The sequence below is a fragment of the Henckelia pumila genome, chromosome 1, assembly GCF_033568475.1.
Source record: "Henckelia pumila isolate YLH828 chromosome 1, ASM3356847v2, whole genome shotgun sequence".
NCBI classification, from domain to species: domain Eukaryota; kingdom Viridiplantae; phylum Streptophyta; class Magnoliopsida; order Lamiales; family Gesneriaceae; genus Henckelia; species Henckelia pumila.
This window is the reverse complement of record NC_133120.1, coordinates 45,478-113,131: the sequence shown is the minus strand read 5'-3', so window position 1 is coordinate 113,131 and position 67,654 is coordinate 45,478. Positions and strand designations below refer to the sequence as shown.

At 37.0% G+C, this 67,654-nt stretch overlaps 7 protein-coding genes and 1 long non-coding RNA gene across 18 annotated transcripts in view; 2 read left to right on the top strand and 6 right to left on the bottom strand.

Annotated features, from left to right (window-relative positions):
* LOC140881590 (pentatricopeptide repeat-containing protein At3g51320-like) overlaps positions 1-3,866 on the top strand; it is a 4,998-nt gene extending 1,132 nt beyond the window's left edge. Inside the window, exons 2-8 of one of the 10 annotated variants that reach the window (XM_073287026.1) lie at positions 1-119; positions 274-414; positions 588-662; positions 1,177-1,612; positions 1,699-2,437; positions 2,526-2,693; positions 3,628-3,866. The exon at positions 1-119 is cut by the window's left edge and continues 59 nt beyond it. In XM_073287026.1, the coding sequence (XP_073143127.1) occupies positions 1,907-2,437; positions 2,526-2,693; positions 3,628-3,645 (717 nt within the window). In that variant the 5' untranslated portion in view covers positions 1-119; positions 274-414; positions 588-662; positions 1,177-1,612; positions 1,699-1,906 and the 3' untranslated portion in view covers positions 3,646-3,866. Of the gene's footprint in view, positions 120-273; positions 2,438-2,525; positions 2,694-3,627 lie in introns of all 10 variants that reach the window. The other 9 variants (XM_073287051.1, XM_073287075.1, XM_073287042.1 and 6 more) reach the window with 9 other exon arrangements.
* Positions 3,867-13,271: 9,405 nt separating this feature from the next.
* LOC140875295 (glutaredoxin-C1-like) lies at positions 13,272-13,652 on the top strand. Its single transcript, XM_073278952.1, has one exon. It carries the CDS (start codon positions 13,272-13,274, stop codon positions 13,650-13,652), a length of 381 nt encoding a protein of 126 aa, XP_073135053.1.
* A 2,959-nt stretch (positions 13,653-16,611) lies between these two features.
* Positions 16,612-21,113, bottom strand: LOC140874765 (protein MICRORCHIDIA 7-like). The gene is made up of 19 exons (XM_073278149.1): positions 20,849-21,113; positions 20,570-20,644; positions 20,456-20,490; positions 20,286-20,364; positions 20,072-20,164; positions 19,919-20,003; positions 19,769-19,844; positions 19,385-19,513; positions 19,179-19,277; positions 18,968-19,069; positions 18,584-18,745; positions 18,348-18,443; positions 18,179-18,230; positions 17,967-18,078; positions 17,491-17,860; positions 17,254-17,354; positions 17,117-17,180; positions 16,830-16,952; positions 16,612-16,756 (listed from the first exon to the last, which is right to left on the bottom strand). Exons 1-19 carry the CDS (start codon positions 21,075-21,077, stop codon positions 16,697-16,699), a joined length of 2,142 nt encoding a protein of 713 aa, XP_073134250.1. The 5' UTR covers positions 21,078-21,113; the 3' UTR covers positions 16,612-16,696.
* A 13,918-nt stretch (positions 21,114-35,031) lies between these two features.
* On the bottom strand, positions 35,032-38,830 carry LOC140875250 (ACT domain-containing protein ACR4-like). Its single transcript, XM_073278905.1, has 7 exons — positions 37,493-38,830; positions 37,263-37,308; positions 36,996-37,110; positions 36,824-36,891; positions 35,821-36,417; positions 35,600-35,704; positions 35,032-35,526 (listed from the first exon to the last, which is right to left on the bottom strand). Exons 1-7 carry the CDS (start codon positions 37,564-37,566, stop codon positions 35,179-35,181), a joined length of 1,353 nt encoding a protein of 450 aa, XP_073135006.1. The 5' UTR covers positions 37,567-38,830; the 3' UTR covers positions 35,032-35,178.
* Positions 38,831-39,226: 396 nt separating this feature from the next.
* LOC140875715 (uncharacterized) lies at positions 39,227-41,689 on the bottom strand. The gene is made up of 4 exons (XM_073279484.1): positions 41,116-41,689; positions 40,179-40,419; positions 39,861-39,978; positions 39,227-39,706 (listed from the first exon to the last, which is right to left on the bottom strand). Exons 1-4 carry the CDS (start codon positions 41,643-41,645, stop codon positions 39,615-39,617), a joined length of 981 nt encoding a protein of 326 aa, XP_073135585.1. The 5' UTR covers positions 41,646-41,689; the 3' UTR covers positions 39,227-39,614.
* Positions 41,690-42,303: 614 nt separating this feature from the next.
* On the bottom strand, positions 42,304-43,294 carry LOC140875276 (heavy metal-associated isoprenylated plant protein 8-like). The gene is made up of 4 exons (XM_073278929.1): positions 43,109-43,294; positions 42,841-43,013; positions 42,663-42,750; positions 42,304-42,566 (listed from the first exon to the last, which is right to left on the bottom strand). The coding sequence occupies exons 1-4, from the start codon at positions 43,245-43,247 to the stop codon at positions 42,304-42,306; spliced, it is 663 nt and encodes a 220-aa protein (XP_073135030.1). The 5' UTR covers positions 43,248-43,294.
* An 838-nt stretch (positions 43,295-44,132) lies between these two features.
* Positions 44,133-49,384, bottom strand: LOC140879390 (sphingosine-1-phosphate lyase). 2 transcript variants are annotated; one of them, XM_073283080.1, is made up of 15 exons: positions 49,117-49,384; positions 48,986-49,031; positions 48,097-48,248; positions 47,957-48,016; positions 47,429-47,653; positions 47,197-47,338; positions 46,749-46,799; positions 46,572-46,663; positions 46,261-46,387; positions 45,615-45,630; positions 45,317-45,424; positions 45,177-45,231; positions 44,948-45,094; positions 44,756-44,834; positions 44,133-44,457 (listed from the first exon to the last, which is right to left on the bottom strand). In XM_073283080.1, the coding sequence occupies exons 1-15, from the start codon at positions 49,317-49,319 to the stop codon at positions 44,335-44,337; spliced, it is 1,626 nt and encodes a 541-aa protein (XP_073139181.1). In that variant the 5' UTR covers positions 49,320-49,384; the 3' UTR covers positions 44,133-44,334. The 2 variants fall into 2 exon arrangements, with proteins under 2 accessions (XP_073139181.1, XP_073139190.1); XM_073283089.1 differs by lacking the exons at positions 48,986-49,031; positions 49,117-49,384 and having other exon boundaries at positions 48,104-48,244.
* Positions 49,385-58,022: 8,638 nt separating this feature from the next.
* On the bottom strand, positions 58,023-58,838 carry LOC140863383 (uncharacterized). The gene is made up of 3 exons (XR_012143928.1): positions 58,714-58,838; positions 58,602-58,625; positions 58,023-58,310 (listed from the first exon to the last, which is right to left on the bottom strand). It is a non-coding gene; the product is annotated as an uncharacterized lncRNA (long non-coding RNA).
* Between the last annotated feature and the right edge of the window lie 8,816 nt (positions 58,839-67,654).

The window sequence follows — 67,654 nt, the reverse complement described above, 5'->3', positions numbered from 1 at the left end:
ATGGCATGTCGTAAACTCCAATTCAGACAAGTTGATGGGGTTTAAATATCTCATTCAACAAGGGATATACTTCCATTTGCAATGCTGTGTTGTGTGCCAAAGCATCCATGCTCCTGCAGGTCAGTTTGCGTTTCTTTGTTTTTTTAGTCATCGTTTTGTTTTTTCAAGTTGAAGTACGACCCGAAAAGAGTAAACCTCAAACCTTGTGAAAATGCGATTATGACACATTCTTTGTAGTATTCTGTCATTGTGTCCTGTATTTTCTGGGTGCAGAATGTGCCCCTGCAATGCAACTAAGGTTTCTGCGCGATCATAGATTAGAGTGGGCTGACAACAATATCGATGCTTACCCAGCTGCTGCCATCAAAATGGGTCCCAGTACTTTGTTGGGGCCCCGAGTTGGGAACTTTGGGGGTAAGGTTATCCTTTCTTTGGCTCAGACAATTGAGTACAAAGAGGCAAGTACAATGAATTAATCTGTTCGTCCATATAGGCACCTTGTTTTTCTTTTAGCCAATTACCTTCAATGCTTCTATAATATTGTATGGGGTAAGGTAACTTGGTATCAGCCCTTTGTCACTTTCCAGCACAAAATTTTCTACATCTTTTTTTCTGGAAGGTGAAGATGCGATGCAGCCGAGAGACGGGGGTTTCTCTTGCAGGTGAAAACCATTCAATGGCTACTTAAATCCTCCACTGTTCGCGTTATTGTGAATGTTATGTTTTATTTTGTGGTAATTACTTAGAAGATAAAAATGATGCGAGAACAGTAGCATTTGAGCATATATGTCAATCTCTTCTCTTATTTTCTCTTTTCTTTTGATATGCATAATAGGGATAGTCATTTTCTTTTCTTACCATGTTTGTGAGTGTGGTAGTAAATGTGGGATACTGTGACTTCTTTTCTGGGTTCTATTTTACAGTTTTAACTTCATTTGTGGCTAAAAAGTAGCTGTCATGTTTTATAATTCCTTTGACTATTAATTTTTATCAGTGCATTTCAAATTTTGAAGAAACTGTGTTCTCTTGTTTGAGAATTTACCTATTACCCCCACGGGCTGTCACGGCTATACAAAGTTTGTTAACCATATAAAAACAATATAAAGTACATTTTTGTATTGAACTCTACATGCATTTTTATCCTATTTAACAATAGTTTGTTTTATTTTCATGTAGGCTGTAGCCATTTCTTAGAAAGTACTTAAAATTGAATCATACATTATCCAAGTCTTGTTTCATAGTGGAAGGAGGAGTACCTCTTGACCAGGTTCCAGGAGATGAAAACGAGTCAAGAACTTTGAATTCTGAGCAAATCGAGATGGAGATTGCTCAGATTCTCGACAAGATCAATAACTTTACTCAAATGGTAAAATTCCATATTACACTAGAGAGTATGCATGAGTTTTTCAAGAGTATTCTTTGCTTCATTTTTATTTTTATTTTTATTTTTATTTTTATTTTTATGTTTTTCAAGCTTTGAAGTATCAATTTCTTAAAGAGCTTTTCAGAAAAAAGTTTCCCCTCGTGATTTTGTGAAGGCTTCAGATTTGCTAGATTCAGGAAAGTCAATGCTGAAGGAATTGAGTAGCGAATTTGAAGAACGGGTTGTTTTGTAAGGGATTTAAAGTAAATTAGTATTTTTTATGACCAGAAATTAGATTTTTATTGGTATTCTGAATTTTTATTCCATCACTGCAGCTTGTGAACAGATTCACCGATTGTTATATACATTTTGCTTTCTAAATACGGGGTCGATTGCTGCACTTTCTCCGGCGATTATATTTGTGAGAATTCACTTGTATATGTGCAGAATTGGCGAGTGGCTATTTTTCAATCTCGTTTCATAGGCAATGGAGTGTGCTAATGGCGGAAATTGTGACACTAAGGCAGAAGCTTCGAAAATCCGATGAATGGCCTAATTTTTCGACTCAAAAACCTTCCTTTCTCCCAAGCCTCCAAACGATTCCTGTTTCACTCTAATTCCTTGTCTTCTTCTTCTTCTTTAGACCTGAATGCTTCTCATCGTATCAAGCAAGATTATGTTTTGTCCAATCGTATGAAAGACAAAGTTCTTTACTCTCTGAACTCTGGTAAAAGCTTGGTCCATCTTTTTCAGATTCAAACTTCAGATCTTTTCCAACGTCCATCTTTCTCCGGATGCCTTCTGAAGCTCTCCGCGGATTTATGTGATGATTTCCATTATACATTCTTGATTTTTAGGTGTATTGATTGTCTTGATACGTTCAGTGTCAATAGAATCATAAAGCACTATTCTTTCAGCAGTTATTACGAGGAAACTATTGCCTTTTATATTGAAATGCTGAAAGATGGCAGATTTTATCCTAATAGTTTTACTTTTCCACCACTTATTAGTGCTTGCGCTAAAATGGGTTGTTTGAGTTTGGGGCAAATGTGCCAAGGACAGATTGTCAAAAATGTAAGCATAAAGAGCACAAATTCTTGATTAGATTCTGGAAGTGTTATTTTGTTCTCTTATGCATATGATTGTTTGAATTGTGTTTCAGGACTCTCACTTGCTCAAGTGTGACTCGATGTTGGGTACGTTCAAAGATGATGTTAAAGTAGTTGATAAAGAGACCATCAGTGTCGACGGGAAGCCAATCAAGGTCGTCTCTAGCAGGAATCCTCTCCAACTTCCTTGGGCAGAATTCGAGATTGACATTGTAATTGAGGTGGGATCGAACTCATGGCCATCTAGATTTATGCTTCTTTACAGTAGTTTCAAGTATTCAGGATTGAATCTTTAAATTTGCTTGTTTGAAACTCAGTTTTAACTGACAAAAATGGTGCTGATATTCCGACCTACGTGGTAGGGTAAACGAGCAGGATTACTCTCAGCTTGAGTTGGGACCATAGTCCATAGGTGGTGATGATTCTTGAAATATCAGTGGATTTTCACCTACCTTATGTATTTACAAGTGCATGGTCTCAATTATTATTTAATTGTAATGGGGACACGGGTTAAGAAAAAAGAAACAGAAACAAAAATAGGAAAGGAAAAATGCATGTGATAAAAGAGCTATAATTCTTGGTTGTTCTTGGAGTGATTGCTGATTCTACTAGAAGAAACACATGCATATGTTGAACTGAGTTAGCTTGGCGTATGGACACGGATCTTCTGTGGTGGAGGAAAAATAGTATCACGTACCATCATTTTTTCTATGTTAGTTGATTGTCATTTTTCATTTTTTTCACTTTTTCATAACTTTTGAAAATAAGTACTCAGTCAGTATTGTTGATTTTTGAGGAGTTGAAGGATTTGACCTAAATGATGTGGAGGAATGATTGGTTTTGTGCTGTTATTTTTGTACAAGTGATTTGATCTCTTCTTTGTTTTGCTGTTAATTTGTGATGAAGATTTTGGCATTTCTGGATTTTTCTGATCGTATTGGTTGGGTCGTTGACAAGGAAGATATCTTTTGATAATTCCAATCACTTGCAGATAATTTCGTAATTCGTAATTCATTTGATAATTCCAATCGCTTAGTGATAATTTCGTCATTCGTAGTTCATGTTCTTTTACTGATAAAATGTGTTTAAGTTTACTTTTCATTTTAATCTATTCATATTTGTTTTATGTTTGTTTTTATTTTTAATAATTTACAGTATAGAGATACAAATTAAAGGCAAAGAGATTGTTGCGGCTTTTATGAAAGCTCGGGATGCTAACATGTGCTGAAGTGAGGAATCAAAGTTCTTCAAGATTAATACATATTTTTTTTCCTAGTTGTCCATTAATTTAGAATTAGATTATTTTTTATATTTGAATGATATATAATATTGGAAGATTGTATATTAATACTATTTTAGAAAATTTTGAATTTTGAGTGATTTATAATATTGAAAATTTGTGATATATTTTTTTTTTGTTTTTTATTTAAAAAAAGACAACGCTTTTTTATGTGTTGTCTTTATAAAAAACGACAACGCTTTTTATGAAACAACAACGCTTTTTATGCGTTGTTTTTACCAGAAACGACAACGTTTTTTACGCGTTGTCTTTTTCAAAAACGACAACGCTTTTTATGCGTTGTCTTTGCCCAAAATGACAACGCTTTTTCCGCGTTGTCTCTGAGCGTGTCTTTTACAACACTGGCTACGACAACGCTTTTTCGGTGGTATTAACAACGCGGAAAAAGCGTTGTCTTTCACCTTTTTTCTTGTAGTGTATAGCAGATCAAAGAACTACTGCTGATATTCATCAATAGACATAGCTCCCTGTCGCAGACTCAGTAGCTCGCCCGCCTTCGACTAACGGAGTGCAGGAGGAAAATACAACTTCTGAAAAGCTGTGCGGAACTCGGCCCAGGTGGCCACTCATCTCGCCGCAACAAAAGGTGCATAAGTAAACCTCCACCACCTGCGCGCACGTCCATCCAGAAGATAACCAAGGGTCTCCATCTTCTGCTCCTCGGTGCATTGGAAAGTCTGAAAAGTCGTCTCCATGCGGTCTAACCAGTTCTCCGCATCCTCCGGAGACTCACCTCCAATCAAGGTTTAGGCCCCATCTGCAAGAATCGACGTACACTGAAACGGTCCTCATCTCGATGACGATGGCGGCGTTCCCGACGAGGCTCCCGGTCGGCATCACCCCAACGCCCACCAATACTGCCATGAGAACTCTGGTCGTCACGATCTGCCATCTACAAAATTAACCTAACGGTTATCTTATGTAGAATCTAAATCCCAAGAATACTTTGCATGCTCTGATACCATAAATGTAGTGACTCTTACCTGGATCACCTACTAAACAGAACTTAGGCATGCAATTAACTTAATTAAATGGATATCAGCCATAGACATTATACAATCTCAAGTAAAGGAATCTGTAAATACCCAAAAATAATACAACCAAATCGAATAGTTGTATCAATCCAATAACAACAGAATAAAACCTAAGCGAAGCTCCAGCTGGCCAACAACTGCCTAGCCCCTCTTGGATCCACCCGCCTCGTCCAATCGCAAACCTGCCCCATGGAATAGGGTTTCCAGAAACACAGAGTACGAGACGTGAGCATAAAACGCTCAGTACGAGAGTATGAGTATACATGCATGCAAAGTAAACTCCCTATAAACTCGAGGTCAAGGATCAGATAACAGAGACAGACCGGGCCCTGATATGTAGCACGCTGTGCCGTCGCTTCAGGAGGTGGCTCCCATACCATTATACCAGTGGATATGCCGGACCCAAATCGATGAAAGTCCAACCACTAACAGGATAGGAAAAAACCCTACTAACAGACATCTCGAAGGAGATAGCTCAGTATGCAAATGAATGCACCATAAATCAATGACATATAAACCATGCAGTCACATAATACATGCATACTCAGTCAGGATATCTCGAACAGTACTTTCGTACCTCAAATCAGTGCAAGCTCTACCAACTCTAGGTCCACGTCTATAGTCTGTTCTACACTGCCAAATGATACTACTATCATTATAGTGCTCTAAAAGCCTTAACTAAGCTATTGCATAATCCTAAATATTTATAGGAAGCAAAAGCTATACCTTCGTCCGTCGTTAGCCCTTTGATGTCGAGTGCCTCAAAACTAGGCCACAACTCCGCTGCGACGCCTGGATCGCTATGCCACTTTCGGATTCCCCACGGGACGCCTAGAATTCCCTAGATCTGAGTTAGAAGGCTAAGGAATTAAGAGAGAATAGAGGAATTGGTGCACTCAAATGTGAGCTCGGCACCCCCTATTTATAGACGACGATCGGAACCTCCGTTCCTCGATCGGAACGTCCGATCCCGACATCGGAGCTTTCGATCTCACTTATCTGCCACGTGTCAAAATCTCACTGGTCGACTTCGGATAGAGGTGATCGGAACTTCCGATCCTGCCACACGTCATGTCTGACGTAATTCGATCGGAGCTTCCGATCGCTCATTCGGAGCTTCCGATCCTGTTCGGAGCTTCCGATCTTGTTCTGAGCTTCCGATCCTGCCTTCTGAGCTTTCGAACCCTTTCCAAGTAATTATGATTAATTCCTTAATCACTGATTTTGGTTACGGGCTACTACAAATCTTGACTGTTAAAAAAATATGCAGGGGCAAGCGATTACTAGAAGCTGGTTCGAGCATGAAATTGCCCTCGAAAAGGCACACACGTTCGAGTGGAAGCATTGCTGGATTGCGCTTGGTTTGAGGATTTTGTGGAACCATCTGCTGTCACATTTTAACTTGATCTGGGGTCGTAGTATAGTTAAGTGTATTGTGTTGTCTTAAGTTATTCTGAAACCAACTCTGTTTATTGTAAACAAATATGTAATGTTCGAATTTGATAAATGATCTTTGTCATTACTGTTTCAGTGAACGATGTCTTCTCAGTTAACTAATCAAGTAAGTCGTTGCTTTAAATTTTCAAATGGCAGGTACTAATTTCTATGTATATCGTACAACTTGTATTTAATTTGGAATAAAACTGAATAAATTTGGAACTTATTGTCTGATTATTACAATAAACAGAGCTAGAAGTAAAATTAGTACAAGAACAAAACATGTGCAACCAAAACAACAACATATTTATACGATATGGTCGGGCTCTGGTGTTCTAGTAGACTGGTTGTCTAGCACATCAGAGGACGAATGCTCCTTCTTCTTGTAATTGAACTGCTCTGTTGAATCATGGATGGAAGATGATGCAAATTGTTGATTCATTGAATATGCGCAGCTCTCTCTATCTTTCTTACTTGGGTCTGGTTTGAAATTTGATGATTTTTGGAGAGATTCACTGTGATAATCATCGTACCAAAAAAATCAATTTTTATGTTGCAGCTCACGAGGACAAATATAATACAACTCTCCTGGGCGGGTCGAACGTGGTTCGGCTCTTCGTAAAATCATTTCTCCGAAACCACATAAACATTGTGGTGCAATCTTCATTTTCATTGTGCTCGATCTTGAAGAATGAAATTTTATTTTGAAAATCAAAACCTTAACCAAACGAGAAAGAAGAAGTGAATGTATAAAGTATACCGACAGAGCTTAATAATGAGGGGTAGGTGGGATTCAAAGTCTATTTTTATTATTTTTGTTTTATTGTGAGGGTCAAAAGCCACTTTCACTAAGAAAGTGTATACCTCATGGCCCACAATGTTTGTCCTACAATTGGAACACATTGTTCTCGATTGAATAATATTTATCTCATCCATGCGTACTAGTTGTGCTCGATCTCTCACTGACTTGTTCTTAAAGATGAGTGGAATTAGAGTAAATGATAGTCCTTAAGGACGAGAAAACATCATATTAAACAAGTTATGAGTTTTTATTTTGGACAATATACCCATATTATATACATTGGATGACAATGGACATCCACAAATGGTGCTCTCATTGGGTCATGATCAATGTCTCTCTCCTACACCTCAGACAATGTAGAGCACAATACATTACTATGCAAACACTTGGGTGATGGTTCCACCAATATCTAAGGATTGAACACTCCTATCCACTTGTGTCATGCAATGTATTATATGATTTTAGTGCATGTTAACATGGTCATGCCTTATTGTTCCTCATATCGAAAAGATTATTCTTCATAATTCTAAGATTGTTCCTAATACATGACATTTTGATACAAAGCCACTTTCACTAGGAAAGTGTAATCTTCATGGCCCACAATGTTTGTCCTATAATTGGAACACATTGTTCTCGATTGAATAATATTTATCCCATCCATGCGTACTAGTTGTGCTCGATCTCTCACTGACTTGTTCTTAAAGATGAGTGGAATTAGAGTAAATGATAGTCCTTAAAGACGAGAAAACATCATATTAAACAAGTTATGAGTTTGGATTTCGGACAATATACCCATATTATATACATTGGGTGGCAATAGACATCCACAAATGGTGCTCTCATTGGGTCATGATCAATCTCTCTCTCCTACACCTTAGACAATGTAGAGCATAATACATTACTAGACAAACACTTGGGTGATGGTTCCACCAATCTCTAAGGATTGAACACTCCTCTCCACTTGTGTCATGCAGTGTATTATATTATTTTGGTGCATGTTAACATGGGCATGCCTTATTGTTTCTCATATCGAAAAGATTATTCTTCATAATTCTAAGATTGTTCCTAATACATGACATTTTGATCCAAAGACACTTTCACTAGAAAAGTGTATACCTCATGGCCCACAATGTTTGTCCTACAATTGGAACACATTGTTCTCGATTGAATAGTATTTATCCCATCCATGCGTACTAGTTGTGCTCGATCTCTCACTGACTTGTTCTTAAAGATGAGTGGAATTAGAGTAAATGATAGTCCTTAAAGACGAGAAAACATCATATTAAACAAGTTATGAGTTTGGATTTCGGACAATATACCCATATTATATACATTGGGTGGCAATGGACATCCACAAATGGTGCTCTCATTGGGTCGTGATCAATGTTTCTCTCCTACACCTTAGACAATGTAGAGCACAATACATTACTAGACAAACACTTGGATGATGGTTCCACCAATCTCTAAGGATTGAACACTTCTCTCCAGTTATGTCATGCAGTGTATTATATGATTTTGGTGCATGTTAACATGGACATGCCTTATTGTTTTCTCATATCGAAAAGATTATTCTTCATAATTCTAAGATTGTTCCTAATACATGACATTTTGATCCAAAGCCACTTTCGCTAGGAAAGTGTAATCCTCATGGCCCACAATGTTTGTCCTACAATTGGAACACATTGTTCTCGATTGAATAATATTTATCCCATCCATGCGTACTAGTTGTGCTCGATCTCTCACTGACTTGTTCTTAAAGATGAGTGAAATTAGAGTAAATGATAGTCCTTAAAGACGAGAAAACATCATATTAAACAAGTTATGAGTTTGGATTTCGGACAATATATCCATATTATATACATTGGGTGGCAATGGACATCCACAAATGGTGCTCTCATTGGGTCATGATCATTGTCTCTCTCCTACACTTAGACAATGTAGAGCATAATACATTACTAGACAAATACTTGGGTGATGGTTTCACCAATCTCTAAGGATTGAACACTCCTCTCCACTTGTGTCATGTAGTGTATTATATGATTTTGGTGCATGTTAACATGGGCATGACTTATTGTTCCTCATATCGAAAAGATTATTCTTCATAATTCTAAGATTGTTCCTAATACATGACATTTTGATCCAAAGCCACTTTCACTAGGAAAGTGTATACCTCATGGCCCACAATGTTTGTCCTACAATTGGAACACATTGTTCTCGATTGAATAATATTTATCTCATCCATGCGTACTAGTTGTGCTCGATCTCTCACTGACTTGTTCTTAAAGATGAGTGAAATTAGAGTAAATGATAGTCCTTAAAGACGAGAAAACATCATATTAAATAAGTTATGAGTTTGGATTTCGGACAATATACCCATATTATATACATTGGGTGGCAATGGATATCCACAAATGGTGCTCTCATTGGGTCATCATCAATGTCTTTCTCCTACACCTTAGACAATGTAGAGCACAATACATTACTAGACAAACACTTGGGTGATGGTTCCACCAATCTCTAAGGATTGAACACTCCTCTCCACTTGTGTCATGTAGTGTATTATATGATTTTGGTGCATGTTAACATGGGCATGCCTTATTGATGAACTGAGCACTCAGATAATTATATACTCACCATCAATCTAGCCGTGCAACCATCCAAATACAGTTTACTCGCTTGATTGTCTAATTCTCGATATAAAAACCGATACGCAGCATCTCGCCATCCAAACTCAAAAAAAGTGCTCAGTTCATCAATATAGGGAAAGATAAAAGCAGGAGTAATGTAATTATCAGTCGAGAATATTACAGAATTAAATATGAACAAAATGAACATTCTAACAAAGTCATCAATGTCAGCTTCGACATTACTACTCGCAAGTGAAACAAGCTTCTTTTTTATAACGATCCTGTGAGTGTTGCTTATTTTCCCTCCGAAGTGCCGAGACAGGAAGCTTGATTCAAGCTTGAGGTCCAGATCAACTTGTTGACCTCTCTGATGCAAACCAAGCACAATTGAGAAGTCTCTTGATGTGAAAGGAATGGAAATATCACCACCAACAACGAACGAGCATGAATGATTATCAAATCTTTTTAACAGATAGTCTACCATGCCACTATTCACAGGTAGAACAGGCATGTCTATCCATTTATCTAATGAAGTTTCTTTTATTCTGCTCATTTGTTCATTCCCTATGACCACCTTCAACTCCTCCATTATTTTTTTTACAATAGGCGGGGGAACATCGAGTAAATATAACATTGCCACTTTTGATCGACTCAAAATCATCACATATTTCCTCTTCATCGGCCATTTCTAATATTTAAACATCATTAAAAAAATTCATTATAAAAATAACAGAATGAAATATTGCATGGAAAAGAACAAAAACTTCAAATTTGGGAACAACTGGGTACTTCTATACAGAAATTTATCAATTGTCTTCAAAAATATAACATTATTGAATATATATTCAATAAATCAAAAACATCACAACAACATAACAATATAACATTCATTTACCAAGATATACTTCAATAACAATTTCAAGAACAAAATCCTAAAAATTGGGGATAAATAATTTAAACTGAGGAACTGTCAAAATTAAATACGAAAATTATGAATAATGATGCGAATGTTTCGACAAATATATGCAAACAAGAACGGTAGCAAGACATTTGAGCAACAAAACCCTCAAAATAATGGAAACATAGAAATATTAAAGATTCATACAATGAGGACCAAAATTATTCCTCTAAACGAACAATTTTCTCAGTTACTCGAGACGAATCATATATAGCGGCCGATTTAAAGAATTTAAAACAGGGTTCACCTATTTTTGATTTCTTCGACTTCTTCACAGTGCTAGATTTCTTTTCCTTCCGGACTCTACAAGCTCCTTCAACTGACTTATTTTTTGGATGTCTGATTCGTCTAGTCAACGGTGCCATTTTCTGAGCTCAAAACATTGTCGCAAAATATCACTGCTTTCCTACGAGAAGAATCGGTTGGGTGAGGGAGGAAAACTACCGATCGACCATGTTCTGGTTTTTTCTTTATTTGAAAATTAAAGTGAGGGATAGTGTTGGGTGTTTAAATTATTTTAGGGGCATTTTTGTAAACTAACTCAAATAGGGAGTTGTAACAAATAACAGACTTATGTCAGAGATTTAGAACAAAAAATTACTGACTTAGGAACTGAGGAGGAATTCATGTTTACTATTAAGAATTTATCACAAATTTTCCGATATTATAAACTAATAACTGCAAGAAAGTAAATACTGTTCTTTAATAAAAATATTATATATGGAGGCTGCATTTAATAAAGTATTAATTATTGTTTCATGAATTAAATCCGGCTGCCGATCGGAAGTTGTTGGAAACATAAATATGTCATCGTACGCATTTGTAGAATCTAAAATGTTCACTAACCTCCCAAAAAAATAATTATTTTGCATAATTATAAAACAAAAATCTTTAAATGGACAACCATTTCTACGTACTAGACCAATAATTTTTTAGGTACGTGGAAATAAATATAAAATGCACTGCTTATTAATTAAAAAGATATTAAATTTTTGATGGCGTCATGCATCAGTTTTGATGATGCATTTATGTGAAGAAGGGTGTACTTTATTGTGTACGTATTTTCCCTAATTCACAACATTATTCTTTTTCTCTTAACCAAAAGAATAATAATATAAATAATATATGAAATAACCAAGGATAAAATTAAACAATATTGAAGAAAATATTAATAAAATGAAAATATTAATAGTATTGGTGAAATTCGGGTGAATAATTTTTAAATTCAATCAAACAACCCATTAATATAGCCAAATTAATATCGACTACTTTGATCGATATCCAGATTTATAGAAGGGGGGAAAAAAAAAACCATAATTCTTTAATAAAATATTAATAGATATATATAATGAGCATTAATTCATATATAGAAGTTGGGGATGGATCAATAAGTAAGTGTTCAAATTAACTCCGATTGACTTGAAAATTTTATGGTAAGATTGTCTCAAAAATATGAATCCAACGATATATCATATGCTACAAATTTTAATCTCGGTGTTCGAAATCGTGAAGATGGCCTGAAATAGGATTAAATGTGAAATTTCCGGTCATCTTAAGATTTCGGCCACTGAAATTGAAATTTGTGTCATATGATATATCGTTGGATTCGTATTTTTGAGACGATCTTACCGTGAAAATTTCAAGTCAATCGAAATTAATTTAAGTACAGGTGTGCAGGGATTCCCCGCACCCTAGGATGCAAGGATCAAGTCTATATATATATATATATATATAGTCGAACCGTGGGAAGCATTATATATATATATATATATAAATTAGTAATAATTAATGGGCGTGGCCACAGAACTTAAGAACCAAATTTAATGCATATGCATATTTATTGATTCAGGATCACCTCATTAATTTAAATTCATATTATTGCACCAGCTACAAATTAATAAGAATACTTTAATATTTCGTGTACGTATTATTTATATATAATTAATAATTGTCTTGTTTTCGATCAAGTATATTGTAAATAAATATATATATATATATATATATATATATATATTTATAGATACACTGGCGGATTGTGATAACTAAACACAATGCAAGTGGTCCATAGAAAAATGAAGGATGAAGTACGTAATTAAAAAATAAAAATTTGGAAATTAAAATGATAGAATAGAAGAAAAATATAATGGTAATGTAGAGTTTGGTGGTGAAAATTATTAAAATCCTAAGACTCAAATTAAATAACATATATATATATATGCTGTACGTCTTTCACCTATATATATTATATGTTGTGATGATTATATATATTTAAGACACAACCCGTATAGCCGGCTTACATGAAACTTTTAAGGCTCTCTTTTAAAGCTCAACCTAAGTAGAGTTAATGATCAATTAATTGAGACAACTAGAGACAAACCCAATTATTTATTTATTTATTATAATTATAATAATATAAATAGACGTTATTCATGGATCATTTAGCATACGCATTCGAAATTAATCCAAAAATTTTTACTCTGTCCGGATTCTAGCTAGCTACTTACATTACATGCATAATTCACTTTTGATAATTCCGATCCCTTAGCTTGTTTCAGTTATTTCTGCTTCGATCAATCCATATATTACCACCTAAGTAGGCTAATTAAGCTAGGTACGTAGCTGGATCATATATATATATATAATGCAATATTATAAGCAGCCGTCGGAATCGGAAAGCTACTATAATCCCTGCAGTTCCGTGGAGGCTCTGGAAACGGTGGCGAGGCTGGTCTCCTCCAGCCCGGTGGTGATATTCAGTGTAAGCTCATGCTGCATGTGCCATGCAGTTAAGAGGCTGTTTTGTGGAATGGGAGTGAACCCTAGTGTTTATGAGCTCGACCAAGATCCCTGCATGGGTAAACAAATTGAGAAGGCTCTCATACGCCTGCTCGGTGGTGCTTCCGCCATGCCCGTCGTTTTTGTTGGCGGAAAACTCGTCGGCCCCATGGACAGAGTTATGGCTTCCCATATCACCGGAAATTTGGTTCCACTTCTCAAGGCAGCCGGAGCATTATGGCTTTAATTTAATTCATTATTGATGCATGCATGTAGTCTCTATTTAATTTTTGTTGGTTAATTATCATATATATGCAATGCGTGTGTGTTGTTTTTATTTTATATATTAATTATATTGTAACTTGATTAATGGAGGCATGCATGAAAATTGAAACAAGCTAAGCTAGGAAGAAAAATATATATATATAAATAGATAGCTACCTAGCGAAAGTTTTTTTTTTTTAATTAAAAATAATAATAATAATTCCTTGGGCTTAAAAGCATTGGGCCTGGGCCTATTTGGAAGTGAATTATTAGAGTAAATGCTTCATCTTCCATTCATGGGGATCAGGAGAGGAGAGGCACTTGCTTTTGCCAACTAACTAACTAACTAACTATATATTCACGGAAGAATCAAAACAAGTTAATAATTTATGGCTCCACCTCCCACCTCCCACCTCCCACCTCCCTCGCTTATTCTATATATATATATATATATATATATATATCATATGTATTCTAGCTAGCTAGCCAAGTCATTAATATATACATGCAATTATGTATATCATTAAGCTCCTCTTCGTTTTTATAATGAGCAATGCTCGTTGGCCGGCTACTACTACTGCAGTCACCATACTTGGTTCTGTCTACTGTTATGTATGCCACACGCATCCCTCTAAACACTCCCATTTCTTGCAAGGTACCAAACGATCATGACTAATATAATATAATATAATTGATATATATGTTTCAATTATTTATTTAATAATTTCTTGTTTACATATAATATAATATATGATCAGCAGGGGTGGATGTTAACATAGAGTGCAAATTTAAGACATCATCATCCAGAAAACATGTTGTTTCTGTGAATAAAACCACAGATGTGCATGGGATTTACAAGGTGGACATACGGCGGCCTGTGGAGGGGATCCATTGGCATTGCTCCGACGACTATCCAACCATCCAGTCGTTGTGTCGAGCAAGAATATTGATCGGACGACAGACTACTAATTGGGATTCTTCAGACGTCGGAAGCAAAAACCACACTTCCAACCACATGATCACCCTTAAATCTAAGCTGCTTCAAAACAACGTTAACGTCTGCATCTATATCCTGGAAGCCTTGAGTTATAAGCCAGTACTCACAAGAATTAATAATAATATTATAAATGCTTCCAGCTCGTGTAGATTCATAGGCCTGGGATTGGATTATTATTATTCATTCAATTCCTCCAAATTCTTCTTTCCAGCTCCTCCATTTGTAATCACTTGGCCGCCATGTCCTTATGAATTGCCACTACCTTTTCCAATTATATCATTCCCTAATTGGCCGTATCCTCCATACCAATGGATCCCAAACCCAGTACCGTCTCTGCCTTTCCCCTTCCCACCTCTTCCCAGCCCACCACCCGGCGGCGATCCGAGGACGACATGGATACCAATTAACTTTCCATTTTCACCACCGCAACTTATACCGCCATGGGATCCCAGAACATGGATACCTCATCCTCCCCCGACCACCCAGATTTATAATCCTTAGTACGTACTGTTGCATTGCTCCCTCTTCTCACGGAATTATTAATGTTAGCTTACCGATTCAGTCAAAGCATGAATCATAATTTGTTTTTTTTTTTTCCCCCGTATGCGTTGCTTTACATGTATCTCTTGATATAATATTTGTTGTTCCAGCTGGAATATTATTATATATTTTCGTTTAAATTATTTTTAATTATCCGGAATATATATACTTTCCATTCCAACCAAGACTCGATCGATCGGCATATATGCCTTGATTTACAGAGCAAGCAGTTGAATGATCGAAGGAGTTTATATCGATCGACTTAATTTCTCTAAATATAAAAACTATATTAAGGGGATAAAATAAATAAGTGATATACCGAATAACAACACAGCATGCATCCTTGTGCACTACAAGTTTCTGGCCTTCTTCGTATAAAACATCACAGACCATGATCTCACCACAATTAATAATTATTTTCTGTTGGGTGCATGCCAGTATATTTTTTTGAATTGAACTTAATTAGTTCAGACAATGAACTCCACAAGCTTTCTACAAAAGAAAACAATGCATGAAAGCAAGTGCAAATATGAAATAACTAAGAAAACAAATGGAGGAAACAAACTATATTCAATGATCTATTTTCTTCATAATATCATATTTAGTATTGCCTTATATAGGCGACTTAGAGAGTGTTTAGTAGAGCTTTCATAGAGATCTTTATTTTTTAATATTTGATGGGTCCGATTAATTTATTTACTTGGTTTTGTTTTGACTTTGTAATCACCGGAATTCTGCAATGTGCTTCTTAACTTCTAGGTGTTTAAATGTTAAATTCTGCTTTAGCTTACCCAAACCTAAAATTTGATTTTTTTTTTGCTTTTATTTTTTTGTTTAAGAAATAAAATTACAAGTTGACACTTATATTCTTAATAAACTTATTATATTACATATGCTTTTATTATATTTTTTAATTTACATTATTATTACAAATTTTTTTTAAAATTTTACATTATTATTACAAATATTTTTTAAAAAATTTTACATTATTATTACAAGCATTTATTTATATATATATATTACATTTTCACAAATTTTTGTACATATCTTGTATATTTATACAAATTTTTTTATTTTTTATTTTTTATTTTTATTAATCTTATATATTTTTTCAAGTATTAATGATATAAAAAATAAAATATTTTTGATACAAAATCCATAATGTAACAATAATATATAAACTGATTTTTTATAGTGTGAATATCAAAAAATAAATAATCCAATAAAGATGTGGTTGTCATTTAGTTAAAAAATTAAGCTTGGAAGCACTTATTCTCCAAACACTAAACTTTAGCTTGTATTAGCTTTTAATTTCTATTTCCAAACACTCTCTACTTTAGCTTCTCAATAACTTCAAAATAATATATACTAGAATCACTTTTAAATAAATAAAAGCTGCGTCCAAAACACTCTTTTAATCTATTACATGAATTCAAAGATGAACTCCACAGTCCACATAATGATGCATTTCAAAATAATATTTTACGGTTTCATCTACTCTCCAGCGGCTTCACTTTGTCCAGCAATGCTTGAATAGTTCCAGAGGCATCCTACGGTCGGGAGACAATTTTAAGAACTAAATTATTAAACAAAAGAATACGCACTAAAAGATCGTGCGAATACCTTTAAACTTTTTTTCAGATTTTCTTCCACTATATTGCGCCGGCTTCTTTCTTCCAAGAAGGAACTAACAAACACCTCTTGTTCCTCATCCATTTTCTGCATCTTTTTCCTCTCTTCTTGAAGCTGAACCCAGAAAAAAGAAAAGTGTATCACTATCACATTATTGAATTGAGTTTAATTGGGCAGATTTCAGTTCAAGCTTAAACATTTATATCAAATCAAAAATTCCTTCGCAGTCAAAACTACACCACAAAAAAAACTCAAGCTGCGAAATAGAACGTACTCACCTGATTTTGTAGTGACTTGTTCTTGTTTTCTGCAAATTGCAAATCAATTTGGGCATTCTTCAAACTGCAAAAAGAAATTTTAGACAAATTAAAGGTCCAATTAGTTACAACAAAATATTTGTACAAAATTTTTATACCTCTCTCTTAAACAAATATTCTCTTCTTTCAACTTAAGCACCACACCAATCATCGAAGGAGAAGGGCCAGACTCAGCTCCACTGCTCCTCGCTGCTGCTTTCTGTTGTTTGGGGACACACATATAGGATAATAATAAACTAGAAAGTAAGCGCATAAATTGATTCTGAAGTATAAGTATGATTAAATTAAGCAAAAAAAAAAAAAAAAAAAAAAAAAGTGAAGTTTAATGAATTTGCCTTGATGTTCGAGTTTCTAGCAGTGTCAACTGATGCATTATCTTGGGATGAATAACAGTTAATAGGAGTTATAGCTTGTGCCTCCTCGCATTGACTTGTTCCTATGATTTTGCTTGCAGGCGATGCACAATCAGCTGTATAAGCGCCTGCTTTATCATTGGAGAAGTTCTCCTTCTCCACAAGTTCATCAATACCATCGACGACGGGTGATTTTTCTGTTGACACACCACTGTTTGCGGCATTCCCACTTAGTTTAGACTTTACGTTGGATTTATTTTTGTGGGCCGTCAAGTTAGCTGCTTTCTCAGGAGAAATAGACTTCTTTGGTTGACGTCTTGGAGCATAGCCAATTTTATGGCAGTTGGAAGACCTATTACCAATTCTAATTATCCCAATGAGCTAGCTAGCTAGTAGATATAAAAGTTTAATTAAGACTCATGTTAAAAGAATAGCTAGCTAGGGATGAAGAATCAAACCAATAAGCCTTTTGTACATGTATTAGTCTGGCCTCGAGTCTTGACAGTGCAGTTGTGCGCTCAAATCCTTGTTTATTATGCGCTGGTTCAACAAAATTAGCTTCCAAAACACCTGAAAGATAAAAAAAAAATTAATTAGTAAGAAATGAAAAGGACGCTCCAGTTGAAAATTCCAAAATAAAATAAAAGTTTCAACAGCATTTATTATATACCTATGGCACCTCGTCCATCACTTCCAGCAGCATTCCACACTCTCCAGAAAGGCTGAAAGGAAATATGATTTTAGAGATGAATCCTTGAGGTTGCTAAAACAATTAAGGGAACAATTCCATGATATTAGCATCTGCGCGCGTGTTAGTATTAACCATGGTCAAAACCCACCTTGATAAGACGATTCTTATGATAAACATTGAACCCTTGGACATCGATATGATGTGTTGCATCTTTGACAAACCCAAGAGTTATCAGCGCTGCCATCTATATATATTTCGACAAGGAAAATAAGACATGCATGATGGTGTCAAGACTAGCTCAGAAGGGGATGTCTGTGCGTGTATGTAATAATGTAAAGGTTTGCATGTATAATATAAAGGTCAGTGTATAGAAGCTAGCATTACATTTTGATTCCTTGATGGTGTATCTGGACTTGCTGCTGGCCTATATGTGACCTCCTTAACAACCATCAAATCATCAACTATATTGTGATGATTGATGTCCATCCCTCGCAGAATTATACGGAAACCAGGTGGGATTCTGAGGTACAAAATCGAGGCATAGTTCTGGAAGAAACATGTAACTCGTAAAGTTCATATTGAGAAATGGGAAAAGTACCTACTCTAGAGGATGTAACACGATTTTACGTACACATGATTATACTGGAATATGTCATTCGATAAGTTTGTTTTTTTTTACCAATATTACATGTAGCTTAATGATCAACAATATCAGAGATTGAGACAATGAAGTAATTGAATTGTCGTGATTGGTAGAAGGCAGCATACCCTCAATGAGTGTTGAAAGGTAAAAAAATGCTTGCAGTTTGGGTAAATATTTGCCATCTCTATCTTCTTTGCATCACGGCTAGCACCTCTGGTTTGAATGTCCTGATAACAACGCAAAAAGTATTAATTGCTGATTAATCTACCTCCAAGTTTTACAAAACAACAGTAAGATGCAAAGAGATACGACCGAAGATAGGGTATCAATGCATACATTTGGATCGGAGTCAAAGTCAAGTTCTAATAATCCTTGGTCATCCTCCCAGAGATTATAGATTATGATACGCGTGCCTTGATCTTTTAGGAACTTGAACTGCGAGAGGAACAAGAACTTAGCAGAACGATTTCATGTTATTGGAGAATGTAGCTAGCTTCATTTTTATTTTGCATCACACTAACAATAGTTGAAATGAAAGCTACCTGCTGGAGAAGGTCGTCTTCAGTTTCATATGGAGACCACTGCAAAATTGTTTCAAGATTTCTTTGCCAAAGGTCTGACGAAGATTTCACCAGCTTGTCCCAAGTTTCTCCTCTCTTTTCATAATCAATCTATATATCCATCAAGTTGTAAAATCAAATGTTAGAATCCCATATATATGTACACCGGCTGACAGAGCTTGCAAGAATTAAAGTTTCATCTTGAGCAAGTCAAGACATAAATGCATCAACATATAATAATTAATATTCACGGAAATATTTATCTAGCTAATTAGAAGATCAATTCAGGCAATGCACTCAGACAGATTTATTTTTCATGTTCCAGATATGATTTAGCAGGTGTGAACAAAACTTTGAAAATCTTACCATGGGAACTACAATATCTTCCTTCCCAGTTTTTTGCAAGAACGTGAAGGATAGCATTCCGATACTTTGTGTAGCACTACAAGGGCAAAGAAAACAATTAAAGATGATCGACTTGTAAAATTTTTAAGAAGATTGTAGAATATCTTCTACCTTCCTCCAGTCTTTCCTGGACGGCGTGAGAACACAATGACATCCGCCCCAAGTCTCATAGTGCTAGTCTTAAAACCATTTCCATCTGGTAATTAAAATAGAGACCCTTTAGCATGTCGTCACTGAAAACATTCATAAAAAGTAATCACTCACATTGACCAATTGTGTTTGCCAGCTTGCTTTTTGCAGAATAGCCTAGAGACATGCACTGCCGCATTTCATCAGGAGCCATGCCACCGCCGTTATCTGTATATATAATTCATGTAGTCGGGACACGAAAACAAAAATTAATTCAGACAAACTAATTAATCTCCAGCATTTTGCAATCGATCTCACATGATGAAGAAAGAATGAAATATTTGTGTACCTTCCACTAACAAGATTTTACTTTTGTCCTTGACGTTCTCTAGCACATCTATGTTGACATAAGTAGCTCCATGGCAAACCTGGTGAACAATATTCGAAGTTAAAATCACAAATATTATATATATATATATAAAGATATTTTTAAACATTAATTAATAATCAAGAAAGTACCTCATCTAAAGCATTGTCCAAAAGCTCGGCAAAAGCTAAAAGCAACGGGGAGCATGGTTAAAACATGAAGGCCAGAATTGTAATAATAATAATTGAAGGATGTATGTTCAGTACCTCCCAGAGCCCACCTATGGCTGGTTGCATTCGAATGCAAGAATTTAGGATGAACTCTGACATGATCAATTCCAGCTGCGAAATAAATAAAAAATATAAATATTTTAGGAATTATTATTTATATAATGAATATAATGTAAAACATAGGATATGAAAACCCTAATTAATACATGTATGAATATATAATCGATAATGAGTTCAATTGTAGCAATCAGGAATTAATACTTAATTACAAGGACATATGTGTATAAATATATATATATATATATATATATATACCTGTTAGCGAGATGGCTGCTCCGGCACCATTGCAACCACTACCCTCGTAATCCCCAGCTTTCCAAAACTGCTTACAATTCTGATACACAAAGAGTGCCTTTTCATCATCATGATGATGATGATGTTCCTTCTTCACAGAATCATCGTGTGGAAGCTGGGTTCTCTGCTTCTTCTTCATCCGATGATTATCATCATCATCTTCAAAAGAGATTGCTTCTTTCTTCACCATTATATATAATTTGCTAGCTAGGGTTTGGTTTTTCAGACGGAGAGCGAGGGTCGACTTTTAATAACTAGTTTTTTCAGATTCTATTATATATATAACCGTCCATATATATGGATCGTGTTCGTGTCGTGTCGTGTGGCGCCACAAATATTAAATTATTTTATTTAATAAATAAAAATACATTAATTGATCCACAATATTTCAAATTTTATTTTTTCTAATTTTAATGTCGAGTGTATAAAATAGGGCTAATTTCATCCACACTCCCTGTGAAAAATCTAAAAGACATAAAACTCCCTGTGTAAAATTAATAGCATGTTAGACCCTATGTTTTAAAAAAATTAGCATAAAAACCTCTATGAGAGGGTATAAATGTGCTCGAGTTTGTATAACATATGGGTGAAATGTGCTACATTTTAAAAAACTGAGGGATGCATTAGCCTATTAATATTTCTTAAGGGGTTTTATGTCTTTTAGACTTTTTACAAGGGGTGTGGATGCAATTAGCCCAAAATAAATGCGTCATATTTGGGGATATCTGAAAGATATATTATAAATATTATGTCAAATGCTCATGTACTGAAAGTTAATGTTTGTGCGATAAATGCACTACAATAAATCTCTTGAAGAGATTGTAAATATGTTGGAAATAAATTGGATCTTATGATCAATTATTTTGAGCAAAGAGATTTTATGAAGCAAAATTATCATTCGTTATTCTTGTGAAACAATGTTTCCAACATTGAGGGGGAGAAAATATAAGCTACAAGAATAATTTTTGAGATCGATCCCAATAAAATATAAAGTAAACATGACGTTCAAAGCTTAAATATGAAAATGTATTATTTTATCTTGTTTATAAGATCTTTTAGCTTTATTTATGTTCAAGTTAAAAAATTTAAATCGTCTTTAGTGACGAAGAACCACTTTAAATAAAATGAGTGAATATCTCAATGTGAAAAGAATAATGGATGCTGGTTGTTGTGAACTAGCAAGTAAATGAAAAAGGACGCTAGAAGCGTGAACGACCAATTATTTCAATGAATCCAATTTGGATTATGTTATTCCTGAAGAATAACAAATATATTAAAATATGAGATTTCACAAATTATTTAGGATCGAAAAGATATAATCATTCGTGTGTTTTGCTATTATACAAAATGATGATTATTTTGAACTAAAATTTGTTGAAATTTTCAATAACAATGATATGTGGCAATATGAGCAAATTTTAGCAAAGTTTCTCAAAATATTTCAAGCGGATTATGAGAAAATATTTGCACTTGTCATGGATGTACTAATTTGATGGTGATACATATAGATACATCATCGAAGGATTCGATACTCAAAATATTATTTTTGCCAACTTGAAAAAGAAGAAAAAAATATATTTGGTCTTGAAGTACCATATATGTAACACCCGATATTTTAAATACGTGAATTCGCATGCATAATTAGGGAAATTTATTTATTTAAAATTTTTGGTAGATAACATAATCAAAAAGATATTACTCAAAATAAATATATTGTATCTTAAACAAAATCTTTAAAACTCACACATAATAATAATAATCTGATACAAAAGTATAAATCCCGAAATAATTACATAGGCTATTATTAAAATTTAATAAAAGTCATTAAAATGACTTATTTTGGCTAAAAATAAACTCCTAAATAAATATATAATTAAATACTAAAATTTTCTTGACAAAATACCTTAAAATATTATTTTAAGGCTCATAAACTCATAAAATATTTTTGGCTAAGAATTTTGGTATCTTGTCCGTCAACGGTCCCGTCTACGCGATCAAAACAATTAAATTTCCATAAATCATAAAAATCACTAATTATGGGTTAAATGCTTAAAATAACTTAAAACATGCACAAATAATTTCACATAATTATTTAACCCATAATCTAAAATTTTAAATAAATAAATTTCCCTAATTATGCATGCGAATTCACGTATTTAAAATATCGGGTGTTACAATTTCCCCCCCCCCCCCCTTAAATTGGATTTCGTCCTCGAAATTAAAGTACTTACCCGAACAACTCCGGGTAGCGAGTCCTCATATCTGCCTCGGTCTCCCAAGTAGCTTCCTCCTCCGAGTGATTCAGCCACTGGACTCTGACCATCGGTATGACACGCGTCCTAAGCCTCCGCTCCTCCCTAGCCAAGATCCGTATAGGCCTCTCCTCAAATGCTAACTCCGGTGTCAACTGAAGAGGTTCAAAATCCAACACATGTGACGGGTTCGAGATGTATCTCTGAAGCATAGATACATGGAATACATTGTGCACTGCCGCTAGCCCTGGTGGTAGAGCTAAACGGTAGGCCAACGTGCCAACTCTCTCCAAGATCTCGAATGGCCCTATATATCTCGGATTAAGCTTGCCTCTCCGGCCAAACCGCACTACTCCCTTCATAGGTGACACCTTCAGGAATACGTGATCACCTACAGCGAACTCAAAATCTCGTCGTCGAGTATCTGCATAACTCTTCTGACGACTCTGAGCAGTCCTCATGCGATCCCGAATCTGTGTCACAATATCAGCTGTCTGCTGCACAATCTCAGGTCCAAGTAAAATCCTCTCACCGACCTCATCCCAATGCACAGGAGATCTGCACCTCCTCCCGTACAATGCTGCATAAGGAGCCATACCTATAGACGACTGAAAAATGTTGTTATAGGTAAACTCCACTAATGGCAGTCTAGTCTCCCACGAGCCCTGAAAGTCGATGACACAATCTCTCAGTAGATCCTCGAGAACCTGGATCACTCTCTCAGACTGACCATCTGTCTGGGGATAGAACGCTGTACTGAACAAAAGTCTAGTCCCCAATGCAGTGTGCAAACTCCTCCAAAACGCAGACGTAAATCTCGGATCTCTGTCTGATACTATCGACACTGGTATGCCATGCAGTCTAACAATCTCCTTGATGTAAAGCTCTGCATACTGTGTCAACGAGTAAGTAGTGCTCACCGATAAGAAATGAGCTGACTTGGTGAGTCTATCCACGATCACCCAAATAGCTGTGCAACCTCTGGCACTCCTCGGTAAGCCAACTACAAAGTCCATCGTAATATTCTCTCATTTCCATTCCGAAATAGGAAGAGGTCTAAGAAGTCCTGCTGGACGCTGATGCTCAGCCTTAAACTGCTGACAAGTCAAGCACTCTGACACAACTCTCCCGATGTCTCTCTTCATCCCGGGCCACCAATACAATAACTGCAAATCTCGATACATCTTCGTACTTCCGGGGTGAATGGAGTACGGAGATGTGTGAGCCTCTACTAAGATCTCAACTCTCAACTGATCTACGTTCGGTACCCACATCCTACCACGGTACTGAACAATGCCATCCACAACTGTATACAGGATATTACCCTTGGCCTCATCTCTCTGTCTCCAACGCTGCAACTCCTCATCAGTAGGTTGTCCATCCCTGATCCAATCTCGCAGAACTGGCTGCACCATCAACACTGACAAGCTCGGTGCATGCCCACTCGAGTAAAACTCCAAACCAAACCTCTGAATCTCACCCTGCAGTGGTAGCTGCACTGACAAACATGATACCACTGACGACTTCCGACTCAAAGCATCGGCCACTATATTAGCTTTACCCGGATGGTAGCTAATGTCACATTCGTAATCCTTCACCTACTCCAACCATCTCCGTTGCCTCATGTTCAACTCCTTCTGAGTGAAGAAGTACTTGAGGCTCTTATGATCAGTGAAAATCTTGCACTTCTCGCCATACAGATAGTGCCTCCAGATTTTTAAAGCGAAAACCACTGCCGCTAACTCCAAGTCATGTGTCGGGTAGTTCTGCTCATGAATCTTCAACTGCCTCGACGCATAAGCAACAACCTTACCACACTGCATAAGTACTGCGCCTAAATCTAGCTTAGACGCATCGGTGTACACCACTAACTCCTCGTGTGGTACTGTCATCGCTAAAACAGGTGCAGTAGTGAGTGCTTCCTTCAGCTGATCGAAACTCCTCTGACAGTCTGGACTCCATACAAACTTCGCATTCTTCTTGGTTAAGGAAGTCAAGGGTACTGCAATAGAGGAAAATCCCTTGATGAACTTCCTATAATATCCTGCCAAACCCAAGAAACTGCGAATCTCCGAAGCATTCCTTGGAATACCCCATTTCTGCACTGCCTCAACCTTCGACTGATCCACTGCAATCCCATCTCTCGAAATAACGTGGCCAAGAAATGCCACCTGCTCGAGCCAAAACTCGCACTTGCTGAACTTGGCATACAAACGATGCTCCCTCAAAGTCTGCAAGGCTGTCTGTAGATGCTGCCTATGCTCCTCAACGCTCCTAGAGTAGATCAAGATATCATCAATGAAGACTATGATGAACTGATCAAGATACGGCTGAAATACCCGGTTCATGAGATCCATGAAAACCGCTGGAGCATTGGTCAACCCAAATGGCATTACCAAGAACTCGTAATGCCCATAACGTGTCCGAAAAGCAGTCTTGGACACATCTGCCTCTCTAACTCGCAGCTGATGGTAACCAGATCGTAGGTCGATCTTGGAGAACACCGAAGCTCCCTGCAACTGATCAAATAAGTCCTCTATCCTCGGCAGTGGGTACTTATTCTTCACTGTGACCTTATTGAGCTCTCGATAATCGATGCACAGTCTCATAATGTCATCCTTCTTCTTCACAAATAACACTGGAGCTCCCCATGGAGAAACGCTAGGACGAACAAAGCCTTTCTCTAATAACTCCTGAATCTGCTCCTTCAACTCTTTCATCTCGGTAGGAGCAATTCTGTACGGTGCCTTAGAGATAGGCACGGTGTCTGGCACTAAGTCGATGTTGAACTCCACATCTCTCACTGGTGGAATTCCTGCAACATCCTCCGGAAAGACATCCGGAAAGTCACGAACCACCTCTATCTCTGATAATGATCTGCTAGATGGTTCTGAGGCCGTGACAATACTTGCTAGAAACCCCTGGCAACCCCGTCTCAACAACTTCCTCGCCTGAATAAGAGATATCACCTGAGGAAAATCACTGCTCTGAGATGCATGGAAAGTAAACAGGTCGCCTTCTGATGGTTTCACTGACACTGATCTCCGACGAAAGTCAATCGAAGCTCCATTGACTGTCAACCAGTCCATACCCAAAATCAAATCAAAACCACTCAATGGCAAAACCACCACATCTGCTCGAATGGAGTGTCCCTGAAGCTCCAACTCCAGTTCTCGAATGACCTTCGAGGTAGAAATAATCTGCCCTGACGGCATAGTAACATCATACTCACTGTCAATAATCTCAGGTGTGATGCCTATCCGCCTGATAAACTCCAGGGAGATAAACGAATGCGTAGCCCCAGAATCTAGCAACGCAAACGTGGAATTGCCTCCAACTAGAATTCTCCCGGTGATCAAGGAGGTGTATGGGTCTGCCTCCTCTGCCTGCATGACGAACACTCTACCAACCGTGTTCTTCTTCCTCGGGCAGTTAGCTATCTGATGCCTTGGCTCCCTGCAGTGGTAACAAACTCCTGCTCCCAACAGACAAGGTCCCGAATGCATCTTCTGACACTTCGGGCAAGTAGGAAAACCTATAGCATTAGGGGCCCCGCCCCTCTGCTACTGTGGCCTCTGCTGCTGCGGCCTATGCCGCGGATTCGGGCCCTCAGTAAACTGCTTCTTCGCAGGAGGCTGCGAAGATGGTCGCTGATACCCCGACTGAATCTTTCTCTTCCCCTGCTGCTCTTGCTGCATCTCTCTCCTACCCTCCTCTGACCTCAGTGCTCTACTAACTTCCGCCTCATATGTACCGACGTTCATCATACGTACGTCGTGCTTAATATCCGCTCTAAGTCCCTCAAACTGGCTCACGTACTCCACCACTGACCTGTTCCCCTGCCGAAGACTCATAAACTCTCAGATCATGCGACTCCTCACATCCTCCGTGAAATACTTGGCGTAGAAGACACGCCTGAACTCCGCCCAAGACAGTGTAGGGAGGTGTACTCCCCTGGCAGCACCCTCCCACCAAAGAGCTGCGTCTCCCCTCAACATATACGTCGCACAGTTCACCCTGTCCGCATCTGTGATCCCCATATATGCAAAGATGGACTCCAAAGAACGAATCCACCCCTCAGCCACCAATGGATCGGTGGTACCAAGGAACTCCTTCGGCCCCTTCTTCTGGAACCGCTCAGCTACGTCCTCCTCATGGGACATTCTGGGACGTGAAGCCTGCTGCTCTAACAGAGCAGTAACTCCTGCCATCAAAGTAGCATTGGCCTGCTCCAATGCTGCAAGTGGGTTCTGCGGAGGTGGAGGTGTAGGTGGAGATCCCCCACGTCTGTTCATCGGTCTGGGAGGCATTCTGCACCACCACATATTTCTTTACATAAATCTCCATGCATAACTAAGTGGTTTAAAATTAATGCTAACTTAAATCCTTAAAAATAAATCATACTATAAACACTTAAAACTTACAGACCGGTAGCGTGGATTTCTGAGCTCGCATAGCAGTAATGACCCCTCCAAGGACCGTGCTTTGATACCAACTAAAACGACCCTAACTCTCTAATTATAAATAAATATGCGGAATTTTTTTTTTTATTTACTTACTAAATAAAAATATGTACATACATGCCCATACATATATGCACAGAATAAATAGATTTAAAAATAAATAAATTAAATAAAAATGCAACCTTTAATAAATTAAATATCTGAGTCAAACATTTAATAAAATACTGTCATAAGCAAAATAAATAAAGTTTGCATGCACTGAAAATTGTTAAATAAAATGAGTAATACTTTCAACCACTGAAAATAAATAAAAGTATAACATGCTGAAATATTCAAAAACATGCGTAATGACTCAGACAACTATCACGGTCACGGGGTCACTGCATAACCGCTCATATGTCCTCGCCGCTGGTGGGTACCACATCCTCCTCTACATACTCACCTGAACCATACCAGTGTAGTGAGCCTAGAGGCCCAACATGCTAACATAACAAGGGTTTAAAAATAATTTAAATCACTTTAATACTAATACATAACATATACATGAATGAGCATGCTTAAAAATATCATGACATAACATAACTTAAATTAAACTTAAATATCATAATCATACATAATCATAAACATTGTTGAGCAAATTATTTTCTAACATCGCATGGTTGTATCCATAGTGTAACCTTAAATCATACATTAAATACTGATCAGCGTGGAAACCAACGTACGTGGCGGTGACGAATCACCTCTTAAATTGGCAGTAAACTGCCCTTCAATAGTTCACATATGAAGACGAATCCCCCTTAAATTGTCACACTACTTCAACTTCCAACATAAAATTATTTTCTTTTGCTCAACCTTAAACATTAAATCATGCATAAGAATTATTTCATGAATGCATGTACTTAAATAAAATGTGTCCTTCATATATATTTAATTTAATTTCATACTAACATATAAATATTAAAAATAACTTCCATGCATAAAAATAATTAAATATATATTCAGGACACATGCAATTTCTCATGGGTTGTCCTGAACTGCTGGCCCTAACACTCAAGCCCATTTTCTTAAATTCTGGCCCATTAACATTGAGACTGGCCCATTAACATACTTAAACCCATTAAAACCTTTCTAAGCCCAATAAATCAATTAAAGCCCATTAGCACATATTTGGCCCAATAACAACTTAATCTGGCCCAATGGGCCTAAAAGCCCAAAGACTGGACCAATAATTTCCGTGGGCTCCAAAGCCCATAAAAATTATTGGACTAACTTAAAATAATTATTCAAGCCCATTAAGAAACTTAAATGTAGCCCATTAATTTAATTAATCTAATTAGCCCAATTAAAACACTTTAACTTAATAATTAACTTAAAAATAAAATACCCGAGCCCGACTAACTTAACCCGGACCCCGACCCACTAGACTTGACCCATGACTTACTGAAACCGACCCGGACCCATGACCCGACCCGAAAAGCACCTAGAACCCTAAAACCCGAAACTCTATCTCCCCTTGTGCTGCGGCCGTGAGCAGCCCTGAGCGGCTTTAGAAAAACTAACCGTGCCGCCTGCTCCGGCCACCTTTGGCCGTGAAACTACCGCCCATACTTAACCAACATCAAGACGGTTCTAACCCCACAAATTTTACCTCAAACGGATCTCTGTAGAGGGAGAACAAACCAAAACAATCTACCCCTAGTTTTTGCTCACGCGCAGAACGCGACCAGAGGCTTTAGGCCATTCGGCCGCTCATCTCCGGCAACCACCGGCCGGAAAAATTACCTGTACAACCTTCCCCAAGGTCTTGGGGTTCTAACCCAATTGGAATCACCCTCAAACTCGTCTTCAACAGTGCACACAAACCATTCTCCTAAAACCGCTCAAACTGCAACCTGTTGCGCATCAGAAATAGATGGCTTCGGTTCCAGCCTGTTACATCCATAAAACCTGACCAATCTCAACCCTAGGGACCCTAACACACCCACCTAGACATGCACCAGCAGTTGGTCGTACCATGTTGGAAGAAAACGTGAGTCATGATCAAACAAATGCATAAACATGTCATGAACATCAAAACTGATCCTTAAATCTGAAAATTTGAAGAAAAATCGATGCTACACAATACACACTCTATAATATCTGATAGGTACAAAAATTTGGAAGAAAAACATGCCTTGCACCGAAGATTTCGATCGAAAATATGATGCGTGATGCGTATACGATGTCCGGGACGAACAAATCTTTAAACCAAGCCAAAAACTTCAAGGTTTCGGGTATGGAGGCTGCTATAATCTGTTGGGACGTGAGAATGGGGGTGGGAGACGGCTGATGGGGTTTGGAAAAGTGACAGGGTCGGTTGGTTGGGGTTATGGTAGGGTAGGATTTGATTTTGTTTAAAATTTTTGGTAGATAACATAATCATAAAAGATATTACTCAAAATAAATATATTGTATCTTAAACAAAATCTTTAAAACTCACACATAATAATAATAATCTGATACAAAAGTATAAATCCCGAAATAATTACATAGGCTATTATTAAAATTTAATAAAAGTCATTAAAATGACTTATTTTGGCTAAAAATAAACTCCTAAATAAATATATAATTAAATACTAAAATTTTCTTGACAAAATACCTTAAAATATTATTTTAAAGCTCATAAACTCATAAAATATTTTTGGCTAAGAATTTGTTGGAAAACTGGCGTTCAGATCAATCACGATTGATACCCGGTGCAGCGGAAGTTTAAAATTTTATCATGGAACAATTCCATGGTGTGGGTATCAACCATTCAACGATTAAATTATTGTGTGTGTAAAATTCAAATAACAATTAATTTAAATTTTACCTTCAATCTCGAATCGAGATTAATGGACACCACACAGATTTCTCTGCGCTTCTTGTATCTCCCAGGAACTGATGAACTCCTTCAATCAGGTCCACGAATGAGGTTTTAAATCCCTCTGATAGATTGCACTAGAAAATCTATCAGAAGTTTTCTGCGAAGAGATTAAACGAATCTGATTCGTTATTCCTGACTGCAATTCAAAATCACAGACCGGAATTTCTCGGGCAGAGTACAGGGAGGGGACGGCCGAAAACTTTTGAGAGAGAGGAGGGTTTCGATTTTCTGTCTCAAAAATTATGAGCTGTTGTGTGTAATTTCTGTACTGCAATAACTTATTTATAATGCAGGCCACTAACACCTTAGGGCCCATTAGTCATAAGTTAGGGCCCGACAAGCAAAGCCCGCATGTTCAGAAATTAATATAAAATTCATCGTGACTCCGATTGATGAACTGATTTCACCAATGTGCACAGAAACCATTTCTGCACATTTTAAAGTCAAAATAAATTTTCCTGAATCCGAATTCAGTGGTTTCCAAAAATGTACATCCCTATGTCATTTTAGGAAATCCTACTCCCTTACTCTTATTTAAGAAGTCCAACTTCTTTATTCATTAAATTTAACTCTTTAAATTTAACTATCTCAACGGGGATTAAAAACTCCATTACACTGTGTGACCCTCAATGGTTCAGGGATACAGCTAGCCGTGGGCTCACAACTCCTTGTGACTCGGAACAACACTTTCCGACTTGCCCAACGAATCATGGTAAAGCGCCTAGCAACATCGCCCCATGATTCCCTAGGTATCACTGATAGTGCCTACAAGAACCAGTAGATTTTGGTTAGCGTACAGTACGGTCCCTTCATCCATATATCCCGATCGAATCAACAACCATTGGTATATCGAGAGTCGCTCAAGATTCGATAACTATGCAATACATCTTGAAGATCAAATTAGTGACATCGCATGTGCTACTAAGAAACCATTTCTTAAATCACATCAAGTACTCTGGCCAGAGATTTGTCACACTAATATCTCCTCAGATCGCATAGGATATCCACACTCGCAAGTATGTGGTGAATCCTTGACAACAATGCATCGACTCCTATATGTGTCGTAGCTGTACCCAATCCCGACACCTGATGACCCCCATAGAGTCGGTAAACGAGTCAAAGCACAGCACTAGCATATAGAGTCTCCATGATGTTTCAAGTCGTAAGGACTAATGGTGTACAACCAAAATCGCGGACTTTATCCACTCGATAAGTGATAACCACTTGGAAAGTCCGGATAGGGTAGTTCGATTATTCATCCTATGAATATCTATTTGCATGCTTCGAACATCTCTATGTTCCCTACCAATGAAACGTGGTACTCCGCATCGCAAATGCTAGTCTCAAACTCGAGCGATCCTTATCCTTATTATCGGACGGCTCAATCGACTAGGAACAGTTTAGAATATACAGTGACTATAAGATGTATTTCATGATAGACATCTCCATGTTCTACCACATCTTACATACACTATGGTATATTCAAGGTCTTTATCAAAACAACAATAGTATATCACAATATAACAATATGAAGTAATATAAAGTCATTGCCATTAATAAAAGTGTAAATTACATTAAACAAAAGATTGTTTTTACAAAGAGTCATCAAAGCCCATAGCCACAAGTTGGCTCACTGGGCACCCACTCTTTCAGAATTTTGGTATCTCGTCCGTCCACGGTCCCGTCTACGCGATCAAAACAATTAAATTTCCATAAATCATAAAAATCACTAATTATGGGTTAAATGCTTAAAATTTTTGTGACGCCCGGAGCTGAGGAGGCGGGGAGTGATCGCCGGTGCCAAGAGGTTGCACGGACAATGAGCGGCTCCCGATAGGCTTCTAGGCGGAGGGAGATATGAATGAACCGATCCTGCCGGAATGAGAGGGATTCTGAGACTGTGTAGGTATGGGACTACATAGTTGAGGAGAGATTAAAAGATTTCATATGTACTGCTCATATCAAGAAGGTGCATCTTCTTTTCGGGAGCTCATCACATAAGAACTCTAAAGTTAAGCGTGCTTGACTTGGGGCAATTATAGGATGGGTGACCCCCTGGGAAGTTTCTCAGGGTGCGTGTGAGTGAGGACATAAGCACACTGAAAAGACTCGTCTTGATAGAGTGGGACGTTACAATTGGTATCAGAGCCGACCTCTCTTAGTACGGTATGGTTCGGGGACGAACCAAGCGGAAGCTGGTGGGTATGTGACGCCCGGGGCTGAGGAGGCGGGGAGTGATCGCCGGTGCCAAGAGGTTGCACGGACAATGAGCGGCTCCCGATAGCCTTCTAGGCGGAGGGAGATATGAATGAACCGATCCTGCCGGAATGAGAGGGATTCTGAGACTGTGTAGGTATGTGACTACATAGTTGAGGAGGGATTAAAAGATTTCATATGTACTGCTCATATCAAGAAGGTGCATCTTCTTTTCGGGAGCTCATCACATAAGAACTCTAAAGTTAAGCGTGTTTGACTTGGGGAAATTATAGGATGGGTGACCCCCTGGGAAGTTTCTCAGGGTGCGTGTGAGTGAGGACATAAGCACACTGAAAAGACCCGTCTTGATACAGTGGGACGTTACAATATATATGGAAAAATCAGAATCTGAATCAATTTTTGGCAAATAAGTGCACAAGATTGGAATAAGACGAGTTAATAATTTCAAGTGATTCTTGCAAGAGGGGGAGCAATCAAAGTTGCACTTTTTTCCCTTGTCTATGATTTTTCCCACGTGGTTTTTCATAACAAGTTTTTTAATGAGGCAATTAACAAGTATCGCGAGATGTCGTACTCTTTTTCCTTCATTAGGATTTTGTCTCACTGGGTTTTTCCTGATAAGGTTTTAACGAGACGCATCCATCGTCGTGAAGATATCCAAAGAAAGTATATGGTGATGTACTCTTTTTTCCTTCGTTCAGATTTTTTCCACGGGGTTTTACTGTTAAGGTTTTAACGAGGCAGCATTCGAGTCCCGATGAAGTCCCGAGCATCCATCTTGCCAAATGAAGATTTTGAAAAAACAGTTGCTTGTGCAAATAATCATCTAAGAGGAAGTGTTATAAATATATTGTTATTATAGATGATTATCTTTATCTAGGTAGGTAGGTTTGGAAGATAAATATGTCAATATAATATATATGTGTGTAAAAATTTGTATTCTATTATTTTCTCGATAAATAAAGGTGATGGAATTCAATAAAATTTGCACCTTAGTACTCTCATGAATTTCCTCTACTCATCTCTTTATTTCTATTATGATTTATAACAGTAATATAATAATTTTAAAATTTTAAAATGTAGATAAATATATGATTGAAATTAAAAATATAGATAAACCTGTGATTGAATAATTTTTTAAAAGAAAGATTATTTTTGAAAAAAAATGTTTTGTCGTTAACAAAGACCAAAGTTACACAATGAAGGTAAATAAAGATTCATCAAATCAATCTCTCCGAAAAAAAAATAATTCATCAAATCAATTAAAAATTAGTTAGTATAAGATATAGTAAATGCATAGATATATATGACAAAATATGAAACATTAAAAAATAATAATTAATTAATAGTAAATGCATAGATATGACAAAATACAAAACACTAAAAAATAATAAATTTCTTGTGAAAAGATGCAAGTTAAAAATATTAAATCATCAACCGTCGCCACCTAAGTGCCACTTCTATGCACGAAACACCGGGGTGTGGGTGGCAATTCCATGCACTAATCTCGTGCAATCATCTGAGATGTGGCTAATCATATACCTCGCGTCTCTTTAAATTTATTATAGAAAGCCTCGAGTGTCTGCACGATCCCTCTCAGATTGGTTATCTGTTTTGTGGGGTGACAGACAAGTTTGAACTCAAAGCTGATTGCAAACTAAATTTATTCGACTTGGCTAATAGTGAATATTACAATCAAAGCCCTTAAGATACTTCAGACATTGACGATGGTTCGAGTTGGCCATGTGAATATATACTTCACTTTTAATAAATCACAATTCAACCACACAAATCGATCGATACTTTATTTTTTTTTAAGGACAAAAAAAAAAACAATTCTTTTTTAAACACATATATATTCCAGATTCCCACCTATTTTTGTGTATTTTTATCATTTTGCCCCACATTGGAAAGTGTCCACTTTCAACACCACTTTGCCCATAGTGGATTGATGTTCTTTGATGTGCTGTCATTTATTACTTATACTATTTATCGTAACATTGAAATTTATTTATGTATTAATTTTTGAAAATTTAAGATTTTTGGTTGACTGTGTTTTTCAAATTGGGAAATAATCTTCTGTTGTGAAGAGAGTTTCATCATGAGATGTTGTGCATTAAAATAGACTTTTTTATTCATATAAAATGTTTAAATAATATTTTATTTAATTCATTACAACAGGAAATATTGCAAATCAATGGTTGTTTCTATCTCCATTGCATAGGATCCTTTTCCCAAGAAATTGTGTTACAATTTCGATATATTCCGTCCCTCATGTGTTTTAAGTGTTGATCCAGTACTGGCATATAACAAGCCGTATTTATTTTATCACATTGTTGATATTAGATGATAGATAGGCTTTGTATGACAAGAAATAATTATATGTATTCACAATGCCCTAATATATACAATTCCAACCACTATACTATATGATGTAGGATATGATTTAGGCCATCAGGAGCACGATTTTATGAGGCCAAGATTGTATAGGAACTTTTCTGATCTAGAGCGGAACAAACTACCTAAAGAGAATGGTAGGTTCTGCTGCTGTGGCGGTGAGGTCCAGTATGTGTCATCCTTTACACGAAGTATAGTGAGACCTATTTCTTTCCGAATCGCCTCGATTGTTTCGCTTTTCACCGGATTGCCCGATGCATCTGTCACGTGGAAAGCATTTATTGCCTGCGATCCCCTCGTCGTGACCTCTGCTCGGGTAACAGACAGACCATTCTCTCGAAATATACGAGTAACGTCAGATAGAAGACCAACCCTGTCCTCGCTGCATAATTCAAGCCTTATACCCTGAGAAAAAACAAGAAATGTGTGAGCAAGACTCGAGGATGAAACTCGTTTCTGATTTCGTTGAGGTACGTACCTCAGATGCTCTCCTCCTTATCCCTGCTGCCAGGCAATGAATCACACGTTGTCTCTCCGCTTCTGAACTAATGGGACGCCCATCCATATGCCTGATGTAATATTCCTAGCAAAGGAACAACACCAAGACAGATGATAACAGTGAAATTGATCAAATACTAAATGGTTTCCTAGTGCTAAGAATTCCAGTGAATCCTCCAGCAAATGTGCAATTGAGAATACCTGTTGAGCTTCTGGTCCTTCGGCAATTATTGTTCCATGAAATACGACGTACTGCATATCTGTTAGGGTGCATACCGTATCAAACAGCAGCTTAGGCCGGTCCGGACATATAAAACTCACGACAGTGTATCCCTTCTCTACACAGTTCTCCACCGTCACAAGAGGTCTTGCTACCTCAGGAGTCGCACAATACCCCTCATGACTGTCATAATCTCGATCAGCATACATCATTTGATGCAGTCTTCTCTGCCTATGTGTAGAACCAACGGAAACGGCAGTATTAGCACTTCGCTTATCCCTGTCTCCTTTCAGAACATAAAGCAGAAGCTGCTTTATATTTGCAAGTCGGTCAGGATCATCTATCGACAATCCACTTGCTTCATCGGTTATGTAAACTACCGATGCCATTCTCGAATTGTGTGTCCATACTTCAGCAGCAACTATATTGCACTTGAGATCAGTAAGAACAGCAAAAACTTCGGAGAGCAGTCCGGGTCTGTCTTGCCCTGATAGCTCGATAGTTGTATGCTCTGTGGTGGGTTGCACACCAGCAGATCTTGTCAAGGAACGGAAGCTCTTTCCTTTTGGTCCAAGTGACTGAAATACAAGTACACCATAAAAGTTTAAACTGTAACGTAGTTCGAAAAAGATATATAGTGTGATAAAAATAGTCATGTAAAACCATAAAATGGCCGGCAATGCACTGGGCTTGCATCTTTTAAAGGCCGTCAACTACTGAAGGGACATTCCGTTTGAAAAGAAAGGTTAAATCAGAAGCAAATCACGCCCTCTTGGTTGTTTTCCATTTTATGTAGATAAACTAATGAATCACGAAAGAACAATTCACTTGAGACTAGGCAATCTGACAACACAACTAATACGATGGACAAAACTAGCTACCAATGGATGCTTTCCTAACAGTGAACATGAAAGCCGAATTTAGAGATTAACATCTTGCAGGCATTTAATAGTTATAGATTTTCGACAAATTGCCTGATCAGACCTGCTGGATTCGTTCTGAGATGATGTCGCCGACGACTTTATTTCCATGCTCATCGGTTACATGAAAAACTGCAAGTCACGATTAACACGGGAAATTCATCAAGTCCAAAAGAATTTCAACAGAATCAAACCCGACCAGCATAAGAAATAATGAAAAAAATATTCAAGCACACCATCCATAAACCATTCCCCATCTGAAGAAATGTAAGCCCTTCTTATTATAAGGTTCAGATCGGTAAGAACTTGTGCCACCTCTAACAAACTACCTCTCTTATTTGCACTGTCAACCTGCAAAATTCAGCATTAAACAGATCACGCCATACTATTATTTTATTGACAATCCGTAAATTTCCTAAATTCTGAATTTCGGTGCATGAATCGCGTCATCTGTATCTGTCCGGAAATGAAATCAAAATTGGAAAAATTGACGTGTCCCAGACCTTGATCAAAGTTGCTTTCTTGTCAGATGCATTGTCAACAGTAACCCTACAGAATTCCAGATGAAGAATCATAAGAATAACGCATCAAGCGGTTTTTACAATCTCAACAAAAATTGAACTGAAGCTTCAAAGCATTGCACATGCATAAAACACAAAAGTATATCCGAGGAACCAAAATTTAAGCACAATTGACTGCAGGGTAACCAAGAAAATTTAGATATGAGTGATACCTTGGTGGGTTCATTCTGAGAACAAGCTTTTCATACTCATCATCAACGGCGAGAGATGAAGACCAGTAATCCATTTTGAAGAAAGATTATGACAAAAAAATTACAGAAAACAAGAAAAGATCCGGGCTTGAGCTTTGTGTGATAGCAATAATTTGGTGGGTTTGAAGCTGATAGGAAAGGGTCCGAATGAATCTGGTGGTGCTGCTTTCGTTTATCATTTATATATAGAGGAATGGATAGTGGCTCCTGAGCTGTACCAAGAGTTTTTTCTTTTTTTCTTTTTCTTCTTCTTCTTCACAAATAATAATAATGATAATTATCAGTAACATATAATTAATATGTTGATCTAGGTTATTAGATTACAAAGGAATCTGTTATATTTTGAATGAATGGCAATATATTTGGTGACATGTGAAGCTAGTTAATTGGAAAAGTCAAATTGATTAATGTGCGACTCAGCTTACATATATATATATATATCCATCAACAATTCATTACTGTCTTCACCAAAAATGAGATTAGAAAAGCTAAGTATACAAACATTTTCAACAAGCTAGCTCTTTTCCAGTCCTGTAATTTTTATATACAAGAGGAGCATCTCAAATCAACATCAGTCAACATATAATTTCATCGTTAAGGCCAAATTATACTCATGTTTCTCAAGCCTAGAAGGACCCACCCTTGTTCCGTATTCAAATACATCATATATCCTGGTTCCAGCTGCCTCGAAACAAAATGGAGCAGATAAAAGAGAAATGTCTATTGCTATATAAACAAAGAGTCATCATCAATTGGAAGCTAGCTAGCATGGATAATCAGCAAATTCACTAAAATGTGTATCACAAAAACCAGCATAGACAAGCAGAACACTTGTTTCACAAGTATCAGATCGAGGTTACCCAATTAATTAAACTGCATATTACCTCATTCTCCCTAAGCTTTTTATCCAGCTCCAAAAAACTTTCAGGTTAGGATCTGGTTCATCTTTCGTCGCAATTTTCCCTGAAAATTAAATGAAAAGAATGATGAAGCATAGCTCTTAACTCGACATGTAAAGGCCACACAAACATTATGATAGCCATAGGAGTACAAAAATGTGGTAATTCAGAATCCGTAAACCAAAAAAAAAAAAAGAAAAAGAAAACAAAAGATGCAGTATTAATTTATTTATTCCCATTAAGTTTACAGAGACAACAGAAGGAGAGCTAGCTCATTAACCATCTTGCATGAGAATCACAAGGAAGAAATAAATGGTGGTTATTGGATTCCAAATGAACATGTTTAGGATAAATGAAAGAAAATTCAATGTGTTTTGAGAATATGAAGTTAAGGAATAATAATCGTAAAAAGAAGAGGACAACGATTTGATGAAGTGCTGCCATAAATATATATAATCCGATAAAACTCGGTCAAAACAAGATTCTTTACTTGTTAGTTCTAACATTATCATTAATTCTGTTTGACAATAACATATAGTCGATTTGAGCCAGCTTAGTTTTTTTATTTTGGGTTGTTAATCGTGACATATTGATTGCTAATACATATTTTACATTTTCTAAACTTTTAACTATAGTAATAGAATATCTTTTCTAGATCAGTGCAAATAACTTTCTGGCCGTGTAGAAACTTCATATCCTACAAATATATTTCTTCTCAATAATATACTTATGTAATTTTGCCGTTTAAATATACCTATGTAAACTTGCTGTCTGACATTCACAAACGTAAATCGTCGTCGTCATTATTATTATTATTATTTCTTCAGAACCAATATTTTGTACTTGATATCCTGAGATTTCCAATCGCATATAAGAAGAGAATATGTCCGGAGTTGGAATTAAGAAAAGCTCGAACCTCAAAGAAGAATAAAAAGAACTATTAAAACGAGCCTTGGCTACTACAATTACCAAACTACTCCTCTATGTTGAATCACAACAAAAAGAAAATAGGACCGACTCCACAAATCCTAAGAAAAGAATCGCTTATGGCTCTCAGTTTCAACTCTGAAAATTTTGAATAACTAGCACTCCTACAACCTCTCAACTCAAAACCCGCAAAACTGAATCGTCTAATGAATCAAGGCAACTTCTCAAACTGTAGAAGTTGATCATTCTCAGATGGTTTAAAGAATCAAGGCAACTTTTTCTTGAGATACAACCATCGATTGATGAGCTATAAGTGGTTCGTAATGATCAGCCCCAGCTCCACACCATCCTGTGAGAAGAAGGAACAAGGGGGTTCAATGACTTCGGGTGCATTTTAAAAGTAATAGCTCGTAATTAATAGTAGGCCTCAAGCTTCAGGTTTTCAAAGTGTGTACTAGGTTGTTAGAAAGGTAAATATGTAGTTACAAAGAATAAGCATTTACCAGTTCCTTTCATGAACAAAAAGAAAGGAGGTTCGCAGATTTCACTTCTCGGATGATGAGGTAGGAAGAAAACACAATTTTCCTCGTCAACCATGGCATCAGATCCATGTGCTTGCACCTGTCGGTTATGAAGCAACACTTCAATTTCACAGCGACAAGTTACTCAAATTCTCTAACATCGAATCCGAAATTATAAAACAGAAACTTGCACAAACAAATTTGTTTGTACTTTGTAACAGGGAAGAGGTCCCACAATGAGGTGATGCAGCATCAAAGTTACTACAAAAAAACAATAGAAAAGAAAAGAAATCTTCTCACCACAAAAATTTCCCTTTTGAACTCCGTTGCGAGACATTCTATTGCAATGTCGTCGCCAAAGGCAGCTGAACGGCCGTCTCTATCCTCATCTATAGTTAATAAACCATCCTCAGTATATTGCATATTAATGATATCATATTCGTCATCGGATGAACCAGATATCGACATGTACTTGGCCCAACTCGGACCATCTTCCACAGCTATACATCTTTCTTTGTAAATTGATTCGGCGGCCAATTCTCTTCATTTAATTTAACATCACAAAAGCAAGAATCAAATAATGAAACCACATATATACTAATGCATGCTAAAAAAAGTGACAAATTTCACTCTTCCAAAAGCAGCCAGCCAAAAAGCAAACGTTAAAGAAAAAATTTACTATTTGAAACTATATTTCGTATCTGGTAGTTTATAAAATGTTCAAAGACCAAAGCTACGATTAGGTCTCAGAATGGCTTCACAAATTTGGGTGGCAGTAGCTACCAATAGCACAGATAAAACGCAAGAAACATGACAAAAACCCTAATTTTGTCCCCAAAAAATACCTGCCGAATTGAAAAAAGTGAATCCAGATACGATTCACACATTCCAGGACGCTTTTAACGAAAAGATTTCCACCAAATGAATTGAAAGTGAGTAGAGCTCAAAATGAATCAGATCTTGAAACCTAAATGGTTTGCAAATCGGCATGAACCCGCATATAGTAGAACAAAAATGTTAAAGAAGTTTGAAAAAATTATTTTCTTCCCGGCCCACCTCAAGAAAATGGGAAAAGAACACACATTTTCATTTTTCTTTTCAGTAAATCAAGAAATTCAAACGCAGCAACAGATCCGAAGAGTTAAAAAATGAGAGAGAGAGAGGGAAAAATGAGATCCCGAAGAGTTAAAAAAAGAGAGAGAGAGAGAGAGGGATGAGGGAAAAATGAGATCTTTACCTTTGCATACCGATCTGAACGAGCTCTTCAATGGCGGAATCCATAGCCGCGCGATCTTGTTTCCTGGCCAGAAACTTGAGCTCCTGCAGGACATGAACTCCCCAACCGGACTTGAGATCCGGCGAGTACATGTGACGAATGGCCAATTGAATAGATCCTTTGGTTTGGTCGTCCGCAGATGCAAGATCCTGGAGGAACCTCCTGACGGTCCTCATCCTGAGTTCACGCGGCGGCACATCAAGAGCCATGGACTTGCGAGCGGCCGTAAAAAGGCAGTTTCCATCCCCGTCGACCTCGCCCCCATGCATTAGCCTGAAGACGATATTGAGGGTCTTATCGTTGGGGTGCTTCCACAGGACTCCCTTACAATAAAGACGAGTGAGATGTCTCTTCTGCTGGTCTCCCAATCCACCCACATTCTCCCATGGAACCACCGACCGGTCAATCACATCGGAAGATGGTGCGGCAGTGGGGTCACGCCATGGGATCACCGTGGACGACGCCGTCGAATCACGTATCAGTTTCCCCATTCTCTCTCTCTTTCTTGATTTTTATTTTTTTTGGTTTTTTCAACCAAGGATTGAAGAAGAAACAAACAGAGAGGTAACGGATAGATTTTGACACGTGGGGATGTCATAGTGGACGCACTATCAGCTATGTCTATGTCTCCCCTTTTTTTCTTTTTTTTTAATCATTTTTATTTATTACCCATTTTATCAAGCAAATCAAATTTTTGTATGAATTCATCTTAATTCTCGATCGCATACACACTATATATTTTCCTAAATATTTTATTCAAATTAAAATTCTTAGACTAGATTACATGTATCATAATCATCATGCATATTTTTATTCTATAATGCATACATGAATAAATGAGATGCACGTTTTAATCTTATATTATTTTGGTTTGGTATAAATAAATAATATAATAAATCAAAACGTACAGTACTATATATTAAAGAAAACAAACAAACAAATTGGTTTGAGCAAGGAAATAATCCACACATGAATATTATAATGAAAATATTAATATTGTTTATCAAAGAAACGACTATATATATTACAATACAATATTGGACGTACATGCATCACCTTAAATTACATGGATCCAGATAATTAATATCCAAAGTTTGCACGTATATTATATTGATGCATGAACTCGATCAGATGAAATTGAGGATTAATTCACAAAAGTGCACAAGAATTAGGATTGTCGTCACTGAATAATTGAGGAGCATATAGTAGTAATTGTTGATCAGGAGGGTCGCGGCGGCCTTGCAGCTGCAGGTTAATAATATTATTATTGTCGCTCTCATTAATAATTTGCTTAACAATCTCAGCATGCTTCCCACTTCTCTTGTTGATGAACTCCACCAGCTTTTGTGGATCCATGCTTCCCTTCACTGTCACCATATTTTTCTCAATGTCTGGAACAACGCTTCGCACTCCTTAATATATAATTAATTACAAACAAATTAACAAACATTAATATCATTTGTACGCATAATCAAACTCATGATGCATATATATATATAGATAGATACCTTCCATCTTGTGGATGCAATGCTTCACCTCTTTTGCACAACCCTCACAATGTAGATAAATCTTCAACACAACTTCTATCACTTTTGGCTACGTAAAATGAAACGACCATTTTAATTAATTAGATTAATCTTATATATATATTTAATAAAAATTAAATGAATGCACCTGATCAGTCACCTCGGGTTTCTTGATCTCCACATGATTTAATTCCTTCCTGGGCTGAGGAGAAATCAATTCCACATGCTTCCCACTTTTCTTTCTTAACCTCTCTGCAACTTTTGCTGGATCAGCCTTTGTTCCCTTCACAATTACCTTGTTATTCTTCGCATCAATGTCAATCTCCTCAACACCTAAATATTAATACTTAAAACAAATCATATAATCTCATCCAAACAAAATTAAAACACATCATGTGTGATTAATTAATTAATTAATTTCTCTTTACCTTCATATCCACGAATTGATCTCACCACTTCATTTCCACAGCCTTCACAATGGATATAAACACCCAATATAATAATCCCTTCAGGATTAATATTTTTATTTTCCTCGTTTTCTTCTTCGCATGCATGGTTCTGTTCCATCTGCTCCGATCCTCCGATATATGTTTCCCCACCTACACTTCCCAAACAAACCAAAAATGAACAGATTAATTATAAAAATGTAACGAATCATTGATTAATATATATAATCAATGCACCAAATTAAGTAAAACAAGAAAAAAATCGTATGACAAATTAAAACATTTCAGCACATGCCAAAGTTGTCTTCAAAATATATATCTTTTGTTGATATCATTATATCCTAGCTAGTAAAAATGCTACATATATAGTTAGTTACAGCCTGTGGGAGGGAAATTAAGAGTTGCCTTTCTGTCACTACGTTTACGCATGGATAAAATGTGCAGTTTTAGTTTAGGTTTTAAATTTCCATTTCTTAATTGCATGTGTATGTATTGAGGACAGGTGAGTTCAAATTCAATTGTAAAAACGAAAAGGAAAATTAGATTTTTTTTTAATTATATATTCAAGTTGTAAGAACATCGGCATGAGCCGTCAAATTACCAACAAATGCAAATTCGATACGTGATTTACATCGCAAGCAGAGGATATTTGTGTTTATCTTGAATTTGTGAAATGAAATTATGATCGAATGTGCGAGTTTTCTTTTTTTCTTTTTCGTTTTCTTTTTTAGTTAAATTTCTTTGAATCAAATCAATCAATGAGGGAGATTTTCTACCCTCTTACAGAGTTTCGAAATAACAGTCGAATGAACTAATTTATTTACTTATAAGTTTTAACTTGCTTTCCATTCATCCCAACGCACGTGTGCAAAATTTATTCCGTGGAAGTTAAAAAACTATTAACTCCGGCAAAACTGTTATTTTTCTAATTCTGACAGTGAATATGTTGAAAAGATTACGACTCTTATTCTACTTACCGTCTGCATTCTCCCATATGCATTACAAATTACTTTTATGTGCATCTTTTTATTATAAATAAAAATAAATTACCCTATGCGATATTGTTCCAATAGTGTATATGATATTAAATTTTGTTCAACAACTAGATGACAATGTGAACGACATAATTAATCTATAGATATATAGCATGAATTTTGAGAATTTAATTAAGGATAAGAGGAGCACGAGAAAACATGAAAATGTTGGAACTAGCACGTTGTGTCCATAAAATCCACCAACAAATCTTTAACCATAGCTCTATCTGGCATTTTTCCGGCAGCACCATATATTGGAGCCAACCCTCCATCGAGTGGACCTGGTTTGGCTTTCACCTGACCGGATGACAAAAAATTAATGGTCATGAGAACATGAAACAATTCAATTAACACCAGTTTTACCTAACATTCTCTCATGTCAATTTGCACAGGAGACTGTTTGTATGGATGTAAATGTGGGAGCAGAGCAAGAGGGGGAGGTCACCCCTTGAAAGGCACGAAAAATAAGTACATAGAAATTCTATGCATCATATTTTACTAAATAAATGCAAGTTTTGCCCCAAGTACAAATCTGGAATCATCTCTAAGTCTACAGTCAGGCGTAACAGTGGAGAACAAAGGTGTTCGCACTTACTGTTTGTACAGAATCTCTCAGATCCTTAAGCAACTCTTCCACGACATGTACATGTTGAAGAGTCACGCAAATATGAATGCTGAGAAGAGGTTTTAAAAAATGGTCAAGCAGGAAGAATGAATCAAATGAAACCAACCATAACTTCACTATTCTCACGTGCCGTGTTTCTCGGGTATTTGTTTTACCAGTTACCTGTTAGGCCTTTGCAATGCATTTAAGTGCCAGCCTTTTGAAGACATGATATCATTAACTTCAAAGATGTCCAAAATGTCCGATCCAAAAGCCACAATAGTCATATCAGGCTTTCCAACAACAAACAAACCATGAATCTCGTGGATTCTGCAATTAAAGAAATAATAATACATATGGACCTAGTATGATCATCAATCAAGAAACTCAAAGTTGTGATTATGTATAATACCCTCTCTCAATTTTCTTGGAAGTTTCCATGATCTTCCTTGTATTCTCTAGATAACCTGTATGTTTTATTCACAAATCAGTAAAAATGACACACATTTGCTTTGAGAGTCTGGATAGCAATGGTCTAAAGAAATGGCTCGCCTTCTAGCCCGAGAGACATCATTGCAGCCCAAGCACCAGCAATAAGACCTCCAGGTCTGCTTCCAGCAATTGTTGGAGAAACGTAAAGCCCACCAGTCCATTCAGTTACTAAATTGTTGATGAAGCATCACAGTACATATTAGGAGATATGGTGATGACACAAGTCCTAATATGATGAAAGTACTGTAGATATCTCTATAATTGGCATGCTTTAAACAAACCATCACCCAGAATTAATTGGCAAAGGAACACAAGTGTCACTTGATGGCTGTAAAGTTCTGTAACAGTAGTAACTTACCAGCAACGAATTGATGCTTTACAGGAAAGCCAAATTGCCAAGTGATCAGAACCAACCGGAACCAACATGTATAAAGGCAAAAAATGAATATAGGCTATGATGAACAAAGGCACAAATAATCCAAAAAATGAAATACATCTCTCTCACAAAAACCTCGATGAATACATACATATATATAGCATATTCATGTTCGTGCGGATCTGTGAGTGGCTAAGATTCTCCTTTTCCTAATTAACTACACAAAAACTCCTATATTCTATTGAGTAGTAAGTTTGAATCAAGATTGGCCTTGGTGGCAAGAAATGCCAATATGGATAAGGTGAGTAAGAAACTTTAGATAGGTTGCATAGCATTTTAGTTATCTGGCTTGAAAGCCTTGCTTGAGATTCGGGAACCAACTAGTTGATTAGAAAAGAAAGGACAGAAGAAGAACAAAGTATAGGTTCAGCTGGAGAACAAAATAGTTTCGGTTCTACACACTTAACTCCCTAAGGACATCATAATTAAACAGACGAAAATGAACAAAATGGTTGCATTCACACTTAAGGAAAATGGAAGGAGAATGCTTTCCCAATAGACAACAAGAAGCAAGTTTTACGGCCCTTTCAGTTTATTGCAAAAAGAGCAAGTGATATGAATGTATTACCTTCCGTATGTCATGATTCCTATATAAAATCACACTTGTCCCTTTAGGAGCCAGTCCATATTTGTGTACATCAACAGATATAGAGGTAACTCCTTGGACGGAGAAATCAAATGGAGGTATAGGATACCTAGGAGGCAAGGGCCATCAATTATAAGCGAGATCGAGGAAAGAAGAAACATACAGATCAGAAGAAAGGTGACAAATCATTTCTTACAATCAACTGTTTTCATAATGGACCAAATTAGCAGCAAAACATTAATAGCAACAATGCTCGAGGAATGCCAAGTTAGCCTATTTGGAACCAAACATACCCTATCTTACGAGCAAAAGGCAATACAAAACCACCAAGGCAAAGGTCAACATGCAAGCATATCCCGAAACTAGAAGCCAGTTCACCAAGCTCCTGCAACAGCAACTGTCACATTAGCAAATGTTACAAGAAAAAGGAGTTGCACAGGAATAATGAACAGCAGGTTGATGGTGCGTGCCTCAATTGGGTCGATGATCCCATGAGGGAAGCCGGGTGCTGATCCAACAATCTGCGCAAGATGAATTTGGGATGTTATCTAGAGTAGATAAAAGAAGGCATAGTACGAAGGAGATCTCAGATTAGAAGGCACGTGAAATTTCATTGAAATTAAATTGCAATGGACTTGGATATATGATGTTGCTGTTAGGTTATAAACCCATGAGGTGTCCATCCCAAAAGGCTTGCCTATTGGGTGGGGTTGCCTCAAGGGTTTATAACCAACTCTTTATTAGTTTAGTATTTCAATGTGGGATATCGTAACAGTTGTTATCGCCAAATAAAATAGCATAGTCAAACATTTAAAATTTTAAACTTCAGATTGTGTTTGCCATGAAGTTCAACAAGAAGCTTCCAGAATAAACCAATAAATTAAGCACCACAGAATAATTATCGAGTAAAAATCTTACCAATATGGTGTTTCGGTTAATACGCCGTTTGATTGCTTTAACATCAGCTCGAAAATCTTTGCCAACAGGTACACGCAACAATTTGATATTAAAATATTGTGCAGCCTTGTCATACGCCGAATGTGCAGAAACTGGCATAATCCTATTTTCAAGGTTATAATAAAAAAATTAGTGGTATAAATTTTGAAGATCTACAAATGGAATATGACAAAAGAAAGGAAAATGAACCAACATTTCCGGTTTAGTTATGCCCTTCTTAACTTTCATGTAGTCACGTGAGGTTTTCATAGCCAACAATATACTTTCTGTTCCTCCTGATGTCATATTTCCACAAACTTGTCCTCCAGAAGATATTTCCTTACTTCCTAGTAGTGCAGCAGTCATTGCAACAACTTCTGCTTCAAATCTTACCACACTCTGGAATACATCTAGATGCAGGGGATTTGTATGCGCAAACCTGAAAGAAAATTTAAATTTATTGAGAGACTGATCATATTTGTGTGGTATAGTCAAGGGCATCATAACAACCGACTGGTTTTAAAAAAGTGGCTATTTATGGCAAATGATGTCTCGAATCTGAGGAAAGGAATCAAACATTGATTATTTCCAGGTTTATTTTTTCCTCGGGCCAAACACGCACAACTGAAATGAAGATATCTTCTACGATGGGATAACATGTGACTCGTTCTTTAGTTTATTTAATCAAAAAAATCTGATGATAACAAGAAAAGAATGTAAAAACTGGATTTATCGTACTAACATTGAGCATGCCTCATTTATCAGTGAAAAGTGTCCTTCCTGTTCATTTCCAGCAATATAGCTACAGAAAATAAATTAAGTTAGTAACTAAGTTGATGAAATGCAGCATAGAACGTAAAAAAGTGAGACCCTTATACGTACACTGTACCAGAACATTTGCCCTGCCACGCCACATCCTTTTGTTTCTCATCTTTCATTTTGTCAATGACCCCACCTCCTAAACCAGCTATGGGCAACTCAGTCCTCCAACCATCTCTTTTAGATTTGCCAGAACCTTGTAACTTGTTCACAACCTGCATGAATAGAGAACAAACGTAGCAGGTGAGGGTGTGTACAATCATTAAAATGGTCAACAATTTTGCAGACAGATACTTAAAAATTAAAATCCTCCGGGACATAATTAGACTACAAATTTTTAAATTCTGCATTTAATACTTGGATTCAATATAAGGATGCAACGGATAGAGAGAAAAGTTAATTTGCTGGATTGACCCAGAGTAGGTAAGCAGACCTCAGTGAGATATGTTTTTTCAAGCTCGAGTTCCAAGTGTGTCTAGCTCAAACACAAATGCAAAAAGCTTTTGAAGTTGGCAAACAGGTAAGTGAGCTTGTAGATATGTTAATTTCATTTTTATAATTAAAAAATTTAACTAGTCTAGGCTAGTGTTCTGGGGAATCTCTTCTAAAACTGAGTTTTACAAAAAAAATGGAATTACTTTCTAAAACAGGAGCTCGAGATCCTGGAGATGATATCGAGATGGAGTTGAGAAATTTTCAGACGCGCAAAAACAGCATAAGAATTATACCCCGCAGATGGCTATCTATAAAAAAATTTCACGTAAATCGTGGATATTTTAGTCAGGAAAAGCAGCTGCGTATATTGTATGATTATGTTGTTACAAACGTTCATTACAGCCACATAATTACCGAATCGATTAAAAAGAAAAATCGCCTCATCAAGTGAAACAAACGTCAACCCAGAATCAACATCAATAATAAAACACAAGTGCGTGAATGACACAACACGTACCTTTTGCTTTTCAGCATCGATATACTTATTGACACCAGGAATCGACCTCATAAAATAGAAATAGAAATAAATAAATGTAGTCAACAATTACGAGAACGCACAAACAAAAATCAAAGGATAAGAAAAATTACTTGACAGCGATCATGAAGAAGTCGAAGATGGCGGATTTGAGTCCTTTATCGGAAATCACGGCAAGAATGGACAAAAGAAGACGAGCCACGAGCAGTGTAAAAATAGGGGAAAAAATCAGCGCCAGGGGCTCGAATTGAGACAGAAATGAATTCAGCGAAGCTCTGAACCGATTCAGAGGAAATAAAAACTCAGCAAAATCCATAGCTACTTTTTTGTTCCACCGGACGGAGGTCTGACTGAAATAGGGATATGCTGAATTATACGTACGTATTTTTTTTTTATTATTATATATATATATATATATAGATATTAAAACTCTTAACACGTCGTATTCTGTAAGATCCGTACACGACACAAACCAAAATTTAATACTGGCTTCATAATCATATCCATTATCGGTGTACTTTTATGTTTGTTGAGCTTTGCCTTTTGCGGCATGCAGTATGTGACGCCCGATTCATCACTTTTTCTTTTTTCTTTTTGTTTCTCCCCGATTCAAATATAAATTTTTGTCAGTTTTTTTCTATTTTGCTAAATTTATTAACTATTTTTACAATTAATTCCCAGTTGGTTAAATTCCAGTACTTTGTAATTAAGGTTGTGCTTGGATAGAAGTATTCCAAATCTATGGATTTGTATTACAATTTTAGTGTTAACAATGAAACATAAAAAAATTTTAAATTCATAACATAATTATTTACACATTAGTTAGATGGATTAAAATGGATTCCAAATTACCACTTTATTGTATGAACTTAAAATTCATCATAATTATCATGAATTATCATATAAACATAAAAGAAGTAGATTTGATGTTTATGGTGTTATTTCTCTAAACAACAAAAGTACATTTGAAATCCGTAGATTTGAAATACTTCTATTAAAAGGGCCCGTGTCCTGATTTAATATTTAATGATCAAACAACCAGGATTAATTAATGTAAACAGCGAAAACGAGTTAAAAATTTGCGTTTGGGCCTACAGAAATTTCGGCATGACCTATTCGTAAATAGGACATCCCAAAAACCTGTACAACACAACCAGCAATATATACTCAAAAATAGAGTCACAACTCCAATTTACAAACCTATAGCCGCACTGGCCAGGACTAAACACATGCAGAGCCGGCAAGGCTCGATCACACAAATAACAATTCAAAACAAGGTTCAAAACTATTTATACAGATACACAGGGCATCACCCCGGCAAATATAAAACTCGCTAAACTGATATATATACATATATCTGGGAACTCGACTCCACGCTCGCCTCACTGGGTACCAATAGATGACGCTCCACCAGATGCGTCAAATCCCCCTGGATAACCTGCTATGGAATCACAAACAACCACAGCATAAAAAGAAAATAGGGGTCGGACCCCAGTACGACGAACTATAAAAATTACGACAAATATAACTGACATGAATAAAATCAAGTACAATGCAATGAAATGCAATGTAATGCGTGACAGGTATCAATGAAATAAGGGATACCAAAAGGAGTCCAAATAATCGTATCACAATAAACTCAGTGGCCACCCGTGCCAAGAACGCAGCAGACCTCGAATCATCACTGCTAATCCATACACGTAGCATCGGAGGGTGACAGGAGCGACCCGTCCAGCCTCATGCTGTCATCAGGAGTGTCGTACGTAGCATCGAAAGCACGGTTGCTACCCGCTCGATCTCGTGCTAACTCAGAAGTGCACTAAATAATATCACTCGCTCCATCGATGACTCAATACATCTCAAGAGATCAATATCAATAGCAATCAAAGGAGTCAAGGCTCAACGTGCTATAAAAAATTATAAATGAGTGAATGCAATCATATAATCCACATAAGCATATAAAGCACATTATCACTCATTACAAAATACTTAATATCATAACATGCCATTATAGGCATCGTAATATAAACAGCTCATACGTACCTCAACCAATTCTTAATTTACCATAGAAATTATCCCAAATATTTCTCGGATATTCCAATCCCAAATTTTCAGAATCTGTAATTCCAGAAAAATTGCTCATAAATCCTAAAATTCATATTTACTATTAAAACATCCTATTAATGACCAAATATCGAATATACGACTCTAAAAGTCGAATTACCTAAATATAAATAATCTAAAATTGTCCATAATTAGTTACTAAATCCTAAATTACTATAAGACAATTCTAACACAGTGAAACATTAAATAGTAATTGCAATAATCCTAAAAGTCAAAAATCCCCAACTACAATAATCTGAAATTTCGAAATAATGCTAGAATAATTTCTGAAAAATAGCCAATACCTCCAATCGAGTCCGATATAATACCTACAACTAATAATAAATCAAATATTAATTATCGGAAGTCGATTGAATCAAAATTTCCAAAATTCAAAATACTAATCTCGAAATCTACCTCAAATATTCGAATTAGAGGTCTAATCAACCGAAACAACAACCCTCTAAACTCCGGCGGCGATCGGCGATCGGCGACGGCGAACGGCGGTGAACGACGGCGGCTGGTGCGACGGGTTTCCGGAAATCTCAATAAAAATATGAAATATAGGTACCGAAAGATAGCTCTCGTCGAGAGGATTCCAGAACTATATTTACTTTTGAAATCCGGCCAAAAACGAAGGAGATACGGGCATTTAAAGTGTTGGGAAATTTTTTTTTTTTTGAAAAGAAAAGAAAGAATACGACGACGCAGAGAAGAGAAGGAATCTGGAGGAGAGAGAAACGGTGGAAAATAGCATATATATATCATATATCTGTATATGGATATGTATTAGTTTAATGTGTATCTTGTTTTATTCATTCGGGGTTAAAACTTGACCCGGTTTGAGTTATTTCAACTCCTGTGTGCTCTCAAAATCAAATATGCATTTTAATATCGTGTATAAACCGATATTTCTAAATACATATTTTTTTTAACACACAAATTAATTAATATAGTAAAATCGGGTCCTTACATTTCTCCCCCTCTTAAAACAAGATTTCGTCCTCGAAATCAAACACACATCAAACTTATACACATAGTCAAACATCTATCACTGATAGTACATAGGGAAATCAGAGTACATGGCATAATTCATGACATTGTCAAACAAATGAGGCCATTCTTGACGCATTCGAGACTCCAATTCCCATGTAGCTTCTTCTCTCCCATGTCTACTCCAATCCACCATAACCAAAGGAATCGTTTTGTTCCTAAGTTGTTTTTCTTTACGATCAAGAATCTGCACTGGATACTCAACATAGCTAAGGAAACTATCCAACTCCACATCATCAGCCATCAAGATATGAGAAAGATCTGGTTCATACTTCCGCAGCATAGATACGTGAAATACATCATGTATCACAGACAAACTCTGCGGCAAGTTCAAACGATACGCCAAAATACCAATCTTCTCAACAATCTCGTATGGACCGATATAACGAGGAGCTAATTTCCCTTTATGCCCAAATCTCATAGTACAACGAAATGGTGATACTTTCAAGAAAACAAAATCGCCAACCTGAAATTCTAAAGGTTTACGTCTGTTATTAGCATAGCTGGCTTGACGATCCTGGGCTGCTTTCATTCTTTTCCTGATCAGTTCAACTTTTTCTTTCATCTCTTGAATAAACTCTGGTCCTGACAACTATCGTTCTCCTACTTCTTCCCAACAGATCGGAGATCTACATTTTTTGCCATACAAGGCTTCAAATGGTGTCATCCCGATAGATACTTGGTAACTGTTATTGTAAGAGAATTCCACCAAAGCTAAAGATTCTTGCCAACCACCACTAAAATCCATCACAACAGCTCGTAATAAATCTTCAAGCGTCTGAATAGTCCTTTCAGATTGACCATCTGTCTGTGGATGATAGGCAGTACTCATGGCCAATTTAGAACCCAAAGATGATTGCAAACTAGACCAAAACTTAGAAGTAAATCTGGGATCACGGTCTGATACTATAGTAACTGGCACACCATGCAATCGCACTATCTGATCAATGTACATTTTCGCCATTTTCGTATATGTCCAAGTACGATCATATGGAATAAAATGGGCAGATTTAGACAATCTATCCACAATAACCCAAATGACATCACAACCACGATTAGATCGAGGTAGGTGTGTCACGAAATCCATAGTAATGTGTTCCCAATTCCACTGTGGTACTTCAAGACTAAGTAACATACCACCTGGTCTTATTCTTTCAGCCTTAACTTGTTGACACGTCAAACACTTAGCCACAAAATCAGAAATATCATTCTTCATACCTTCCCACCAGTAATGGGCTTTCAAGATATGATACATCTTTCTAATTCCAGGATGTACACTATGTCGACTACAATGAGCTTCTCATAGTATATCATCTTTCAAATCTATCAAATTCGAAACCACAAGTCTACCATTATAACGCAAACATCCATCAGAAGCAACAAGAAATTTCCCTGACTGACCAGCTGGAGTTAATTCTTTCAAATGATGAATATATGGATCAGTCTTTTGTGCTGCTTTGATTTTCGAAATTATTCGTGGTTCAACTTGTATAGATGAAATTATGAAATGATTACCTTTAGCTCGATAAGTCCATCCTGAAGTTCTCAAATGCTCATGAACTTTAGAAATAATTAAAGATGCCAACATCTTAGTATGAACTTTTTTGCTCAAAGCATCTGCAACTTGATTCACGTTTCCTGGCTGGTATTGAATATCACAGTCAAAATCCTTAAGCAGTTCCAACCATCGACGTTGTCTCATATTCAAATCAGACTGTGTGAATAAATATTTCAGACTCTTATGATCAGAATAAATCACAAACTGTTCACCATACAGATAATGACGCCATATTTTCAATGCATGCACAATGGCAGCCAATTCTAAATCGTGAACTGGATAACGAGTCTCATGTGCTTTCAATTGACGAGATGCATACGCAATCACGCGTCCATTTTGCATCAAAACACAACCCAGTCCATTCAAAGAAGCATCTGTACAGACAACAAATCCACCTGAACCTGAAGGTAATGCTAGTACTGGAGCCGTAGTCAATTTCTCTTTCAAAGTCTGAAAACTAGCTTCACATTCCTCAGTCCACACAAAATGTCAATCTTTTTGCATCAATATAGTCATAGGCCTAGCTATTTCAGAAAATCCCTTGATGAAACGCCTATAATATCCAGCCAAACCCAAAAAGCTACGAATCTTAGAGACATTGGTTGGTCTGGACCAATTAAGAACAACTTCAATTTTACTAGGATCGACAGATACCCCTTGTGCTGATATCACATGTCCTAGAAATAATACTCTGTCCAGCCAAAATTCACACTTCGAAAACTTAGCATATAATTGTGATGTTCTGAGTGTCTGAAGAACTAATAATGTTAAATGTTCTTTATGCTCCTTCCTTGACTTAGAATAAATCAAAATGTCATCAATGAAAACGATAACAAATCGATCTATAAACTCCCGAAACACACGATTCATTAAATTCATAAAAACCGCTGGAGCATTAGTCAACCCGAAAGGCACAACTAAGAATTCATAATGTCCGTAACGCGTTCGAAATGCTGTCTTGGAAACATCTTCCTCTCGAACTCGAAGTTGATGATATCCGGAACGAAGATCAATTTTAGAATATACAGATGTACCATGCAACTGATCAAACAAGTCATCAATTCGTGGCAAAGGATACTTATTCTTCACAGTAGCCTGATTCAATTGCCGATAATCGATGCACATTCTCATCGTTCCGTCTTTCTTCTTCACAAACAAGACTGGAGCACCCCAAGGTGATACACTTGGTCTAATATAACCTTTTTCCAGCAAATCTTGCAATTGCGTCTTGAGTTCTTTCAATTCTGCTGGAGCTAATCGATATGGAGCTCGGAAAATAGGGCTTGTCCCTGGCATTAATTCAATGCTAAGATCTATTTTCCTTTGAGGTGGAAAACCCGGAATCTCATCAGGAAATACATCAGGAAAATCCTTAACGACAGGAATATCTGAAACTTTCAATTTCTCTTCCTTCGTCGCATCAAGAGCATAAATCATAAATCCTTCATTTCCTATCGACAATAATCTAAACATTTCCATTGCCGATACTAATGGAATGCGAGATTGTGAATCACTACCATAAAAATTCCACTTATTGCCATAATACGGTCTAAATCTCACAATGCCATGGAAACAATCAACCGTAGCTCTATAATTCATCAGTGTATCCATACCCAAGATATAGTCAAAATCAGACATAGCTAGTTTGATTAGATTGGTTATCATGATCTTATCCTCAAATCTAATCACACAATTCAAAATTATCTCATTAGACATCAAGAAAACACCAGCAGGAGTAGCAACAGACACAGTATCCAATAACGGAGTAAAAGCAATCTCATGCTCATCAGCAAATGTAACAGATAAAAATGAATGAGATGCTCCTGTGTCTATCAAGATACGTGCAGAATACTCAAAAATATAACAAATACCTGCAATAACTCCCCCAGGTGCATCTTGTGCCTGATCCTGAGTCATAGCATGGACTTGAGACTGCTGTGGACCTGGAAAACGCTGCTGACTCTGAGGAGATGGATACCTAGGCTGCTGAGTGGACTGTACTGGAACATAAGGCTGTGTAGTAGCAAACTGTGGTACAGGAGCATATGGTCTGAATGATGGTCGTCCAGGAAACTGGCCAAACTGTTGTGGCTGAAATTGCTGTCTTCCAGCATTTGGACATACTCGAGACGAATGTCCAGCCTGCCCACAAGTATAACAAGTTCCTAGAAATCCTGTACAATGTGCACTCAAATGCTTACCACCACATCTGTCACAGTACACCCTACCAGACGATCCAACTGAACTTTCTGCACGACTACCACTGGAACTCGATGAACTAGACTGCTGTTTCTTTTTAAATGGTTTCCCCTTAGCTTTAAACCAAGGCCTTTTCGCTTGCTGAGAAGATTGAATAGGCTGATATGAAGGTAAACCCATTGGTGTTTGTGAACTACTTCCAGCTCCTTGAGGACTAGCTGCTGGGATTGATTGTGGTTCACCCCTGAGTAGACTTGCTTCAATTTTCTTGGCCTTTTCTACTGCTTTCATATAAGTAGATGGAGTTCCAGTAGTTACCAACGTATGGATCGTTCGTGTAAGCCCCTTCAGAAAATGTGAAAGCTTTGATCGATCATTCTTTGCAACATGTGGGACATAAGGCAAAAGAGCAGAAAACTGAGAAGCATATTCAGCAACAGATTTATTGCCTTGCACCAACAGATTAAATTCATCTTCTTTAGCATAATAGTATTATGGTGGTGTATATTCTTGTGCAAACTGCTTACAAAATACTTTCCATGTGATCTTTTCACCAGAATCAGAAAGTGTTTCTGCTGTCGTTTCCCACCAAAGTTGCGCTCGGTCTTTCAGCTGAAAAGGAACTAACTTCAGTCGAATGTCATCAGGATATTCTAATCCATTAAACATATTGTTGAGACTTTTCAACCAACTAGCAGCTTTCTCACTTCCTTCATTGCCAAAGAACTTTTGCGGACGCAACTCCTGAAATTGAGAAATTATTAATCGTATTCCTCCCATTTTCTCAGTCAATTGGGCTACTGGATCAGCCTCAGCCTGAACTGTTTTTCCTTTGTCAGGATTCACCCGTGGTTGTTGTTCCACCTCTAATTCCACATCTTTCGGAGGCTGAAAAGCTGGTCGACCACGTCTTCCCCTGACAATATCATCAAGATTTCTAACATTTTCCGCTGCAGACTCTTCTACAACTTCCTTCCCTTTTCTACCTCTTCCTCCTGGTGCCATTCTACAAGACACAAGGATTTAAATACAGGCAAAAATATCTTAACAAACAGAAAACTATGATAGGAACTCAGAGTTCTAATAGAATTCATAAACTAATTCTAAAGCCAAGAACTACTGGTTCTAACAGATACGTTCAAAAATAAACACAACAAGTAAGTCACGTAAGAACAAGTAGTCACACACATACGCAACCATTTTGTTAGTGTCCAAACTCGAGTGTCCTAGACTCTAGTTCGAGCATATCCTAGTATACGCTCTGATACCAAATGAAAGGGCCCGTGTCCTGATTTAATATTTAATGATCAAACAACCAGGATTAATTAATGTAAACAGCGAAAACGAGTTAAAAATTTGAGTTTGGGCCTACAGAAATTTTGGCATGACCTATTCGTAATTAGGACATCCCAAAAACCTGTACAACACAACCAGCAATATATACTCGAAATAGAGTCACAACTCCAATTTACAAACCTATAGCCGCACTGGCCAGGACTAAACACATGCAGAGCCGGCAAGGCTCGATCACACAAATAAAAATTCAAAACAAGGTCCAAAACTATTTATACATATACACAGGGCATCACCCCGACAAATATAAAACTCGCTAAACTGATATATATACATATATCTGGAAACTCGACTCCACGCTCGCCTCACTGGGTACCACTAGATGACGCTCCACCAGATGCGTCAAATCCCCCTGGATAACCTGCTATGGAATCACAAACAACCACAACATAAAAAGAAAACAGGGGTCGGACCCCAGTACGACGAACTATAAAAATTACGACAAATATAACTGACATGAATAAAATCAAGTACAATGCAATGAAATGCAATGTAATGCGTGACAGGTATCAATGAAATAAGGGATACCAAAAGGAGTCCAAATAATCGTATCACAATAAACTCAGTGGCCACCCGTGCCAGGAACGCAGCATACCTCGAATCATCACTGCTAATCCATACACGTAGCATTGGAGGGTGACAGGAGCGACCCGTCCAGCCTCATGCTGTCATCAGGAGTGTCGTACGTAGCATCGAGAGCACGGTTGCTACCCACTCGGTCTCGTGCTAACTCAGGAGTGCACTAAATAATGTCACTCGCTCCATCGATGACTCAATACATCTCAAGAGATCAATATCAATAGCAATCAAAGGAGTCAAGGCTCAACGTGCTATGAAAAATTGTAAATGAGTGAATGCAATCATATAATCCACATAAGCATATAAAGCACATTATCACTCATTACAAAATACTTAATATCATAACATGCCATTATAGGCGTCGTAATATAAACAGCTCATACGTACCTCAACCAATTCTTAATTTACCATAGAAATTATCCCAAATATTTCTCGGATATTCCAATCCCAAATTTTCAGAATCTGTAATTTCAGAAAAATTGCTCATAAATCCTAAAATTCATATTTACTATTAAAACATCCTATTAATGACCAAATATCGAATATACGACTCTAAAAGTCGAATTACCTAAATATAAATAATCTGAAATTGTCCATAATTAGTTACTAAATCCTAAATTACTATAAGACAATTCTAACACAGTGAAACATTTAAATAGTAATTGCAATAATCCTAAAATTCAAAAATCCCCAACTACAATAATCTGAAATTTCGAAATAATGCTAGAATAATTTCTGAAAAATAGCCAATACCTCCAATCGAGTCCGATATAATACCTACAACCAATAATAAATCAAATATTAATTATCGGAAGTCGATTGAATCAAAATTCCCAAAATTCAAAACACTAATCTCAAAATCTACCTCAAATATTCGAATTAGAGGTCTAATCAACCGAAACAACAACCCTCTAAACTCCGGCGGTGATCGGCGACGGCGAACGGCAGTGAACGACGGCGGCTGGTGCGACGGGTTTCCGGAAATCTCAATAAAAATATGAAATATAGGTACCAAAAGATAGCTCTCGTCGAGAGGATTCCAGAACTATATTTACTTTTGAAATCCGGCCAAAAACGAAGGAGATACGGCATTTAAAGTGTTGGGAAATTTTTTTTTTTGAAAAGAAAAGAAAGAATACGACGACGCAGAGAAGAGAAGGAATCTGGAGGAGAGAGAAACGGTGGAAAATAGCATATATATATCATATATCTGTATATGGATATGTATTAGTTTAATGTGTATCTTGTTTTATTCATTCGGGGTTAAAACTTGACCCGATTTGAGTTATTTCAACTCATGTGTGCTCTCAAAATCAAATATGCATTTTAATATTGTGTATAAACCGATATTTCTAAATACATATTTTTTTTAACACACAAATTAATTAATATAGTAAAATCGAGTCCTTACATCTATCCAAGCGCAGCCTAAGATGGTTTGCTTCTCGTGTAAAAACATGTGTTTTCCTTGACTATCCAAATAGCACCAAAGGTTATAGACTCTATGATTTTCATACAAAGCAAATCTTTGCTTCACGGGATGTTGTCTATCATGTGAATATTTTTCCATTTCATTCTCGTTTTGAGTCACAACCTGATTTGGTCAATCCATTTCCTAATCTTGTCTTGCCCCTTATTCAACCTGATGTATCTATGACTCTTCCGGTGGTTTCCGATTGTTCTCATTTGGATATTGTCGCCGAATCAAATTCATTTTTTGCTCCTTCCGAGCTTCATGTCTGCAAGTCTGCTCAAACTTGTCACCTTCCTTCTTATTTGTGTGATTATCATTGTGTCTTACTGTCCCAATGTACTCCACCTTTGCCCCCATCAAATTCCCCATACCCTTTGTCCAAAGTTATCACTTATGTGGTCCTTTTCTCTCCTTTTAAGAACTTGGTACTTAATGTTTCCTCACATTTTGAACATCAATTTTTTCATCAAGCTATTAAGTATCCTGCTTGGTGTGATTCCATGCATAAGAGTTGAATGTCATGGAGGCAAATCACATGTGGTATGTGGTTTCCCTTCCACTAGGTAAACATTCTATTGGGTGCCGATGGGCGTATAAAATCAAATTCAATTCTTCTGGGGCTGTTGAAAGATACAAAACACGTCTTGTTGCAAAGGGCTATACGCAACAAGAAGGGGGTGGACTTTGTAGAAACATTCTCTCTAGTTGCTAAACTTGTGACTGTAAAAGTTTTGTTGGCTCTTGCTTCTAGTCAGTCATGGTGTTTAACACAGTTGGATGTCAACAATGCTTTCTTATATGTACTCCAGTTCGGTACTCCAAGTTCTCTTCACATTTACTCCAGTTTGTTTTTCAACAAAGTAAGTCAGACTATTTTATTTTTACACGAGGCTTTGGTACTGAGTTTGTTGCTCTCTTGGTCTATGTTGACGATATTATCTTAACCGGACCATCTTCTCATGTTCTTGCTACAATCAAATATGATATAAATCAGCAGTTCAAGCTCAAAGATTTGGGTGATCTCAAGTATTTTTAGGCCTAGAAATAGCTCGCTTTCCTCGGGTATTGTGTTATCTCAAAGAAATTACACTTCACAGCTTTTGGAAGACACCAGATACTTATCTTCTAAAACTGTACGTGTACCTGTGGATCCAAAAATTCCTCTCAATTCTCTTGATGGTGATGTTCTGGATGATTCTTCACAATTTTGGCGCCTGATTGGTCGGTTATTATATCTCACTATTTCTCGCCCTGACATCACATTTGATGTTCATCGTTTGAGTCAATTTGTTGCCAGCCCACGCACTCCACATCTGCAGGATGTCCATCATCTTCTAAGATATCTTAAGCGTACTCCTAGCCAAGGAATGTTATTCCCTGCTTCCTCAATCCTCACCTCTTCAACTCAAGTCCTTTTGTGATGCTGATTGGGGTTTGTGTGCTGATACTCGAAAGTTCGAATAGGATTTTGCGTTTTTTTGGGCGAGTCTTTAATTTCTTGGAAGGCTAAGAAACAGAACTATCTCTCGTTCTTCCGTTGAAACTGAATATCGAGCTATGGCAGCAACTACCAGCGAGTTGATGTGGTTGCATCAACTCTTGCTGGATCTATCCATCAATCTTACTACTCCAACCTTGTTGTTTTATGATAACCAAGCGGCTATACACATTGCCTCCAACCCCACATTCCACGAACGGACCAAACGCATTGACATTGATTGTCATTTTGTTCGTGATAAAGTGACTGGCAGTTCTATTAAACTCATGTCGGTTCGTTCTCAGCATCAATTGGCAGATTTATTCACAAAGCCTTTAGCTGCAGCTGTGTTTCTGTAGTGACCCTGCATAGAATCACCTACTAACTGGCAACTAATAACATGCATTAAACTTAATACAACAAAATACTTAACAGAGTAAAACGTGCGGAAACATAATCCATAAATTACATATCATCTTAGTAAAATATATCCAGGCTTAATACTGTAGTGATACAACCATATCGAAAACTTAAAAGTAAACACTATACAGCTATATCGAATCCTGCTGTATAATTAACTCTTCAAGGCTCCTGCTCCCTAGTCCTGCCTTGAACTACCAGCTCCGTCCATCCTGCGACCTGCCCCATGGAATAGGGTGTCCAAGATAACAACTAGGACGTGAGCGCTAACGCCCAATACATAAACATTAGTAAACACATGTATATAATGCATGCAACATGATGACTGGTAAATGGTCATCTGAAAAGTCATGCTCAGTACCGGCGCCACATGAGTGCTGCCACCGCACGGATCAACCTCTGGATGCAACCACACTCGTCTAGTACACCAGAGTAGTCAGACATACATGTCCCCGCCGTCGCGATACTCTCAGTGACAGACTATCGAGTATAGAGTTGAGCGGCTCTATAATCAGGTATAACAAGGTATAGGCTTGTTAGCCTTAAACGCATACAAATCTCGTGTTATGAGATTAATGTTTTTAATGCATTAACAAGTCTCATAATATTATGTTTTGATTATTATAAAACTCGGTTAATTGTTACTAACCATTTAAAGTGAGATTTTTCAGATTAGATTTATTGACAAATAAATTATTGGAAGTTATTTTGAAGCTATCAATGTATTTATGAAGTATCAATTTGCTCATATAATGGACACAATGTTATGTGGATGTCATGGAACATTGTTAAGAGATATTTAGAAAAAAATAAGAAGAAGCCAAAGTATGGAGCAGCAACTTCCGAAAATTACTAGAAATTTTATATGTCTCCAAATCAGATCTCCACCCATCATAATCTAGATAAAGAATTTTTACATGTACTGTCCAAATTTGAGAGCAATCCAACGGCTAGAATGAGAGATATGAATTTTTTCATATATGCTGCACAGTACCCACTTCTGCAAGGAACGAAACCATGATGATTCGACTTCATAAAATAACTGGGAATGTTTGAGAAATCTAAATCCAATCTACACCAATCAGATACAATATTATGATGTTATAAAGCTTCAGTCCAAATTTCAGAATCAATCCAACGGATGGATTGGGAGATATAAATTTTTCAACTTTGTTGCACAGAACAAGTTTGAAAACATGATGAAGCGATTTCCGAAAAATACTGGGCATGATTTATTCGTTCAAATAAAATCTTCACCGTTCAGAATGAATATCCAGATGTTTTAAAGCTTTGGTTTAAATTTTAGATCAATCCAACGGTTAGATTGTGAGATATGATTTTTCCACAAAATCCGCTCAGTGCTGGAAAAAAATAGGCAGCGGCGCCGAACACCTTTTGTCACTCCTTGACTTCTCAACACACGCCTCATGCACTCAAATCAGATTCAAATCTTTGCCAACTATAAATAGAGGCCATCCAAGGTCATTTGAAGACATCCCAACTCATCTCTTCTCTCCTTTGCAAGCAATTTCTCACTATCAAAGTGTGTGTGTGATATATTCAAGTATTTGAGAGTGTTTGTAAAAATAGTTTGTGAGTTGGTTGTGCTATTGTTGTAAACACTTGAGTGTGAAGCCAAGTGTGTTGTGTTGAGGCTATCCTTGGAGCCCTTAAGGCCAAGAGTTTGAGTTGTATCGGCGCGGTGATCGTGTTGAGTTGTACGGCTATCCTTGAAGCCATCAAGGCCAAGACGTTGAAGTGCTAGTGGATCCTTGGTTAATCAATCTTAACCAAGAAGGGAAGACGTAGACGATTTATCATCGAACTTCCATAAACATCTTTTATCCCTTTTATTTACATTACGCATTTATTTACCGCAATTATTATTAATTGCTTTAAGTCTTCCGCTTGCGTACTAGCATAATCGCTTTAAATTGCTAAAGTTGCCAATAGAACCTAAATCCCCCCCCCCCCCCCCCACATTAGGTTCTAACAAGGCTCAACATGTATATGCACATGACATATGAATATGAAAAACGGTAAATTATATATCATGCCATATAATAATGTCAAATAAATGCAACATATAAACATGTATACTCGCTGGCAATCTCAGTCAATTTGTACGTACCTCTAGGCTAGTTCAAGTATAGTAGATCCTAGGTTCCAAGCCTATATTCAAAAGTTCACCGTATCACTACACAAGTTCTATAAGCCTTAACTAAGCTAATAAGTACTCCCAAAACTTAAATAGATTCCCGGACCATACCTTCGTCCATAGATAGCCCTTTGGAGTCGCTAGTCCCGGATGACTATAACCACACCTTGGTTATTCCATGTGAGACCCCGTTTCTAATCGTCTAATCTTGAATATTAATCTAAAATCGAATACAAAGAGCCGAGGGAAAACAAATCAAAATTTCTTTTTTTTTTTTTACCAAAGGCTCGCGCCCGCGCGAGCCATCACCTCGCGCGCGCAGGCTAAGCGGCCAGAAGCCTCGCGGGGAAGCTCGCACGCGGGCAAAACAAACAGAGCCCCTCCAGGATCCTCGCGCGCAGGCAAAAAGGGCAGAGCAGAACAGAACCTGGAAAAAACATTCCAAAAGTAATTTCAATCAATTCTAAACTCAAGAACACAAATATATCAATATTCTAAGTTCTGCCAAAAATTACATTATGAAGTTTGACGATAGGGTCATTCGAAAAATCAAATAAATTCGAGTTTCATAAACATGATTCAAGACATGAAATTTCATGAACCCTATAATGCAAGATTGCTAAAAGAACAAACTTCTAGACGGTGTCTCACTCTATCACTTCCAACTCGATCTAGTCATGCGGCTTCTGACTCGTTCCTGCCCCACCTGCCGTCAAGTACACATACAAACAAAACGACAGCCGGATAATCCGGTGAGAATATAATTCCTAATAAAAGAGACAACTCAAGCAATTTCCAATTCAAATATCAATTCATGTTATATAAAACAATGAGTCAATCAATTCAAAAAGGCATATTAGCACTCAACTCTAAATGAATTAAAATGCAATGCATGACTTCAAAACTCAGGATTATCTAATCGGATAATCGAATATCAATCGGTACTCAGTTGGGATCCCGGGGTCAAGTTTTCACGAACAACTCACTGACACACCCATTCGAGGTGGATGTCGCTCAACTCAAACCCCTAGACTTCAGAGCAACTATAAGAAGTATTCTAGCAATTGGAAAAACTCGAAATCCAAAGCCACTTCAATATAGCTCCCTAAATCGTCTAAGTTCAAAACGAATCGAATCTTCGGCTCAAGATGTATGCAAGTGAAATTAAATTCATTCAAGTTAAAATCAAATAATTAAAATAGCATACAAGTATGTGATTTCTTTTGGGCACTCGAACTAATTCAAATTCGAGTTAATCGTCCTATTCATTCAATTGTCGTCTTCTTACTTTTTTCAAGTTCGTCGAGGATTTAAATCTGAAAATAACAACGAACTCAATCAATATCGAATCGAATCAAAGCGAATCAATACAAGAAGTTCAATACTATACCGTCTTCAATTCTCGAATCGGTTCAAACTTCCAAGTTCGTTCCAAACCCGAATCGTCAACCCAAATCTGAAAATGTTGAATATACGGATTTGATATCAATCTACTAATTCAAACAAACCCGAAAATCAAACCGAAACAATACAACCGATAATCCAAAACTCGATTTCGACGGCATAACGGCTAAAAACGATCAAACCAAAAATCTCCAATCAACAATCATCAACAATACAACTCAACTCGTCTTCCAATCCAATAAAACAACCAAAAATCCAACCAAAATCACAAGACCCATTTTTTAATTATGCCTCAAAAATTCATATAAAATCCAAACTTAGTTCTTTTTCCGAACCGACTTCGAATACACGATCTAGGCTAGCTCAAGAACAACATACTCGAAGATTATCAAATTCTGACAATCCAACAAAAATCAAAGTTCGAGGATCGTAGTAAAACTTACGTCCAAACAAAGCCTTCATTGCGGTGATCGTGAATCTCAACTCGAAACTAAAATCTGACGGTCGGATCGTGCGAATCGGACGGAAGAAAAGCTTGAAACCATTTCCATGGCTTTCTCGGCTCTAGGAGAGATGGGAGGATGAGGAATGAGGGGAGAGAGAGATGCCAACAATGATAATAATAATCACATGCTTTGACTAAGTCCAACCCTTTAATATTGCAATTCGGCCCCTGCAACTCCAAATTAAATCAATTCAATCCCGGCTCAATTAATCTCCATTAATTCCAAAATAAATAATAATCAACTCTGCTAATCTTGAAATAATTAATTTCAGGGCCTTACAATTCTCCCCCTCTAAGAATCGATTTCGTCCTCGAAATCAAAGCAGTTCCATCTCAGAAAAACAAGATAAAGTTCAAAGACTGCTATAATAATTCTTCTCTCACAATAACTCTGAAATTGCGGTTCTAATTAAATCCGCTTCTTGCATCGTTACTTCAAATCCGTATCGGCTCAACTGCACAAACTCATCTGAATCGGTTTTGGGAAGGAGCTGTTACCATGTTCGGTCAACTCTGGATCGGTCGTCTCAAACAAAACTGGCGACTCATCAATTTCCGTCTCAACATCAAAGAAAATCTGTGAATTTGGCAACAAAAGACGTGAAGCACGTTGAGAAAACCCAAAGAATACGGAAGAACCAAGTAGTGGAAAACAAGGAGAACTGAAGGAGTAAAAGTTGGCAGGCAAAATCGCCTATCTCCTTTAGAATCTTAAAGGAATTCGTGAGTTCATCGAGACAGTTCTTTCTTTAATCATAACTGCCACAGCCTCTAAAAGGGGAATCTTCTGAATTACTCGGTCTCCCTGAACATAAGTACAGAGATCTGCGTCGGAATCCACATACTTCATTCATCCTTCTCAAGTCGTCTTCATCCTAGACAGAAAATCTCCATCCGTCTATCAAACCTCGAATCAATTCTGATCCCAAGTCAGGGAACTCAGAAAAGCATCCCGATACAATTGGGATTCTCATTTCTTTTCATACAACTCATATATAAAATTTGATATCAAGATACTCGTCTGATAGCGGTTGTACAGAAATTTCGCGAAAGATGAAAAATCCATCCAGCTAGTGCCAAAATCAAGCACTACAGCTCAGCATGTCCTCTTAAAGTCTATAACGCTTATTCTTGACTGTCCGTCGTTCTGATAATAATAAACTGAACCCAATTATAATCCAATAACAAAAGTCTCTCAAAGACTGAGTTCAAGGTGAGAGTTAACTCAAAATCTCATTCTGAAAGGATAGACTTTGACAAGTCAACTATCTGAAAATCCTCCTGACAACAATTCCAATCATATTGTCATGTCTGAAATCCATTCTGTACGGAAATAGAAGCAGACTACAGCAATATCTCGATTATAATCGGATAGCACCTCCAATCAGACAGTTCTATACCTCCGTGACCACATGCCTAACACTCCCAATTCGATTCTGCACGGATAAACTGCGACAGAGCAAAACAATCTGAAATTTTTTCTGACCAATACTCAACATTGGGTCGAGTCTGTAATTCATTCCGTACGGATAACAGATTTCTGCAATCGGTCTAGTAAAGCTCAGACGACTTTTAATTTTTCCAGAATGATCGATAGCTTCAGAAAGGTATTCGTCGAAAAGTAATCTTCTTTTCATTCTGACAATTAACTGTACCACAGACAGTCGGTTCCTTCTCTCTATCAGCTATCAAATGTGGACAGACTAGCAATTATGAAATCATACTTCGAACTTCGTTCCTCATCTGTCCCTACAAAGGTCGATTCTTCAATCCTCTGAATATCTTTCGGTCGTCTGAAAGAGTAATGAACAACTGTAAAGTGTCAATCTCAAGATACTATGTCTCAATCAAAGTCTCTGGCACAACAAAACAATTTCTCACAACTGAGGTATCGTCACTGTCCTGAAACTCAGACTGTGCCCAGTTCTGACCCTTCTTCATTAAATTCTCGAAAACGAATCTGTTTTCTGCGCTATCTCCATCTTCTAAATCAATTCTGGCTCAGTTCGAATAAAATAATTCTGATAGACTTCCTATCTGTTTCATACTCTAAATCAGAAGTGCAGCACTCATCGGTCGGCGAAGTCAAGGATAGTAGATAAAATAAGAACAGATCCATCGGCTCAAAGAGAATAACGGTAGTAGATAAAATAATAATAGGTCATTCTGTTCAAACCTCCGTTGCTGCCTTGTATTACTTCGGATCATACTGGAATTCACCATCAGATTCTTCATCATATCCAATCATTTCCTCAATCTCAAAATCAGTTCGGTTGCGAAACCCATACTTTGACTTCTCAGTTCAGAAAAGACTTCAAAAATTTCACTGAAAATAGCGATGCCCGATCTAACAAGCAATAAGATCACT

Bases quoted from the DNA above. Each gene is read 5' to 3' on its own strand.
- LOC140875276 (XM_073278929.1), bottom strand. From the start codon at position 43,247: ATGGAACAGAACCATGCATGCGAAGAAGAAAACGAGGAAAATAAAAAT. The intron at 43,014-43,108 runs GTAAAGAGAAAT...ATTAATATTTAG, and splicing joins ATCAATTCGTGGATATGAAG to GTGTTGAGGAGATTGACATT. The intron at 42,751-42,840 runs GTGACTGATCAG...CATTTTACGTAG, and splicing joins TGGAGATCAAGAAACCCGAG to CCAAAAGTGATAGAAGTTGT.
- LOC140875295 (XM_073278952.1), top strand. From the start codon at position 13,272: ATGCAATATTATAAGCAGCCGTCGGAATCGGAAAGCTACTATAATCCC.
- LOC140875715 (XM_073279484.1), bottom strand. From the start codon at position 41,645: ATGGGGAAACTGATACGTGATTCGACGGCGTCGTCCACGGTGATCCCA. The intron at 40,420-41,115 runs GTAAAGATCTCA...AATTAAATGAAG, and splicing joins GTTCAGATCGGTATGCAAAG to AGAATTGGCCGCCGAATCAA. The intron at 39,979-40,178 runs GTGAGAAGATTT...CATAACCGACAG, and splicing joins TCAAAAGGGAAATTTTTGTG to GTGCAAGCACATGGATCTGA.
- LOC140874765 (XM_073278149.1), bottom strand. From the start codon at position 21,077: ATGGTGAAGAAAGAAGCAATCTCTTTTGAAGATGATGATGATAATCAT. The intron at 19,514-19,768 runs GTAAGATTTTCA...ATGGATATATAG, and splicing joins AAGATATTGTAGTTCCCATG to ATTGATTATGAAAAGAGAGG. The intron at 17,355-17,490 runs GCAAATTCATTA...CCCAAACAACAG, and splicing joins CTAGAAACTCGAACATCAAG to AAAGCAGCAGCGAGGAGCAG.
- LOC140879390 (XM_073283080.1), bottom strand. From the start codon at position 49,319: ATGGATTTTGCTGAGTTTTTATTTCCTCTGAATCGGTTCAGAGCTTCG. The intron at 44,835-44,947 runs GTAACTGGTAAA...ACCTCTTCTCAG, and splicing joins GCATTGCAAAGGCCTAACAG to CATTCATATTTGCGTGACTC. The intron at 44,458-44,755 runs GTAAGTGCGAAC...TCATCCGGTCAG, and splicing joins TGAGAGATTCTGTACAAACA to GTGAAAGCCAAACCAGGTCC.
- LOC140875250 (XM_073278905.1), bottom strand. From the start codon at position 37,566: ATGGATTACTGGTCTTCATCTCTCGCCGTTGATGATGAGTATGAAAAG. The intron at 37,111-37,262 runs GTCTGGGACACG...TGAATTTTGCAG, and splicing joins AGAAAGCAACTTTGATCAAG to GTTGACAGTGCAAATAAGAG. The intron at 35,527-35,599 runs GTACGTACCTCA...GTTTTTTCTCAG, and splicing joins TAAGGAGGAGAGCATCTGAG to GGTATAAGGCTTGAATTATG.